We start from the raw sequence: 60,948 nt of genomic DNA, 5'->3' as shown, positions 1-60,948 counted from the left end.
AATGCGAGTTGTTTATATTAAATTTCAGAAATGTCCACCATCAGTGTCGTATTTCACCATGGGGGTCAATTTGTGCGTGAAAAAAGGTTCATCTTCTACAAGGGTGGGGACGAAACTACTGTTCACGAACAAGACCCGGATACTTGGAGCTACTTTGAAGCTTTCAGTTTAGTTAAAGACTGGGGTAATGTTGGTTTTAGACTGTGGAGGAAGATCCCAGGTGTTGATGATAGTTACTTCCATGTCACCGATGACAAAGAAGCTATGGAAATTGCCACACATTGTATCAATAATAACGTCGATGGTCATATATGGGTTGAACACAATGTTGTGGATACCGTAAGCAAGGTTTCTGTGCCATCTGGTTGTAACCCTATGCAAGAAAATGATGACAGCAGTAGCAGCAGTGATGACAGTGATATTGAAGGAAAATTGTTTGATGATAGTGAAGAAGAGAGGGCAGCAGTAGAAAATGAAGGTTACGAGGAAGAACAAGCAGCCCCTGAAGTTGATGCTGATTATGTTGAAGTGGAATTAGAGAAATCCACAGAAGGTATAAGGCTTGTGGGGAATGGCAAATCAGTTGCTTACAAGAGAAGTGCTAGCAAGAAAAGCAAGATGACTGAACAATCACCCAAAGTCAAGGTATCTGTTCCATCTAAACTGTTTGGTTGTACCTCAAGCAAGATCCCCACTAATATCCCAAGAGATGATGTTGATTATTGTAGTGAGGAGTTGGACAGTTCTGATCCCGATGAAAGTGGTGATGAAAAGAATCCAAAATATGAAAAGTTTAGAAGTGAGTTGATGAATAAAGACTTCAAATTCAAGTTAGGAATGGAATTTAATTCTTTGGTGGAGTTCAAAGATGCTATTAGGGAATGGTCTGTTCTTAATGGAAGAGAGATAAGGTTTGTAAAAAATGAAAACTATAGGGTTAGGGTGGAGTGTAAGGGCAAATGTGGTTTTTTGGCTTTGTGTAGTAAAGTTGGTGACAGACACACTTACCAACTAAAAACATGGGTGGGGTCACATAGTTGTGCTAGGGTTTTAAATAACAAATCAGCCAACTCAAAGTGGGTATCAAAGCTAGTGGTGGAAAAAAGGAAGTCCATGGGAAAGGTAAAAGTGTCTGAAATAATGTCTGAAATGAGAATGAAATATGCTGTGGGTATCACTAAAGGCAAAGCATGGAGAGCACAATGCTTGGCTGAAGAAATAGTTGAAGGAGATGCAACTAGGCAATACACTATGTTATGGAGGTATGCAGCAGAGCTTAAAAAACAATGTCCTGGGAATACTATCAAGATTGATGTGGAGAGGCCTCTGCCTACTATTCAACCAAGATTTGATAAGTTTTACTTTTGCTTGGATGGATGCAAGAAGGGATTCATTAATGGCTGTAGGCCGTTCATTGGTGTGGATGGATGCCATCTTAAAACAAAGTATGGAGGTCAACTCTTAGTAGCTGTGGCTAGAGATCCAAATGACCAGTATTATCCATTGGCTTTTGGAGTTGTAGAGACTGAATCAAAAGAAAGCTGGAGGTGGTTCCTGCAATTACTTATGGAAGATGTTGGTGTAGAGAGGAAATATGTGTTTATATCAGATCAACAAAAGGTTTTCTCTTTTATACAACTTTATTTTCTTACTTGTTGTATATTGTTCTTTCCTTTTCCTGACTAATCCACTACTTACAGGGACTTGTAGCAGTGTTTGAAGAAATGTTTGAGCAGATTGAGCATAGAATTTGTCTTAGACATCTCTATGCAAATTTTAAGAAAAAGTTTGGTGGTGGTGCAGCAATTAGGGATCTCTTAATGGGAGCTGCTAAAGCAACATATTTTCAAGCTTGGGAGAAAAAGATGAATGAGTTGAAGGCCCTTGACAAGAAGGCATGGGAATGGCTTATGGGTGTTCCAACCAGATTGTGGTGTAAGCATTCTTTCTCTTTTTATCAAAGTGTGATGTATTGATGAACAATTTAAGTGAGTCATTTAACAGTACAATCTTGCAAGTTAGGGACAAACCTATCCTCACAATGTGTGAGTGGATTAGAAACTACTTGATGAATAGGATTGTTAATAATTTAGAAAAGCTAAGCAAGTGGAATCACAATATTATGCCAATGCCTAGGAAGAGGCTAGACAAGGAAGTCTCAATGAGTGGTCAATGGCTCCCTACTTGGAGTATGGGTGACATCTGGCAGGTGCATCACCCATTCAATGGTAAACAGTTTATAGTTGATCTTGGGAAAAAAACATGTTCATGTTGTTTTTGGGAACTAGTGGGTATACCATGTATGCATGTTGTCTCTGCCATGAGTTATCAAAGTTTGAATCCAGAGTCATATGTAGATGAGTGCTATACTAGAGAGGCATATCAAAAGTGTTATGAACATAATGTGAGCCCCATCAATGGGATGGACATGTGGCCATCAGTAGATGTGGAAGATATGCTGCCACCTATGTTTAAGAAAGGACCTGGTAGGCCAAAGAAGTTAAGGTTTAGGGAACAAGATGAGTCTGGTTCAAGAATGAGAAGGCCTGGTATTTCATATAGATGCACAAAGTGTGATCAGTTTGGGCATAACTCAAGGAAATGCAAAAGCAAGGAACAAAACCCTAATGCACTAAAGAGAAAGGTAAACAACTTAATACATTTATTCAATTTAATAGCTTGTTGTTTATAGCTGGTTGCTTATAATACATTGCATGATTTTCAGAGAAAGGCACCAAGAGCCAAAGCTGCACCTGCTGGAAATGAGGAAGATCTCCCTGCTGAAAATGATGAAGCTGCACCTATTGGAAATGAGGAAGCTGCACCTACTGGAAATGAGGAGGCTGCACCTATTGGAAATGAGGAAGCTGCACCTACTGATACTTATGATGATCCTAACATAGATGCTGCAATTGAAGCTATGCTGCAACAAGAAGAATTATCACAAGTCTGCAATCCCACACCCTCTACAGATGTTCAAGCTGCAACAGTCAATCTTGCTCCTGCATCACATGGTCAAACTGAAACAACAACCATAGCAGCTGATCAACCTAAGTCTACTGCATCTGTTGCAAAAAAAAAAGAAGAAAAAAGCATCTGTTCACAAGCCTAAGAGGAAGAGGGTTAGTGAAAGGATTAAGATTTTGAAGAATTCAAGGCAAATTAGTGGGCCAGGCTCAACTTCAGATACACCATTGGTACTTGATGATGCGGATGAAAAATGGAAGGACATTGCAAGAAGAATGACTCAGTAGTTTATTTGTAACTTTATGGCATTAGGGGAAATCATTGTTTTTGGTGACTGTTTGCAATGAATATGTAATAGATGTTGTAAGGTTTCTAAACCTCTTTTTGTAATGAACATGTGGTTCAATTGTTAGGGTTTGCTGTAATGAACAAGTGGTTTCTAAGTCTCTTTTTGTAATGAACATGTAATGAACATGTGTTGGTTCTATGCCTCTTTTTGTAATGAACATATAATGATCATGTTATTGATCATTGTAATGCAACTGTTATCAGTATTATAGTGGTATGAGCATTCTGTTATGAGCATTTTGTTATCAATATTCTATTTGTTTTGGTCTGCAATAAGAAATTGTATTATGGCATTTAATTGTATCATAGCAGCTGGTGTTATAAGGATTCTGTTATGGCATTTGCAATATTGGATATCACAATAAAGGCATTTATATGGCGGTCTGGTGTTATGGTATCAAAGTATTAAATATCTGTTATTAAGCATTTTGTTATGGCAGATAAATTTGGCACATAAACCTTGGCATGTAAATTTGGCACATAATTGAGCAACATTGATTCACAACAATCTGAAATAACAATTGAATATGGTCTGTTACATATAATTGAGCAACTGATTCACATTAGAAATTTGAGTTACACGACATTCATGAAATCATGTTTCTTACATTCTTCCTAAGCCTATAACATAAATTCTTACATTCTACCTAAGCCTATACCATAAAACACACAGTAACAAGCAACTATTGATATCACAAATTTCACTACTTTTCTAGTGTTGTCAATAGTAATCTTCAATTCTTCGATCTCCTTCGTGAGCATCTTAATCTGGTGAGCCACAGTCTCGCACGTACAGACCAAACGATCTTCCTTTGAAACGTCCACTCCAAAATACTCATCATCCCATAGAAACAGCTCGCAATCCTCCTCTTTCTGCAAACACATAATACAGTTATGTTCCAAATAGCTGGAAATCAGAATAAGTAGAAGAAATAGAAAATTGGAAAGCTAATGAATCTAACCCCCCAGTGCTTGCACTTCCAGTATTTTCTCCCTGGATTTGCTTTGGATTTGGAAATAAACATTTTCATTGGGAGATCGTGTCCACATTTGGGTCTTGTTCTTCCATTAGAGAGGATGCTTGTGTTTGAGCTTTCTTCCATGAAGACGAAGATGAGAACGCAACAGCGGGAATACGACAAAGGAAGAACACGACAAAGGAAGAACGAGGGTTTTGCTTGTAGGAAGAAGAAGATGATCGAGTTGCTGCTGCTGTTGAAGAAGGGAGAAGAAGAAGATAACCTAATTTATTTTAGGGTTTTCGGTTTGGGATTGAGGGTTGTGAACTCGTGAAAAGTTTTTACCGCAGCTACCTTCAATTACTGTGCCAACTCATCAACTATTCCATGTCACTAATTAAAATAACTTAAAAAATTATTAAAAAAATTCAGATTCTGGTGACTGGATGGGGGGAGGGACCAATTTGTAGGAATCTGAATATGTTAGGGAGGGAATCTAAATTTTTTTTTTACAGGGGTGTTTTTCAAACCTCGCTAATATGGCAGGGGGGAAAATAGCTATTATCCCTAAATTAAATCATATATTTTTATTTAATTATAAAAAACATCTATTTAAATATCCAATAGTGTATGGACTTATGTATTTTTGAAATATTTTTCACTTTCTTAACAAATATAGTAAAAAAAGAATTCATATTCTAAATGACAGCATTGTAACAAAATAATAGTTTTCATATTCCAAACATATGATTCACATTAAAGTTAGGTGCCAAAATAGTTATCCATAACATACAAATAAACTTATAGATACCATAACAGCAGAATTATAAAAAAGATGTAACCATTAGAATTTAAACAAAAAAGATAGTTGAGTTTTGATAGAGTTAAGGAGCATTGCAGGAAAAGTTCAACACAAAATGCCATCCAACAACAAGATTTAAATTCCCCCATACATAAAGGAAAAAGAGTTTATACTGAAAACACTTAAACAACATAATGATTAGCAAGTTTCTTCCACAAATTTCCAAGACCCATCATTTCTTCTTCATCGTAACATAAATGAAAGTACCATGTCGGGCCAATTGACATGTAAGTTTGTCACCTCTCTTGAACCCTTTGGCCTTCACATATGCGTACCAGCCTTTAGTCATGTATTTCTCAGATGGACTTGGAACCCCGTTACGATATGCCGTCTTCACAGTACACTTGAATTGTTGAAGCAAATCACAATCTCTAATGGTTACCTCCTTCACAGTACTTGCCAAGCAGTCTATTGCTATCTGCTTAGGGAAATGCGGCAACAACACAGAGATTCCATTGATCAAACACTTGACATCAGCAGAGTATTAAAATACAAGGTAAATTTCGAGCATGCTTACCTGGACATTATCCTTCTTTACTCTTGAATTCTTTATAACAATATCCCAGCAGTAAGTTGGCTTTCCCCCCCACATTCTTATCCTAACATTTGAAACATTTTTGCCTTTTTTTGCAAGTTTCACAGTTCTTTTTGGTTTCCCGTCTGTAACAGCTCTTTTGTTGGCAGTCCTGCACTCTGCCTGCATATTTGTTCTCTTACCAAGGACACTTGCTTTGTTTGCAACTGTTTTCTCAACAACAGTGTTGGAGTTCTCAGTGGTTTTGCTATTTGGTTGATTATCGTTCCCAGAGACAAGGGGGACATCATGTTGTTCAACCTTAACATTCCTTATAGGAACAGCTGTGTTGACGACATTGGAAACAACTACAGGGGCATTCTTTGAAGTTTCTGCAAATGTAACAGATTTCTTCGATTTTGTCCTATCTTTTCTAACAGACCTGGCACAAGATTGTTTTTCAGAACCATCTGCAACCTCATTCACGAGTTTCTCTATCTCAATCAATGCTGTCTCCTCACTGGAAGAACAGTTGTAACTCCGTTAGGACGTTTTGAAGGAGAAATAAACAATAATAACCCTAAGTCTTACTTAAATAAGCTTAAAATTTCAAGATTAACAACTTGAAAATAGATATAAGATGACAATCTGGACCGAAAATGAAAACTATTAGGAAATAATGAGTAACACTAACAGCCAAACAAAGATAAGTCAAACTTTCACAATATCCCGAAACGTGAATTTCAGAAATAGTAAGGGTTCTACTCCATTCACATCATTTTCTAAAACTCACACAAAACCATTTTATCATGCAGAATAAATCAAAAAACCCTAAAACCTAAATAGATCGGGGCTGGAAAAAATCCCAACAACTGAAATAGAGGAGGAAATAATGTTTCTGACCTCATGACACCTTCATCGTCGTCTGATATCCACCCATGCGTTGGCTTTCGTCCACCCCTCAGTGTCTTCATTTCTTAGTATCTCTTGAAGAAATGTCTGTTTTTTTTCTAAACAAGAGGAATGAAATCAGTAAAAGTGATGTAATGTGAATAGTCCAAAATATATCGTGACTATACCTTGCACGCTTCAGTTTCCCCAGATTTCTTCAATAAATGACACCTATTTAATCAATCATAATTGTTCCCTATTATCCACGGTGTAACCAAAGCAATTACCAAACATTTGGAACAACGCTTTGTATTGTAACTAAAAAAATGCATTTATGTTATCAGCATCCGTTAACTTAAAAAATACACGCATACACTACTTTTTTTAGCTTTACCAATACCATGCAGTGTTTTTATATTTTTGTTCTCCTTTGTTTTGTTTTTTATTACCTCCTCTTTACCATATTTCCCGGAATTCTAAACAGCAAAAAAGTAAATAAGTATTTTTTTTTATACCTATGTAGTAGAATCCAATTTTTAGGGGCAATTATTAGATGTTATCAACTATTTTTAAATAAACTATTAGTTTATTTCATCAAATTTAATAGCAAAATAAAACTTATCACAACCAGAAATTAAGTCACATATTATTTTATAAATACTTAATATATAATTTTTTAAAATTATAATGTATATGTTAGAGCAAATATTTCAAACAAAAATTGTCAAGTTATTTTTTTCGACTCACGTAATAATTAGGAATCAATAAATAATTTTTAAAAAAATACTATACCTATTTTTAAACACTTAATATTCTATTAAAAAAAGTATAAATAATCTTAAACACTTAATCTTTTTAAAAAAATACCATACATAATATGTGCTTTCAGATGCTTTTTTCTCTACAATTTTATTATTACCAATTATATTGAACTGCAAATGTTGTTACAATATTACTTTCATGTAATGGTATCCTTATGTTTACTTTTCATACTATATATCATTAACACTTGGATCCTATTAACTTACACATCTTACACAAATTAAATAAATCTGAAAGCATAGCCACATTACAATAACAACACCAATTAAACTAAAGTAAACCATGATAATAATCATTTAAATGTTCAAGCATCGGTCCAAATCATAAAACTATGATATTGGAATTACAAAAAAGGTTATCAAACCATTGTCTGTTACAATTCAAATACAAACTATCAATATAACATATAAAAAGTTCCAAACATTACATTAAACTTCATTGATTTAAAACAAAATAACCCAGCAACATCATTCAAAACAAACTGCTGCTCTTCCAAAACTGCAAAACCACTTCATCCAGTCTAGCCATCAACACCTAAACCTGCATTACACAACAATCACAATTTCACAAAATGACCAGTAGCATACTGATCAACAAACAAATCATTTAATGTAGATATTACAATAGATTTTGTGTCTACAGAGATATTCCTAACCATTGTTTTAAGCTTCTTCACCAACTCTGCCCATATCATCCAGTCACTGTCATACAGAAGACAAACACAGAGTTAATGCGTGGAATGGAATTAAACTCATCTAACCTAATATCATCTTCTTTCAATACAGTCGTTGAATAAAAATGTTATACCTTTCACTTTCAAAGGCGATCCTACCAAGATACACTGAATTGGACATCTCAACCATTCTGGGATTTATCTGCAGTCCCACACTTCCCATAACATCAGCCACAAATTGAACGTCTTCCAATAAAGCAAAACCCAAACCAGCCCTAATTTCCTGATGCTTCCCCAACCATTTGATTCCAAGCATCTCATTCTGCCACACCATTGATATGTTCTTAATCTTACTCCCCCTTTCCCAGCCGCATGCAACATTGTTGATTGCATGTAAAGCCCAATCACTGCACAACCTGGTAATCCGCTGTTTCTTCGTTCTCAACCTCATTCGGAGTTGCTTGGATCTTTGCTTCATCCTTCGTTTTATCGCGAATCGTTTCACAAGGTCCTCAACGACAAGAAACTTCAATGACCTACATAAGAAACAAGCATCGAACAGACTCAGAATCCATAGAAAACAAACGAAATAAAAAGATTGGATTAAAAGAAGAAGATCAACCACCTGCAAGCTTTGGCTACTTGGGAGAAATTACCCATTTTTCTTCCAACTTTCTGCTTTACGGTTCGCCCTTTCTTACTTGAAGTGTGGGAGTTAACAAGTTTCTATCACCATATATACACAAAGGCCTATTACCTATTAGACTTCTCTTTAGTAGGTAAACGTGCAAGAGATTTTGGAAACTGGAGAAATCCACTTTTTCTGTGCATGCAGAACTAAATACAATCAACTCTTTTTAAGAGTATTAATTAATTCCACGTTATTTATATATGAGTCAATTTTTTAATTGTGTCGAAAAAGTAATATATTGATGTTTGTTTATTTTATAATGTAATCCAAAACTTAAAGTATTTCTTTTCATACAATATCACACGTTAAGATTCATTAACTTAAAAACTATAAAATAAAGAGTTCTATTTATTTTTTTCTTTCATAATTAATAATAATTGTTCATATTTATTTATTCATTTATTTTTTAAAGCTTAAGAAAGAAAAACAAAATGTTGGTATTATATAAAGTATTAATTCTTATAAATAAAAAGCAAAACGGCATACTAACTATATCATTAATTTATATAAATTGATTTAATAAATCACAATATAAAAAAGAAAACAATATTAACATAAAAACTATAAAATAAAGAGTTCTAATGTTTTTTTTCTCTTTCATAATTAATAATAATTGTTATTGTGTTCTAATTATATTTTTTTTTCATACATATTTCAGATTTAATTCATAATATTTACGATTTAATTATTTTTATTTATATACATATTTCATTTTGTTTAATATAATTATTTAACTATAACAATATTATATTTATTTAATATTTATAATGTAGTCCACAAATTTTAATAATTTTTTTTGATACATTATCAAACATATAAGATTACTTAATATAAAAAAATATTACATCTATGTTCAAATGTTCTTTTCCTCTCTATCGTAACTATTATTAATAATTTTTTTATTCTAATGATTTATTTATTTATTTATTTTTTCTGTCAAAATATTTCATTTTTATTTATCAATCATTATGATATGTTGATTATTGTTTATATACATATGTCGTTTTTTTTAAATTTATTATTAAACCATAAAAATATTATATTTATTTGATTTTTATACCGACTTTACGTGACCCGTGCGGGCGCACGGGTCCTTTACTAGTTTTAATAAAATGAATTTGGAAAGTTCTTGGAAATGGTGTAAGGAGAACAACGAGAGTGACTGGGTGGAATGAATCAATGAAAAAGAAAGAAAGAAAAGTGATTCCAACAGCCTGTGAGTTCTGACAACGTGTGGGTCCCACTCGACTCGTCTGGCCAGGTCAGTCTTCCCCTCCTTCTTCTTCTTCCTCCTCCTCCTCATCCCACATCTTCCACACAACCACAAACCAACCATGAAAGTCTTCAACCAAAACACCGTCTTCTCTCTTCTCTTCCTCCTTTCCTTCTCCACACTCTCCGTCTTCTCCCACCTCTTCTCTCCCCCCGACAACTACCTCATCAACTGCGGTTCCACTTCCCCCACCACCCTCCTCAACAACCGTCCTTTCACCGCCGAACACTCCCCTTCTTTTTCCACTTCCTCACACCCCCTTTTCGTCAAAAACCAAAACCCACTTCCCAATTTGCCCCAAATCTACCATACCGCCAGGGTTTTCACTAAACCTACAAAATACTCATTTCCAGTCAAACAAAAAGGAACCCACTTCGTTCGTTTCCACTTTCACGCCTTCAATTCATCGAATCTCGACCTGGGTCTTGCTAAATTTAGCATCTTGGTTGATGGGTATATTGTTTTGAGCAATTTCACTCGTTTTGTTACTGACAGTGAAAGAAACCCTAGGGTTGTTGAGTATCTTATATGGGTTGATTCTGAAAAGCTTGTGATCGTGTTTGTGCCTGGTAAAGACTCGGACTTTGCGTTTGTCAATGCTATTGAGGTGATTTCCGCACCTACAGATCTTATTCCTGAAACAGCACAGTATTTGATGAGTTCAGGGAATTTGAAGAGTTTTGATGATTTGAACAAACAAGCTCTTGAGGTTGTGTATAGGGTCACTGTTGGGGGTCCTAAAGTTACGCCTTTTAATGATTCTTTGTGGAGGACTTGGGTTCCTGATGAGGAGTTTCTCAAATCAAGTGTTGTGTTTGAGAAATTTTACTTTGGTGGTAGAATCAATTATCATGTTGGAGGTGCTAGTCGCGAGGTTGGACCGGATAATGTTTATAACACTGCTAGGTTGATTAGAAGTAAGAATGATTCTGTGCCGAATGTTAATATGACTTGGGTGTTTCCGATTATGGGTGGATATAAGTATTTGGTTAGGTTGCATTTCTGTGATATTGCTAGCATTTCGGGTGGTTTGCTGTATTTCAATGTTTATGTGAATGGTTATTTGGCTGTAGAAGATTTGGATATCACTTCTATTACGAGTTCGCTGGCTTCCCCGTATTATGTTGACTTTGTTGTCGATGGAGATAGCAGCATCGGGGCTTTGAGTGTTAGTATAGGTCCTTCGAAGAGCAGTCTTCCGCATGTCATTGATGGTATGTTGAATGCGGTTGAGGTTATGAAGTTGAACAATCAATACAAGAGTCTTGATGGAAATGTTTGTGCTGATTTTGTTCTTAAGAGCCGCCGGTCACGTGGAAATACTGGCATTTTTCTTACTATGGTGGCTGCTGTGTGCATTGTGTTAAGCTTATCCATAGTGATTCGTAGAAGGATTATTGAGTCGAGGGAATCTGTATCATGGGCAAGGTTGCCTGTGAGTTCATCTGAGGATAATGTTAAGTCTTAATACTCGCAACTTATAGTTTTATTGTAAGAAAAAAGTGAGTCGCAGTGTTTATTCTACAAGTAAATAAGTTGTTTGTAGAATATCTGCAAATCAAGCCATCTAAGTGGCTTTGATAAGAAAAGAGAAACATGGAAGAACATGCTGCTGATCAACCTTCTGGATGCAGAGTACGAAATTCCGACTGATAACACTTTTTAGGAATTGTTGTAATATATATCTAAGTTGTCTTACTTGTTTATATCATAATATTATTAAGGCATACCGTTTGCCATTACACTATTTTGTTTCGATCATTTTTCGTTTTGTTCTATTTTTAATATTGTAGCTTTTATCATTTGTAACTGTTTGAAATGTGAAAATGATTATGCAGCTTTAATTGAGTAGTAATATGAGGTTACTGATGCACCAAATTATGTGTTATGGTATGACCAATATTCATATATGATCTTATCATTATTCATGAGTAAACTGAAATTAACAAACACATAAAAAAAACTAAAACATTCCAAATTATTTTCCTCATAAGAATAAGAAACCTTTGTTGATCTTGTTCAACATGGATTCAAAGATGATTTGGAGCTCCTTCATAAAGTCCACAAACACACATGTTTCCTGGTGTTTGTTGCAATGATTATCAATCAAACTTTTTCCGTTCATAATTGCAGAATTAATCTTCAAGTTGTCTGCTGGAGTCAGCATGGAACTAACACTATCATCTTTCATAACTTTACTCATCTTGTAAAGATAATTGTCCAGAGCATTCATTGCTCTAGCTTTCTCTTGGAACTTCATATCTTCAACCTTAAAATCCTCAGCTTCTTGGATCATTCTCTCAATTTCTTCCTTTGACAATCTTCCATTAACATTTGTTATTGTAATCTCCTTAGCTTCAGTGGTTTCTTCCTTGGCAGTGACAGTTAATATACCATCTACATCTATAGCAAATCTTACTTTGATACAAAGGCCTCGAGGAGCACGAGGAACTGAGAGACTAAACAAACCGAGCAAGTTGTTCTCACTGGCTTTCATTCTCTCCCTCATAAACTTAATTGAGACGCCAAATTGGTTATCTACACTTGTCTTACATCTTTCTTCTGTCAAGATGACAGGGATAGGAGTGTTCTTAGGAATCACCACGCTCATGATATCTCCTTTTGTCGAGATACCAAGAGACAATGGTGTAATATCTTGCAAAAGCAAATTTGGAACACTCTTGATGCCTTCAGTCAGCAAAGCAGCCTGCACAGCTGCACCATAAGCAACAACCTCGTCTGGATTCATGCTCATGCACAAATCCTTTCCCTTGAAAAACTCTTGCAATAGCTGTTGCACTTTGGGAATTCTAGAAGAACCCCCGACAAGAGCAATATCATCTACACTACTCTTGACCATGTTAGCATCACGTAGACAACTCCCGACAATCTGCATACATTTGTCAAAGAGATCCATGTTGATTTGCTCAAACTTGGCTCGAGTTACTAATGAACAGAAGTCAATACCCTCACATTCTATGTCAACTGTAGTCTCAATGTCAAATGAAAGTGCCCTCTTTGCTCTCTCACAAGCAGCTCTTAGCTTCCTTAAAGCTTTTGGATTCCCACTAATGTCCACATTGTTTTTCCTCTTTAACTCTTCAACAAAGTGGTTCACCATTCTATTATCAAAGTCCACTCCTCCTAGGTGAGTATCCCCAGCAGTGGCCTCTACCTCAAATCTATTATCCTTAATTGTTAGAAGAGACACATCAAAAGTGCCACCACCAAGATCAAAGACTAATACATTTTGCTTTCCAACAAAATTACCTCTCTTTTGAATGCCATATGCAAGTGCAGCAGCAGTTGGTTCGTTGATTATCCGCATTACATTGAGGCCAGCAATAAGACCAGCATCCTTGGTGGCCTTTCTCTGAGAATCATTAAAATAAGCAGGCACAGTAATCACTGCATTCTTTACAGGAAATTCCAAAAATTTCTCTGCAATCTCCTGCATCTTTGAGAGGATCATAGATGATATTTCTTCGGCAACAAAGCACTTCTCTTTACCCTTGTACTTAACAACGATCATGGGAGTGTCATCAGCACCAGCAATGACCTTAAAGGGCCACAACTTTATATCTTTCTGAATAATAGAATCACTATATTTCCTTCCAATTAACCTCTTTGCATCTGCGTAAATAAAAAATGTTAATGATGTATAATTTGTTCTTCTCTAATGAAAGCATAGAAAATAGGTAGAAACAAGTATAAAAATATTTATAAACCAAAGTAAGAACAGAAAAAATATCAATTACCAAAGACAGTATTGGTTGGGTTATATGCAGCCTGATTTTTGGCGGCATTGCCAATCAACCTTTGCGAATCATTGAAAGCGACAAAAGAAGGTGTGGTTCTATTGCCTTGATCATTGTGGATAATCTCAGCTCGGTTGTTATTATCCTGCCACACTGCTACACAAGAATAGGTGGTGCCAAGGTCGATTCCGATAGCAGGTGCTTCATAGTTTTTGGCCATTCTCTTGTAAGTGAAGGATTAGTGTTCTAGACTGTGGAAGAGAAAGAGATACAGCATTGTGAATATCTCAGGTAGGTTTTTATAAGGTGGAATATGAAAATGAATTAGCTGAAATATCTTTAGTATCTTAAAGCTGTGTACATAAATTTATCTTGATTCCATAAAATGAATTTATATCTTCTTATTAGTAGCCATGGCTGTTATTCTTCCCGTGTGTATTAAAGAGAGTCCCTCGGTAGTGGATTGAAAGGTAATTATTGCATTTTTAACTTTTATTAAAAAAAAAGTGTTTAGTGGGGATGCACGTCAAAAAAATCCAAATTCGGTAGCATCCAGCCTAGGGGTGACAAACGGACATGTCCGTCCTGCAAAAGTCCGCAAAAAAAATGGAGCGGGACGGACATATTTAAGTGTTCTGGTCTAAAATTGTCTTACTCTGCAAAAAAATGAAGGCTGGGCGGGGAAGGTCCGTGGGCATTGAACCTTTTAGGTCTAAAAATAGTAAAATTGTATGAAAAATCTCGTGCCCGCAAAAAATGGAACGGGGCGGAACTGACACATTATAGGGAACGGGCCTAAAACCTTGTCCCGCCCCACAAAAAAGTGCGGGCAAAACAGGTATGTCCGACGGGCCGAGCCCGTTTTGCCACCCCTAATCCAGCCGCTTCACCCTGCATCTAATCGAGAAAAACCAATTTAATTGGAGTCATGGGACGGAGGAAAATTTGATTTTTAATTATGGGAGTAAGTGCGGGGCGGTGATACTAATACCCGACCTGCCCCCACCCTGTGTAGCCAATTAGTATCTCCGCCATCCCATCCGGTCCTGTTAAATTTAATTTATCACTATCATATTTAGGGAAATGTACTTTTCATCTTTATAGGTGCTCACACACCACCGTGAAAAGTTCATAATGTCTCTAGCGTTCGGAGATGCGTTTTCGAACACACCTATTTTCACAATTTTTTAAATCAAATTGAAGAGACAATTTTTTACGATAAAATTTAATTTGGAGATGCATTTCCGTATGTGAAAAAAGTGTGTACGAAGATGCATATCCATAAACACCATTTATTCAAAAAAAAAACGTGTTGGTGGTCTGGAAATACATCTCCGAACGCTTTTCTTTCATTAACCTGCACCAGAACCCTTCTCTCTTCCCCCTTCATTTTTTGAAAAAAGAAACACTTAACTTCTCCCTCTTACAACCATTGCTTTGAAGCTTTGAAGCATTGCATTGAAGCATCCGTTGATCTCTTTCTTCTCATTTCCATCATCTCATATTTTATTTTATTTCCGCCTCTAGCACCTTGCATCATGCGTCTGATTCCTGCATGGTTTTTGCTACCCAATACTGCTTCCAGATCGTACCTTGATTTTTATTTTCGACTTATAGAAAATTGTGCTCCAGTTCAAACATCCCCGATTTCACTTTGATTTTTTTTCCAGCCAAGGGAAACACAGATTTTGTCTCGTTTACCAAAGTTCTGCTTATCCCGTGTGAAAAATTAACTAGGACATCCAACTACAACATATGGGCTGGTGCGGTCAAGATGTGGTTTCACGGTCAGGGATTTAAAGATCACCTAACCACAAAAGTGGATGATGTTCCTACCGCCAAACTCGCTAAATGGAAGAAAACTGGTGTGCTTAGAGATTAGGACCTATGGAAAACCATAACACAATGCATAGAGATGAGTTAGTGTTGGGAAAGGCCAAGAAAGTCTTCTCCAACGATGTTCATTATCTATAAAGTGTCATCCTCCAACCCAACTCTCCGAAAGAAAATTTTACAATCCTAATTCCTTTCACAACATATGCAACAACTCATGCCGAACAATAGAGTAAGTATTTCATGATCATGACACTTATCAGACTACCACCAGAACTCGATTTTGTGCATAACCATATTTTACCAGGCTATATTGTTCCAAACTATGATGTAGTTAGTGAAAAAATATTGCGCTTGGCTACACCTCATGCTTTAGAACAGTTTCCTCTTCATCTCTTGTTGCCCATGTACCAGGTAATATTGTTGCTCTTGCATCCCTTGGCAACAATCAGAATCGCATTCGAGGTGGGTCATCCAACTCCAAACTTCGTCCCAAATGTGACCATTGTAATCGGCTTGGGTTTATTATTAACCGTTTCATGGCAGACCTCCACGTCAGGTGAAAATAGCTCAAATTGATCACTCGTTCACTCTTTTGACATCACCTTCTCTGCAGAGCTCTACACCAAGCTACGATTATTTCATCAGGTGGTGTCAGAATGATAAAAACTCTAGCTCTACTGCTTCGGTTGCACACGCTAGTAATTCATCTGTTTGTCTCTCTCAATCACATTCTCTTGGCCCTTGGATCCTTGATTCTGATGTGTATGCTCATGTTACCGGTAATAAAGGCCTTTTCTCCTCCTTCTCTACTCATGGTTTCTTACCTACTATAACTTCTGTCAATGGCTCTCAAAACTGATCTGAAGGGATTGGTACTGTTTAAATTCAACCTTTTCTCTCTGTTACTTTTGTTCTCTATGTACCTAATTGTCCATTTAATTTACTTTCAATCAGTCGATTAACACGTTCTCTTGATTGTATTGTCACCTTCGCTAACGATAATGTTACCCTGCAAGATCGGAGTTCGGGACAGATGATTGGCTTCAGATATGAGTATCAAGGTCTTTACTACCTCTCTGTGTCATCTAAGGCATGCTCAGCCGCAAACTCTCCACTCACTATCCATGCTTAGTTAGGTCATCCAAGTCTTCCCAAACTACAGAAGTTAGTGTCAAGTTTATCCAAGTTATCTAATTTACATTGTGAATCGTGTCATTTAGGGAAACATACTTTTAGTCACTTTCTCTATCGAGTCAATAAACGGGCTTCATCCTCTTTTGCTTTAGCCCGCTCTGATGTTTGGTGACCCTCATGTATTGTCTTTACTTTTGAGTCTAGGTATTTTGTAACCTTTATTGATTTTTTTCACGTTACACATGGTTATTTTTAATGAATAATATATCTGAATTATTTTCTATTTTTGAACAATTTTATTGAAAAATAAGAACTTAATTCGGTGTGTCTATCCGTATCTTAAGAAGTAACAATGCCCTTGAATATTTATCGCAACAATTTCAAAATTTTATGTCACGCAATGGTATTTTCCATCAACCATATTGTCCTCACACACCTCAATAAAACGGGGTAGCGGAACGCAAAAATCGGCATCTCGTAGAAACCACTCGGACCCTACTTCTGTTTTCGAGGGATGTTGTGCTAACGACATGTTACCTTATCAATCACATGCCCTTATCTATCCTTAACAATAAAACCCCTCATTTACTTCTTTTTCCTAATTCCCCACTTCACCCAATTCCTCCCCGAGTCTTCGGGTCCACATATTTTATACACAATCTCTCTCCTGATCTTGATAAACTATCAACTCGATCACTAAAGTGTTTCTTTCTTGGTTATCAATGATCCCAAAAAGGTTATCATTTATATTCACTTACACTACAATGATACCTCATATCGGTCGATGTTACTTTCTTCGAGTTTGTTCAATATTTTGAGTACAACCACGTAACTCTGGAATGCCTTCAGGAAATTACTCCCACAACTCTTCCGGCAGTTATAAATGTGTCGTCTACCATTATTCCCCATAATTCTATAGCTCTTGACCCCCCCCCCCCCTAACTTGTCGACCACTTCAAACATATCAGCGTCATCACGCAGTGTATGTCGTCCCTGTCCCAAAGTCAGACATGTCCTTGAGGTCATTGCAGACTCTCCTTCGATGTCCCCACCATCACCAGATTCGATTCTGTCACCTAAGTCCAATCTTCTAATGCCCTTCAAAAAGTTATATGTCAAACATGAAATCCTTCTTCACATTATATTGATTTATGTTATCACCATTTTTCCCTTTTGCATTATACTTACTTGTCTTATTTGTCTTCAATTTCTATTCCCAAAACTCCAAGTGAAGCATTATCTTACCCTGAGTAGAGACAAACAACGATTGATGAGATGTGTATTCTTCAAAGCAATGGTACCTAGGAAGTAGTTCCTCTTCCTTTGGTAAATCTTTGGTAAGTTTTCATTGGCTTTATACATTGAAGGTTGGTCCATATGGTAAGATTGATTGATTCAAAGCTCGCTTAGTAGTCAAAGAATACAATTAGATTCTTGGGTTGGATTATACTGATATTTTCTCACTTGTGGCCAAGATGGTATTAGTTTGACTTCTTCTCGCCATTATAGCCATTCGACATTTGCCTCTTCATCAACTTGATATCAAAAATGCATTTTTACATGGTGATCTTGAAGAGGAAGTTTTTATCGAGCAACCACTTGGGTTTATTGCTCAGGGGGAGTCATCGAGTATGGTTTGTAGGCTACACATATCTATTTATGGTCTTAAGAAGTTTCCGAGATCTTGGTTTGGCAGATTCAGCATTGTAGTTCCATAGTTTGGCGTGGTTTGTAATGAAGCTGATCATTCTTTGTTTCATTGTCACTCAGCCCAATGGTTTATTTATTTTATTATGTATATAGATGGTATTATCATAATTGGTAGTGATCAAGAGGGAATAATCCGATTGAAACAATATCTCTCCAATCAATTTCAGACAAAAGACCTTGGTAAACTACACTTTTTAGGTATTGAGGCAGCTCAATCTAAATATGGTTTGGTGATTTCTCCGCGGAAATATGCTATGGATATTTTGGAAGAAATGTGTTTGTTGAATGTTAAACCAGCTGATACTCCTATGAATCCAAGTGTTAAACTCCTACACAATCAAGGGAAGCCTCTCTCTAACTCATGAAGGTATCGGAGATTGGTTGGAAAATTAAATTATCTCATAGTTACTCATCCGGAAAGTTCTTTTGCAAGTAGTATGGTAAGCCAATTCTTAAATCCTCCTTGCCAAGAACACATGGATGATGTTGTCCAGATTCTGAGCTACATATCAAATATGCTCCAGGAAAAGGCCTAGTGTATGAAGATAAAGGACATACTCATATAGTTGGATACTCCGATGTTGATTGGGCAGAGTCACCCATTTATAGATGATCCACCTCTAGGTATTGTGTACTTGTTGGAGGAAACTTTAAATCCTATAAAAGTAAGAAACCAAATGTAGTTGCATGATCAAGCGTCGAGGCAGAGTATAGGGCCATGGAAATGGAAACAGGTGAACTCATTTGGTTAAAACAGTTTCTCAAAGAACTTCAAATTGAATAAGTAAGACCAATGAAACTTGTTTGTGATAATCAAGTTTCATTGCACATTGCTTCAAATCTAGTGTTCCATGAGAGGACCAAACATATTGAGATAGACTGTCACTTTGTCATAGATAAGATTGGATCAGGCGACATCTTCTCTAGCTTTATCAACTTATGATCAATTGGAAGATGTGTTTATAAAATCCATGTGAAGTGCCAAAAATAACTATATATGTGGCAAGCTTGGTGCATTTGACTTATATGTTCAAACTTGAGGGGGAGTGTTGATATTTGTAAATATATAGTGTTAAAAATATTTGTATATAGAATAGTCCCACATCGACTATATCATGCAATTAGATGTAATATATATATATATATATATATATATATATATATATATATATATATATAATACAGTATCCGTAGTGCTTTTCAAAACACACGGTTTAATTCAAATGCCTCTTAGCCTCTCTCATCTCAACAATTATGATGATTTAACACTTTGTAATTAAATATATATATATATATATATATATATATATATATATATATATATATATATATATATATATATATATATATATATATATATATAAAATACAGTATCCGTAGTGCTTTTCAAAACACACGGTTTAATTCAAATGCCTCTTAGCCTCTCTCATCTCAACAATTATGATGATTTAACACTTTGTAATTAAATATCAATTTTTAATCAATCAATTTAATAGTATGATGATTTAACAGTTTGCACATAACATCATGTTGTACCAATTTGACAATACCAATCTGTATTTGATATCAGTTTGACAATACTCAATTTGTATTCAGTATAAGTTTGACAGTTTGTAACCGTTAGTAAATATCAGTTTGTAACCAAATTCTTTTAATCAAATGACAGTACAAATTTTGTAATATACAAAAGTAATATCCTGTACCAAAATAGAATTGCATCAACTTAAGAAGCATGGCAGAACATGTTCATTACAAACTGCAGTGCATGACAGAAACAAACATTACAGAAACACATATTACAAACTTGTTCATAGACATGTCAAAATAAATTGTGGCATGACATAATCTGTTTCATGAAAAATATTACAAATAGTACTTCAAAATCCTAAAGCTATTCTTGAGTTGGTTGTGTAGGAATTGGTGTTTGTGATGAAGACCTAATTCAATGTTTTCATCTTTAACATTGCCCTCTCTCATGCAGGAGTTGTTGTAGTCTTTATTGCACTCCACATACTTTCTTTCAATTCCATCTCAGGGTACTTCTTTTCCCAATTTCCATAGAGATGCTCATACTCTTGCTCATGAAATCCAATAAGAATATTTTCATACTCTTGCTCATATTCTTGCTCATGGAATCCAATAAGAATTAATTCTCTCACCAGTTTTGTAACTTGGAAATTTTCCATACTCTTACTCATCCTCGCTATCAAGTGGTGTATGTAATTGATCTGAATCCCCATCCTGACCCTGCTCAAACTCAACTGAATATTTCTCCAAGGGTAGGTTTGTTGTTTCCTTATATAACAAACTGACGCCTACTACTTCCTCACAAAAGTTAATGCTTCTTGAAGTTGTAGTCGCCATAAAAAACTTCGTCTATCTTGGGAAAAAGACATCAAGGCAACATCACTATCACAAGGTGCATCGCTACCAGAACTATCACTATATTAACTCTTGTAACTCCCAAACATTTATGTCTCATTAAACCTGCAATTTACTATACTATCAATCCGATTTGAACTCGTCAAGCATCGAGTGAACAACTCATATCTCTCAAAATGTATTTTAGGCTCAATCACCTTCCCAGTAGAATCACACTCTTTAATGAAAACCATGACTAGATAAAAGGAAATGAAAGGACACTAGAGAATAAGATAAAAATATATGTGTTTGGACTTCAGAATTGCTGGAAATTTGATTAAGCTTAGGCAGCAGTTAAAGAAAACAAGGACCATTTTTGCAAAAAATGATTTGTAAATTGAAACAGTAAAAGGAAGAAATGGAAAGCCAGACCTTTATAGAAGATTCTCATAGTGTGAGTGGCTATCATGAAGGGACATAATAATAAAGGATAAGCTCGATTAATGAAGGGACATAATAATAAAGGATAAGCTCGATTAATGGATCACCCAATAATCATTAGGAGGCTGTGAACCACTGTTGTTTCCTTCTTAATCATCCTTACATATCTCGTGCTTAGGACTATGAATCACTATGTTTTCTACGTAATCACTTCTCCCGTATATGCTCACCGTGAACCACCATGTTGCATGGCAATAAAACCCAGACCCACGGGTACCCACCCGAACCCGCCCCGAAGTTGACGGGGAAAACCCGCTTTGACTGGGTTTGGGTTCGGGTTTGAATTTTTCCCGATTAGAAAACATGGGGATGGGTCGGGTAATGGGGACACTAGTATCCACCCCGTGAATTTTTCCCGATTAGAAAACATGGGGATGGGTCGGGTAATGGGGACACTAGTATCCACCCCGAACCCGCCCCGTTTATTTCAATATGTACATTATTATTTATATTTCATAATTTATATTGTTAAATATGTGGCTAATATTTTAATAATTTGATTTGTATTTATTATTTTAAATATTTGAAATATATGTATGAGATTTTTTGAGATTTTTTTATTTTGTTATTTATAATGTAATTTGATTTTTAAAAAAGTAAATATTTTTATTAAAAAAATTGATTTTACGAAATACATGGTGGCGGGGCGGGGATATCCGAACCCGTTAAGGACGGGTTTGGGTTTTAATTTCCCATCCCCGTTTGGGGCGGGTAACGGAGATTGATTGGAGATTCGGGTTTTGGAGAGGTAAAAACCGTCCCCGACCCGCTCCGTTGTCATGCCTAATGTTGCCTGCTTAGCTCTTACATACCTCATGTTTGGTTAAGAGTGAGAACCACCGTGTTTTTTACTTAATCACCTTACCCCTACGTTCCTTGTGCTTAAAGAATATAAATGAAAAAATAATACATTAATGATATAGTAAAATAATTTGTAATTTAAGACTAGTTTTATGTTTTTAAATAATTTATAATTTGAGATAGAGCTAACACAATTTATTGCAATACTCGTATTTTAGATTTTGAAACTGGAACTACTTTAATGTATCCTATCATATTGTTGCAGAAACTCGTATTTATGTTTGAGCCAACATAAGGAAAAGAGGAATGTAAGCAACATACTATCTAATACATTATTGAGTAGAATCCATATCCATGTCATCATTTTTAAAATGAGCCTTATAAATAGAGAGAAGGATCACATGATCAAGTGAAATTCATATAAATCTCACTAAAATAGTAAGTGCATAAAATCCACTCTGAATGTTGAACTGATCAAAGAGCATATAACCAATATATACAGATGGATCTGTTCATGCTTATACAAAAATCACATGTTACAAAATTTGGTTTAAGAAGTGAAAAAGAATAGTGAAATCCTCAGACATGAACAAGCCTCCCTACAAATATTTCTAACCTCTATCTACAAGTACTATATTCCGGACGGGATTCATTGGATTATAACACCGCGAAAATGGTGTTACCGTAGTCATCTTAATTTAAGCTCCACATAAATGTGATTTTCTCGCCCTCCCCCCACGATCGAATCCAAGGGAAAGGATGCATAGTTCTTTCTGTGGGACATGATCGATCAAACTATGATGCGGGCTGAGGTTAAAAGCCTCCAGGCAAACTACTTTAGCGGGAAAGCAATGAGGACCACAGTACAGATGTGAAATCTATGTTTACTTTCATCATTCTTCTTCCTCATTTGTAACAGATGAAAGTTTCTCTTCGAGGTCTTCCAATAAATCTTGATATTCAGTAAATGCTGGGTGTGACTGTGCATAAAAAACCAGCAGGAACCATAATTTTGTTCATTAAGTATAAATTATGCAATTACTATCATTTACATCAGAAAAACTAAGATAGTTATACCTGCAGGGTGCTGCTGTAAGCTTTCCATAACCGAAAATCGTGACGGAATAAGTCAAACAGAACCTGTAAAAGCACACCAGAAGAATATTCCAATTATCAACAAAGTGAAACCTTTTATCCATAAGCTAAAATCTAATTAAAACTGAGCATAAATATAATAGGACTAGGAGTATTAATTAAATGCTGTGTCCTCTCATCTAATATACCATAACTCAGAATTGGATTTTCTATCATTCTCTCCTTTCCATCTTTTCCCTAAAATCTTGACACTGCCCGCGTCACCAAAATTTTATATCTCTGTCAGTGTATAGTACACAATGAACCTTAACATACCTCGGAACGTCTTAAGAGAGTAGCCAGGACAACTATCCATTCCTTAAATTTGACAGAGCACATATGAGCCAGGAGAAAGTCGGCATCCAATCGGCTCTGTAGGGTTTCCATTTGAAGCTGAAAACACAATAGCGTTCATTAACAGAGTGAAGATTTAACGCTAAAGAAAAACACTACGATAAATCTACAAAAGCTTCTTCCAAATGAATAAAGAGTGCATAATACAGTGTTTAAGATTGGTTTCCGCAGTGAATAATCAGTGTTCCACCATCTATGGTCATAATCATAATTTATGGTTTATTTCGATGTAATGAGTTTTTTTTCCCTTAGAAAAGGAAATGTTTTAAAAAGAAGGGAATATCAGGAGGGTGAAGTATCCTCATGTACCACATAGCCATTTAGAGTGTAACTGATCAAAAAGTTGGGTTTTTTTTTTTCAAATGTTAAAATCTCAAACCTTTTGGCTTATTAGTTCAAGCCCTGATGCAAAATTCTCCAGCCGAGCACTCCCATATCTTTCGCGTTGTAGATATTCCTGAAATTGGTTATCATTAAACAACTTACACATTAAAATAAAGAAAAATTGACTTAAGGGGATTAGAACAATTCAACCAGCAAGATCTTCTTACCACTAAATCAAATTGAGTGCCTTTTACAAATGCAACGAGCTTGGAGAGCTCTTTCCCTGCCATCAAGTAACTAGCGTGGTTTTCTAAAATATTCTTAACTGAGGTGACATGAGCACTTTGTTCCTTGGATGAGGGGCTGCTCCAAAGAAAATTATTTGTTGGTATGATTTATTTTTTTTGAACTCTGAAGCTAGGACAAAAGAAAAAATTCACTAAGTTTTACACAAACCTTTTATCCAATGCTTGCTTGCGCTCAGTAGAACGAAAAAGAAAATAGCCTAAAAATCTGGGAGACAGTTTATCTGAATCGGATAGTTTATCTGAATCAGATGATGCTTGGTCATACTCCCTACCAGATCTTAGCAAGAATCTCACCTGAGGACCCAAATCAAAAATTTATGTAAAAGGTCATGAACTCTTGTATGAGATATATTAGTGAATAATCTTAGTGTTTCAAGACAGTACCAGCTCCCCAGCAAGCTCATATAAAGAATCAACGAGTGTCGCCTGCATAAGTTTAATAATTCACATCAAAGATGGAGCTTGAGCTAAAAATAAGGAAATAAAATAAAATAATTGAAGCAGTGAAGCTCAAACCTGTAATAACCGTAAAGCACAATACTGACTCACAGCAGGACCTTCAAGTTTGGCAATTACCTGTTACATTTGCGATGAAATGAACTTGATCATATGAGTATATCTTTATTAAGATTGTCACTACTAGTTGGCATTCAGAATCATAATCTTTTTACTCTCTACAGATAAAGAAACTTATTGAGAAAGGCAAGTGATTCTCACAAGTATATAGCAAGCTGCAGTGCGGTACCATCTACGTTGAAAACATTCCTCAAACAATCTATATAGAAGTAAAAAATTAATCACCCACATTAAAATACAGCAACAGAAAAAACATTATAGTATAAAGTATTAATAAGCCAAAAGAGGAAACAAAATTCAGATGACTTTGCAAGGGAAAAACAGCTTATCAATCTTGTTCAAAATAAAGGTAAAATTATTTATTATATTATATTATAAAGGTAAAACAGCTTATCAATCTTTTCTTTGTTTCTTTAGGCTAAGTTTCGAAGCGGAACAATGAAAAAACTGAAAATTCTCAATTAAATCAAATTAGTCTTTTGACCCTGTTTGACACAAAAAAATATGTCCCATTCACATTTCATTTCAATCTGTCCATTCATAACATACAGGAGCATGGAAAAAAATGAAGCATTTAGTTGCAGAGGTAGTAATTTAATAAAGTTTATCAAACTGAAATGTTGCAACATTATTGTAATATTATTGAAAGCCATACAAAAATTGCATCTAGCACAATGGCAAATGGTATTACCAAGTTCATCCATTAAGGATTTTTTTACATGATTCCATATTTCAAAAGAAGATTTTGGTACATTTTAAGAATATTAATGAACGATGAAATCAAAATGAAACGTATAGATGTTTGAAAGACATACTCTGTTGATCTTCCAGCGGCAGAGAACAAATCTGCCCAATGACGGCCATCTGTTTTTCTTGCGACACTAACAACAACATCTAAGTACTCTGGAAAATTTCGGATAAGATCGCAGGTCTTCTCCAAAAGAGTTTTTACATGTTTAAGAACTGAGATCTGGTTCTTGTCTACATTTGGCCTGGAATAGTTGGCATGAAAATTAACCAATCAAGATAAAAACCAATTGGCAACTAAGTTTTGTATTGAGAAATTGTTACACTCATGCTCAAGAAAAGGAAATTTGCTAGAAACTATAGCCAAAATCCTGGTAGTTGTTTATTAATGTTTCCAAATTATAGTACCTGGATATATCTGCTTCAAATACTGTAAAAAGAAGCCACTCTAGACAATGTGAAAAATGAGGCTTTTCTGCTGATAGTTCTGCCAACCTTAAAGCTTCCTCGATTTTGTCTCTCTGGCAGATACATAAATAATAGGAAAGAATCACATAGGTTATACCTTTAAGGGTTTAGGAGGAAAAAAATTGGAAAGAAAAACACAAGAAAATCAGCAATGTCTCAGAAATGAAATATGGATTACAAACTAAGGCAATTCTAGTCACTTCAATTTACTCATTGCAATACCTGAAGAAGATGGCGGAGTAGGCAGTGCAGTATAGTTTGTGCTTGAGGAGATGGCTCAAAACACGGGAATTCTGCACTTGATGGAAATGACATTCTCTGGGAAACACCAACAACTACACCAGCATTCGGAAGAAGTCCCAGAGGGTATACTTCACGATCAAACTCCAGCTCCGGATCCAACTGAAAATCAATTAAAGATCAAATCAGAAAATTAACAGATTCCAGAATAAAGGAAGGACTGAATTTAGTGAAGTTGCTTCAAATAGCCTAAAATATTCTTTTTATGGACAATTTCTATATACCTAGCACATAAAAGTAAGATGATGCAAAATGAAGACAATCAACAATATAAGAAACCTACAGTTGCATGTGATTCTTTATAATAAAATTAACAAAAATGTTTGAAGAAATGAATTACAAAATATGTTACGAAAATCAATTTTAAAACAATGACCTAGAAAATAAATTGTGTTATGTACAACGCAGCCTACAAGATCATAAACATCCTCATAAATATCCATACCTGCAAGAAGTCTTCCTGCTTAAAAGAATTTGGACCTGGAGATGGATACCAAACCTGCAACAATGAACTTCCATGTAAAAACTATCAGAGAAGTAAAAAGAAAACACACTAGAGGGTGGATCACAAGTTATTTAATCTAATAAAATATAAGGATGCAAATACAGGGATTAAGAAAGATCTTGACAGTTAATTACCTGCATGCCCCGATGACCATAATCTAACCATGAAACTTCCTCAATCAAATTTGTTTTATCCTCAAACTGGCCACAAGTGACCCAAAAAAGCTCAACTGAATCCGTAAGATTTCTCTCCCGCCCATCATCCAAATCAAGAAGTGAAAGCTCCCCATTTGACCTCAATATCAGACATCTAGAACAAATACTTTTCATCAGTAACATGATAGAAAGAACAACCTCCACCATTGCATCTGACCCAGAACTCTAACTATATTTATCTCAACACAAACACTACAAAGAACTCAATTTTCTTGACGATGAATTATTAATAGGGGAAAAAATGGCTCTAATAGCAGCAACAAAAGTAACCGAGTTTAGACTAGCATATCGATTATTATTTCCACTCAATAAAGCCGGAACTCAGATGCCAGTTCATGACAATAATAATAAGGGATTCTGAGTTATAATGCATTCTGACTTTACAGATTGTGACATTTTCCCTTTGGATCATTTCTATGAGAGAAATGGAAAATAAACTGGAGAAAGGGATTACATGTTGGTCAAAAGGATATTACCTTGCTGGTTCTCCACTAAATGAATCTGCTGAAGATGAAATGTAACTTTTTGAAATAGGTTCTCGTGGGATTTGATCAGGAATGAATCGCATTGCTGCAGGATGACTCTTGGCAGTCATAATTGAAAGTTCTCGTACTGCAGAAAGCTGTATGTCATGTTATCACTTAAAAATGTATAACAAACAAGGTTTTATAGAAGAAAATTTGAAGAAAAAAAAAGAGCATGCTGAACAAGAGTATCATTGAAAACCCAAAAACATGGGAAAATTAATTTTATAATTGTGCATTTACCTGTAAATCAGGATTTCCTGAAGGAGTTAATTCACCAAATAATTTAACATTGAATATATGGACATCAAATGGTCTATACGTAACCAGTATATAATCTTGGTACACATCCATCACAATTGGTTTCGCTAGCAATGGTTTTCGACAGAGCAATGAGCTTTGATCAAGGTGATATCTTGGGTAAAAGAGCAATTCATACCTGAGATAAATAAGGAGACCTAAGAGACCATTGCATGTAGAATAAAATGTTTTCTATGTTGTATAATGCTACAGTTATTGCTACGAAAAACATTAGTTTTGGGTTCAATCAGACCTATACTAAAAAGACAAATTAAGAGGGTAAAAAGTAAAAACACTTAACGCCCTTTAAATTCAGGCTTTTCGAGGCATGTTCATTGTTTAACAACAATTGGCTAAAAACAATATTTTGTGCCTACTAAATTATAAGGAACCAGCCACATGAAATACGTAAGCAAATAAAAGTATCTCACATGTTGGAAGAATCAATATAGTTGCAGACAACAACAATCTTTCCCAGCCACAGCAAGCCCTTACACTGAATCTTTTGTTCCTGGGTAACATCTCCAAATACTCTCCATCTTTTCAATCGTATATCATACAATATCAAACCATGGAGACCAGCGACTGCTAAGTACATTCCATCCTGACTAGCAGCCACATGTTGAACAGGCCAGTTTTGGGAAATATAAGAAACCTGCAAAAAAAAATTTTAACTTTAGAAGTGATGTTCATTTGATTAAGATTACAAATTTAAAGTTTGACAATCAAACACATAACTGGAAGCTTAAGATGTAGCATTTTAAGCTCGTCGATCTCTTCTGACTGCACAATGAGCAACCGGTCTTCCCCATAAATCACTTGCCGGATGTATGCAGTTCCGGAAACACCTCTGCTAAGACAGCATTTTCCAAAAGAGAATGAAATAATTCTCTCTGAAGATCTCTCCTCAATAACATAAAGTCTGTATCCATGTTCACCCCACTGCATCAGTGAGGTACCACCCATCAATGGCTCATACTTGCAATCACGGTTTGGCTTAGCAATTGGAGAAGATGCAGAACTTAAACCTATCTGTCGGATTGTTGACATCAAGCGGCACCCAGAAACTGACCAAACTGTAAGCCCTCTTAATTTCCACCCAACTGCAAAAGCAGAGTTATCAGGTGTCCATGCAATGCAACTAACAGGGCCAGTGTCATCCATTGAATATCTGCAAAAAGTAGCATACTTCATGACATAGAACCAAAGTCCATCTACATGACATTGAACATAAGTCCCAACATACTGATAAGATGGAGAAACTACGAATGCAGTCATTTCTGAAACTGAAATTGCATGGAGTCATAAAATAGGAGAGCGAGCGCGGTAATTTATTTAAGATGAATGATGCTGGAATAACGTAGAATGTTTTAACCTTTCCTGAGTAGCTAAGTTGCACTAAAAGACTTTCAAACCAAACAAATAAACAGAAAGGAGACAGCATTGAGATTGAAGAGCAGGTGAGATAACATTAAGCAAGAGTATTGAGCACAATCTGCTGGAGAAATTGAGCATCAAGCTCAGAAGTAAATTGCAGAAATGTCCAATTTGTGACTGATTCCCTGGATGCATGTTTAATACTCTCTCTATTCCTTTTTAAGTGTTGCTTTTGTAGAAGACTTTTGTTTCTATTTATTTGTGACTATCAAATTTCAACACAACATTAATATATGTTTTGTCACTAATACCCTAAATATTTACTGCGAAGAGAGAAATAGGTAGAATGAGATGATAAATAGTTACGGGTATTAAAGAAAAAGATAAATGATTTCATCAAAAGTAACAAACTTATGGATTTATTTGGTATGTGTAAATAACTTTAAAATGACACAAAACATACCCCCAGTCATACAAAGAAACTGTGCGTATAAGCATTAATGATTCGGCCAAATCATACAACTCCACAATTCCTCTTCTGGTACCAACAGCAAGAATATCCTGCTCAAGAGCTACTGAAGCACATACAGCGTCCCCACAAGCCAACCTCTTTTCTGCTTTAATACAGTCAACTTGCTTTAAACCTTTCTTACTAAAGGAACATGAGACAAGGTGCCCATCAGAATACAAGACAAATAGCAACCTCAATGAAAGGGAAAGCTCCAGCTGTTTGATTTCAGAATTTTTTGGAATAATGTGATTAGGCACAGGAACCTTCGGTTGGCCTTTATGACAAACACCATTCTCTAAAGAATGTGGTAACTGAGAATCATCAAAGCTAGCAGAAGGATTTGGATCAAATTGAAAAGCTCCATAGAACTGCATAGGAGATCATAAAATAAAATGAGTAACATTGTTATACATCAAAACAAAAATGAACGCTGTAAAGTCAGTTGAATATTTTCTGTAAATCAGGGACCAATTGACCATAGAAAATAAGTTAAATTGGGATGCAATGTCCAAAATTGCTGGGTGCTCTATGTTTAAATTACCTCTCCCTTCCAAGACATACTGTACAATGTTCCATCAGAAAGTCCAAGCAGCAAATGTTTGTTATCACTAACGATGTTGCTCCTGACAAAACGGTTGTATAAAGAGTAGTGTCAAGATCATGTAGCAAATGGCTTCAACTTTTGATTATTACATACAGAGTGAAGTGCAAAATTTTGACATTTTTTCAGAAAGTATTGAGTAATGACCGTATCATGAGTTCAATATATCATATCGCTTTAGATAATGCCAATGAGTTAAAAGAAATCATGTAGACATTCAATTGTCACAATAACTAATGTCCCATATGGATGCAGACTTCTATAAGAAACATATCTTCAGAGCTAATATAATATTTCTTCAACTTTTGATTTATAGTATACCTAACTCCTCTACTCCTCACTGCATTTCTTACTTATCAGCAATCTTGGAAGTAAGTAGCATGGTGGAACCAAATTTTATGAGAAGTGATAGATATAAAATAAATTATGTTTTACTTAACAATCTAAGTTTTTGGGTAGTTGACTCATAACAGTTTATCAAAGCCTCTATGAACAAGCAAGTGGCTAAGAGTTCAATCCTCTACTTACACTCTCGTTCCTCTAATTAAAAGTTGTGTCTCAGCACAAGGTAGGCTGATCTATGCATTGTCCATGCTTTCAACTCAAAAGGACTCACGCAAGAGGGGGTATGTTGGAGATATATAACATACAATTAATATGTCTTCATCTAAAGCTAGGATGGTGGTTCATGACAGAAACCAAGAAATCAATCAACATATCTTTCATCAAAAGAAAAATATATTATCCCGTGTATAGCATACTTATAACAACAACCAAGCCTTATCTCACTAAGTGGAGTCGGCTACATGGATCAACTTCCGCCATAATGTTCTATCTAGGACCATGCTTCTATCCAACTCGTTAATCTCGATATCTTTCTTAATAACTTTTCTTATAGTTTTTCTAGGTCTTCCTCTACCTCTAGTTGTTTGACTCCTCTCATTACCACGGAATATTCAGGTGTTCTCTCACATGCCCAAACCACCTAAGTCTATTTTCCACCATCTACATGCCCATACTTATAAAAACAAAATATTGTTCCACTATAGGACTCCAATTAATATTCCACTGTCCATACCAATAGTAGATTTGTTGAATTGCACTAATTCACATAGACAAAAGAAGTTTTAAAAACAACATTAGCAAGAAACTTACACCGACAAATTCTTTACTGCAAAAGGAACTTGCTCACTGAGAAGAAGAGATATAGTAGCTAGGGACAAAGCAGAAGGTTGTTTCCCACCAATGTGTATTTTTTTATCCAAGAATTGGACCTTGAAAATGTGAAGATAGAAAGAAGATGTCTGCAAATAGAAAATACACATCAATCAGGAATATAATACAAGATACTTAAAACACATCATTAACTTCAAGGAATGTGTTAATTGCAGCATGAACAAAATAAAGGCACAAAATGTGCACAACACAGCTGATCCGAATGAAAAAACATCTAAATATAATTCCAATGGGGTAAGGTGCATCTTTCATTTCAGAACATAGTCCACTTATAAATTCACGAGCATATTAAAGATGCTATCGAAAACACCGGGAATACATAACTGACAAACCACATTGTTAATCACACGGCAGCACACTTACAAGAATAGCAATTAATTTAGCATCAGGACTCCACACAGCCTGCAAGTTTTCACCTTCTCTCTTCAACGAATCCGAATCTCTCTTGTACTTTCCCAATCTCACTCTATGCTGAATAAATAACCAACAGAAAATCAAAACAACACTGTTAAGCTCAAATTATATCCACATTACATCAATACACCTCCATGAAAAACACTTCAACATTTCCCCCAAAAATCTCGAAAAATAAACAAATAATAAAAACCCATCACACAGAAATTCAAATACAAACTCCAAAACACCACATTACAAAAGCTCTACTCCTCATCAAATCAAAATCAAGTTCGTATTTTTTTTCCAAACAAAAATATCCAAAAACTCCTAAAATTGAATATATATATTCAAAATTTTCCAATGCCCACATTTCAAAATTGACTCAAAAACATAAATTCAACAAATTCAAATCCAAAAATCGATACAATGAACGGATCCAAGTACCTGAGAAGAGTTCCACAGTTCAAAGTGAGTAGGAGAAACAACAAGCAACAAACGATTAATCAGTTTGAAATACACAATCTTCTGCACAGAAGGACACAGTCCTTGCTCCAGAGGGATGACCTGAGGCCACCCATAAGCCATATACATGTTTTTTTTGTTGTTAGATTCGTTACAAATTACTGCAATTGATCATAGATCTAGAATCTGGAGACGGAATTGGTTGAAAGGAAGAAGATAGATGGGAATGGTTGTTTGAGGTTTGATCCGCGATTGCGATTTGGATTTGGGATTGGGAATTGGGAAGAACCAAGTTCAACTACAAGGCCCCAACCCAACAGCATCACACACACTGGAAATTAAAATTAAAAATAAATTTTCGTTTTATGCAATAAATTAATAGTAATTTGATTTTCTTAATAAAATCAAAAGACAGTTTTTAAAATTAAATAGTTAATATTAAAATAAAAGGCAATATCTCAATCCACCTTTAAAATTTTTAGCCATCGGCAAAATTTCAATTATGCTATTTGATTTTGTAGATACACATCATAAAGATTTTTTTTAACAAAATTGGATTTCTTTTTCGGGGGTGCATCTACGAAAACATAAAAAACATTGTGAACGTTAGAAAAATTCAAATTAATTCAGTTCAAAAAGTCTTCCGTAGATATATCTACGGAACATATTAAAAACAAAGTGTTTTGTAGATGTACATACGGAACATTCTATTATATTTCAAATCAACTACATTTCACTCCGAAACTCAATTTTTATAACAAAAATGAAAAATCAAATTATAGTACATCAAAGTAGTGCAATTTAAAGGCAATGGAATATAATACACCAAAAAAATACATCGTATAGATCATATAAATCGTGTCATATACATAATCAAAATAAAGTACATAAATATAATCAAAATAAACACATTTATAAAATCATAGGCACCCGCACCACTATTGTGTGTGTCGGACAACATCCTACTCCCCTCTTCTGCCTCTGGCCCCGCCTCTGCGTCCACCACGTCGTCTGCTGGCTACTCTGTCTCTACCGTCAAGTGCCCCGCCTGTCCTGACATGATGTCGACGATATAAAAATGTCTCATTTGCCACCCTAATGAAACCATCTACTATACGCATGTGATCATACCCATCATGGAAGAAACCATTGACAATGCTTGCCCGCGCCATGTTAAGTATCTCACGACAGCAAGGAAGAACATCGTCAGTGTGGTCCAACTGAAAATGATGAGTCTGCAAGATCTCCTGATGGGTTGGTCTAGGTGGTGATCCCGCTGTAGTAGGGATCGTATAGGGGTGTGACACCGTGAAGTACCAAGTGATCCCACAATGAAGTTTGGTGGAAGTTTGATTCTTTAAGGTTGAGAGAGATTGAGATAGTACAGAAGATAAAAGTGTGAGGATGAGGGCAAGGATCATCATATCTTTCAATTAAATTTGCAGAAATGGCTAGAATAAAACATGAATCACAATCAAGGCAAGGATTAAGTTGATTGGCAGAGAGTTTGGGCCACTGCGTGTTATAATATTCGGTCTTGGAGATATCAAAGACTCCACATTCCAAATTATATTATGCCTTGAAACATGTCATACGAAATTCAGTAGCAAGTAGAGAAGTATAACAAGAGTGTGAATATACAGAACAAGGGGAATTTCTAATCGAAAAGAGAGATGTATGTAAGTTGTGTTGGAAATCCACCAATATGTATGATGAATTTCTACCAATCTTGATGACAAGATTGTTATCACTCTGACAATAACGATGAAAATAAGAAATGAAATTTAAAGAAGAAAAGAGATTGGGGTTTTTGCAGAGTAACTCTCTGCCCATAATCTGTGGAAAACTTTGTTATTCACTTGCAACTGCAAATTCTGTGAATACAACCTTTTGCCTTGATTACAGAAAATAGGGGTTACTCCCTCTATTTATAGATTTAGGTTAGCTTGCTTTCTAAGACAATGTCCAAAACCATTAAAGCCCAAAATATCTATTTTGAATTAAATCAAATCTAATATATTTAGACCTAAATCAAATCTATCTAATTTAGATATAAATCAAATATGTGTGTAACAAACTGTTTCCACACTTCTAAATCAAATCAAATCCATTTTGAGACAAGGAATTACAATTTAACACACCACCTAATTCATTGTGTCTAAGCTATCCATGTTCATCATAGCTCATAGTCTTCTGAATACTTCGACTTGCACTCCGTTCGTCATGAAATCTGCAATCTTCTTATTCCAAGCTCTTCAAGCTTGTTTCAATCCATATAGTGAAGGATAGAAAAACACTTAGAAAGGGGGGGTTTGAATAAGTGTAGTTTCAAAAACTCGTAAGATAAAAATAATTTGCACAAGTATTTTTATCCTGGTTCGTTGTTAACTAAACTACTCCAGTCCACCCTATACAAGGTGATTTACCTCAACTGAGGATTTAATCCACTAATCACACGAGATTACAATGGTTTTGCACTTAGACAACTTCTAAGTCTTCTAGAGTCTTCTGATCACAACTTGATCACTCTAGGAACAACTGCTTAGAGACCTTCTAAGACTTCTCTAGAGTATACTGATCACAACCTGATCACTCTAGTCCTTTACAATTTAATGTAAACAAATTCTAAGAGTATTACAATTGCTTCTTAAAAGCGATAATCACAAACTGTGATATTTCTCTTACAGATTTAAGCTTAGACTCACTAAAGTATTACAACAGTAATGTAGTGAGGTTGAAGATGAAGTTTGATAGCTTTTGAAGTGAACAGCAAGATACTATCAGAGATAGTTCAGAATTCGTTCAAAGTGCGTCCAAAATTCGTAACCTTGCTTCTCATCAGAACTTCATATTTATAGGCGTTTTGAGAAGATGACCGTTGGGAGCATTTAATGCTTTGCGTATTCCGTACAGCATTGCATTTAATGTTTCACTCTTTTGTCAACTACCTCGAGCCTTGCGTTTGCTGTGACTACTGACATTGCAGTTAATAGCTTCTAACGTTCCTTTTGTCAGTCAGCGTAGCTTGCCATCTAGTACTTGATTTTGATTTGTTCTTTGTAAATACTACGTTGAATATCATCAGAGTACAAACAGCTTGGTGCAGAGCATCTTCTGATCTTCTGATCTTGATATGCTTCTGAGCGTGATTCCATGACTTCAGTGCTTCAGCTTCTGAACTCAAGTTCTTCTGATGCTTCTAATAGACCATGTTCTGATTCTGCTTGACCATCTTCTGATGTCTTGCCAGACCATGTGCTGAAGTTGCATACTAAACCTTCTGAGTCAAAGCTTCTTAGCGCTGATTTGTGCATACTCTTTATTTATTTCCTGAAAAGGAAATTGCATAGGATTAGAGTACCACATTATCTTGAGCAAAATTCATATACATTGTTATCATCAAAACTAAGATTATTGATCAGAACAATTCTTGTTCTAACATATAGGGCTTTATGAATCCTGTACACCTTTCTCTCTTCGTCATGTCTCACAAACCCAATTGGTTGTTTAACATAAACTTCTTCGTTTAAGGGTCCATTTAGGAATGCACACTTCACGTCCATCTGACATATGTCCCAACTATTTATTTCTGCAAGACCAACAACCAACTTAATTTTTTCGATTCTAACAATAGGTGCAAATACTTCATCAAAGTCAATTCCTTTTTTCTGAAGAAATCCTTTCGCCGCATGCCTTGCCTTGTGTTGAGTCACTTCTCCTTTCGGCTTGCACTTCACCTTTTATACCCACTTCACATCAATTTCCTTCTTGCCTTGAGGCAACTCGACAAGTGACCAAGTGTTGTTGTCTTCGATGAACTTCAATTCATCATTCGTAGCTTTCACCCACTTCGAATCCTTTGATGCCTGAGTTGCATTGACAGGTTCGACATCTGCGTAGAAAGCGTAATGTACCAGCTCACCTTCATCATTGATCACATCATCTGATGTAACCACACAATCCTGCAATCTTGCAGGCATGTGTCTAGTTCTTTGAGGTTTGCTTGTACTTGGTTGATCTCTAAACTCCTCTTGTCGAACTTCTCTTTCGACTTGAGTTTTTGGTTCTTCGAGTAAGATTCCCAGTGAATCTTTCTTGATATTTTCAGTATATTCTCATTCTTTAAGCTCATCTATGATCACGTCCCTGCTGATCACAACTTTCTTATTCACTGGGTCAAACAACTTGTAACCTCTAGTCGAATGATATCCCATTAGGATCATCTTAATCGACTTGTCATCAAGTTTTCTTCTCAATTGATCTAGCACATGTCTATGTGCTATAGATCAAAATACTTTCAAATGACTCAAGCTAGGCTTTACCCCAGGCCAACATTCTTCTGGAGTAATTTCTTCTAGCTTCTTCGCCGGACATCTGTTCAAAATATATGTTGCGGTCGACACAACTTCACCTCAAAACTCTTTAGGTAAATTCTTGCCTTTCAACATACTTCTCACCATATTCATGATGATTCAATTCTTCCTTTTTACAGTTCCATTCTACTTGGAGTGTAAGGTGGCACCACCTCATGCACAATCCCTTCTTTCTCACATAATATGTCGAAGATTTTCACACATATTCTCCACCGCTATCAGTTATCAGAACCTTGAGCTTTTGCCCACCTTGTCTTTCCACCATTGATTTAAACACTATAAATACCTCGATCACTTCACTTTTCTTCTTGATAAGGTAAGCCCATAGTTTTTGACTGAAATCATCTATGAATGTAATAAAGTATTTGTTACCTTCATTCGAATCCACCTAGATAGGACCACATACATCAGAGTAAATGATTTTGAGAATAGTCTTCGACTTACTTCCTGCATCCTTGCTGAAGTTATTCTTATGCTGCTTCACCTGCACACACTCCTCATATACCTCGTTTGGAATGTCGATTTCTGGCAATCCTAAAACCATATTCTTTCTTTTCAAGTATCTGATGTCTTTGAATTTGAGATGACCTAGTCGATAGTACCACATTCATTCATCTCTACTAACTGCAGTCGAAAGGCACTTGTGCTCCATCACATCGAGTTCGATCTTGAAGGTTCTATTTTGAGACATAGGAGCCTTCAAGATTAAACTTCCACTTGCGTCGACAAATCTCATCATCTTGTCTTTGATCTACGCTTTATAGTTCTTTTCGACCAACTTCCCAATGCAGAGCAAGTTGCTCTTCGTACCTGGTATGTACAACACAGTGGAAATTACTGACCTTTTTCCATCTTTCCTCGTAATCATAATATCACCAATACCTTCAGCTGCTAGAGTATTGTCATTTGCAAATTTCACCATGTTCTTCATTGAAGGTTTTATGTTGACAAACCAATCTTTTCTTCCATACATGTGTGATGAGCATCCAGAATCCAAGTACTATTGGTCCTTGAATTTATCTTAATCTTTTGTTGTGACCATCAACAACATCTCTTCTTCTTCTTGTTTTGCAAGCTTTGCAGCACTTTCTTGATTCTTATTCTTTTTTAGACACTTTGTAGAATAGTGACCATACTTTTGACAATTGAAACACTGAATGTGCCTCTTGTCAGGCTTTCGACCACCGCCTCTTCCTATACCTGCACCACCACCTATTTGGTTGCTTTGGTATGAGGGTTTTCTTTTATTCGACCAGCTTCTTTCTTGCTGACTTCGATCAGTCGAATTGTTGTAGTCACATCTACCTTTATTTCCATTCCAACTTCCTTTACCTTTCTTTTTGTTTGCCGACTGAGCCTGCAAAGCCACATCACTCTTCGACTTTCCTGCAGCTCTTTCCACCATTCGTTATTCATGAGATTCATGTGTCCCTTGAAGCTCTTCTTTTGTCAATTTCGACAAATCCTTAGATTCTTCTACGACTACCACCACGTGGTCTAACTTAGGGGCCATAGACCTCAAGATCTTTGAAACAACAGCTCTTGTTGTTAACACTTATCCATATATCTTGATTTGATTCACTATTTTCGTAACCCTAGTGAAGAAATTAGTTATGCTTTCGCTATCTTCCATCTGAAGCATTTCATACGTTCTTTTGTGAGTTTGTAACCTCGCCTCTTTCACCTTTTCTGCGCCTCAAGAAGACTTTTCAAGAATCTCCCAAGCTTGTTTTGCAGATTCCGAATCACTAACCTTTCGAAGTTTTCTGGACTCAGACATTGATGAATTATAAAGAGTGCTTTATAGCTATTCTTCTCCAATTCTTCGTGTTCTTCTATTTCTTATTCTAAAGCGTCTTCTTCAAGCTCTCCTACTCCATCTTTTACAAGATCCTAGAGACCTTGACACCTAAATAGAACTTTCATCTGTTTGCACCAATTCTCATAGTTATCTACTTTCAGAATTGGTAGACTTGCTGAATAATTTCCATTCCCATAATTCACCACCATTGTGATTTTCTTCTTCTTTCCTTGATCGATAAATCGAAGCTCTTGATACTGGATGTTGGAAATCCACCAATATGTATGATGAATTTCTACTAATCTTGATGAACAAGATTGTTATCACTTTCATAATAACGATGAAAATAAGAAAGAAAATTTAAAGAAGAAAAGAGATTAGGGTTTCTGCAGAGTAACTCTCTGCCCATAATCTGTGGAAAACTTTGTTATTCCCTTGCAAGTGCAAATTATGTGAATACAACCTTTTGACTTGATTACAAAAAATAGGGGTTAGTCCCTCTATTTATAGATTTAGGTTAGGTTGCTCTCTAAGCCAATGTAAAAGTCCACAATACCTATTTTGGAACTTAATCAAACCTAATATATTTTAGACCTAAATCAAATATATCTAATTTAGATCTAAATCAAATCTGTGTGTAACAAACTGTTTCCACACTTCTAAATCAAATCAAATCTTTTTTGACACAAGGAATTACAATTTAACAAGTTGGAAGTCATCTAAAGACGGTTGGATGAGTCTCAATACAGATGGAGCAGAGCAATTTGAAGGTTACGCATATAAGTTTGAGATTTCACCTAAGAGGGAGTGAATTAGCTTTGCTAATTTTTAGAGAGAAAGAAACAAACTTTTTCCTTAAGAATTTTCTGGTTTACTTTTACTGGTTTTATGAGTATTGAAGTGGTGACTTTATTTTTCTTTTTTAAGATATAGAAGTGATATGTAGAAAAATAAATGCAGTAAAGTAAATGAACACGAAGAATTATACTAGTTTATTATCAACCAAGGATACATCTAGTCCTCTCACACCTTGTGAGAGATTTCACTTTTATTAGATCTTTGAACAAGTCTCACACCAAGATTTCTCCTACAATCTTCTAACAACAACAAAAAAGAAAACCACTTCCTTGATTTCCAAATCCCAACAAATATGGTGGATTTTGAATCACCTTGATTCATAGGACCTTTCTAACAAATAGAAAAACAAATGTTCTTGTTTGCAACAATTTGTAATAAGTACAACACTTTCTTACAAATGGAAATTGCCACACACTTGGTGAAATATGTAACACTCTTCTAACCCACATAGAATATCTGCAATATAGTACGAAATAAATCAAATAAAACATCTACATAAGGGTGTCACCTTTATCAAAACTCCATAAATAAACGTCCTACTCCGTAACAATGGTTCTCAAAAACTATGTAAATCATACACTTCTTTAAGTCAACAATATAATAGCATCACTTTTCTCGCAGCGAAATTCATAGTTTGAAAATATCTTTATAAAACATCATTCATAACTTCAGCGTTCATGTTTCATAAACAAAAACATCACAATACCATGAAAGGTGATTCATTGTGTTAAAAAAATTAAAGAAGAACATAATAGTTTTAAAAACACACGATCCCGACCCCGATGGCGTTCAGAGAAAGACTCCCTTTATTTTAAAACAAATGCTAAAAAGGAATCCACGAAGTTATCCTCTAACTTCAGAGGACTACTCCTGATTACCTGCATGTTACCCACATGGAGGTAACATTCAAACAGAAAGGGTGAGTATTTCATAGTTATTATATAAGACATAAGGAATAAATGTAGTAGTGGTACACAATTGATCACAATCACACGTATACCGATACAAGTGTATCCTCATGTTTCACATACTTACTCACACCTGCACATCATCATCTATTCACAACATCATCATATAATTCAATCACACTCATCATTTAAATCACCATTTACTTCACGAATAATCAAAACATCGCTCAATCATGCAATGTCACAAACAATGCAATGCAACACCAGTATACTCATGCATGTGGTACCAAAACTTCACTGATTACTTAATCACCGTTGCCCAAAGATCCTCACCATAATCAATGTATGACTAGTCAATGCATGAATGTATGATGCATAACTTCACAATAATCAATGACCATGACTAGTCAAAATTGCATCATCATTCATTTATTCATCAAATTATATCAACATCTCAATTATACAAACATCACAACCATCTCGATCCATATACTCCACAATCACCATGCCATCAATCATCACAACAACATATAATTATAACAAGCATACACATACATGTAGTCACATAATCAAGCCCTCTAGAACCATCCAAACGTACTTATTAAATTCCAGAAAATTACCCAGAAATTAGTATAAATTATAAGCTTCCTTATTCTGAAATCATTTTTCAAAAATATAATTTTCGTCCCAGTAACCTGCGCTAAACAGCCTCTCTATCGCGCTAAGCGTGTTCCTCTCAGACTTGAACCCTATTTTATTTCTAAAAGCACGCTAATTGGGCGTCACGGTGCTAAGCGGGGTCTGCGATTTCTACATAAAACCTTGCGCGACCTACATCAAACCAGTCTGAATCTTTCACCCAAAAACATGTTTTAATCATTATTTTTCTGCGATTTAAGGTCTATTAACCTAGTTATAACATGTATCATCCATTACAAACTTAAAAACATAATTGTTCATCACAACTCCAAAATTCATCATCAAACCCTAGACCTTCAAATCCATAAAAATGGTGGATTTGACTCTAGATCATGTTATTGCTCACCAATTCACCTATTATCAACCTCATATAACATATGAACGGTACAATACAAACAATCAATCATCATAGTTTACCAAAATCATCAAAACATAAAAAAAACTCCAAAATACAACCGACTTACAAATATTTAAACCTTAGATCAAATATAAGAATTACGATAACTTTCCTTCACTTAGATTATTGGCTAACTTGCTTCTCTTCCCAAATTTTACGGTTGATTCTTCCTTTTCCTCTTCTTTCCCTAGCTCTCTCTCTCTCTCTCTCTCTCTCTCTCTCTCTCTCTCTCTCTCTCTCACGTTTCTTCCAAATTTTCACGATGAATGAATATTCTCTCTCTTTTCTCTTTTTACTTAGTTAGCCTTAGGACCCCTAATATGATCTCCCTATTATGTCCTTGCTAACTTCACCTCACATTATCTCCTTTATTTTATTTTAATTAAATAATAATGTTGATTAGAACTATATTTATTTATTCTAACTAACACCTTAATTCCACTACCCACACACTTCAACATAAACATCACATGTCACATAATATCATCGATAAATCACAATGACTCATAAAATCACACAACAACAACCAAATAATAGATTAAATAATTAAATATAATTTTTAAGGTATTACGAAATATATAACAACTTTTATGAAAAATACTGTAGACAGGCTTTGCAGCAACTTTGCGATTTTGCTGCTTTTCTGATACATGAAAACTAAATCTTCTTTATGAATAAATCAAGATGATATAGACATTAGTGCTCAATTGTTTCTTTACAAAATTTCACATTAAAATGAAAATTATGTTGAATTTTTTATTTATTAAAATGATATAGACACTTGAAAACCAGTAAAAATGTTCATGAAGAAGGTGTTTTTGAATTAGAAAAATTCTCAATAAATAATGATTCATGCACCTCTTGATTTAAAAAAGTAATTGTTAGAAAATGATTATAAATTGTTGCCATGATTTACGAAAAATGTTTACAGATAAAGAAAGGTGGAGGAATAATGTCATGTTACAGTAATTTTCAAAAAGAACATAGGTTAATCAATTATCACCTTAAAGGGTAATCGATTATCCATGTGAAAATTGGACAGGATAATCGATTAGATTGATCTCCATACAATAGGATAATAGATTATGCTTTTGGAAAAATGCCATTTTTTCCATTTTGAAAATAATGCATAAAATGATTTATAAACTTTTTCTTCGAGCATCTATTGTATATAACATTGATTTAAACATTGTACATTTGTTAAGGATCCAATAGCATTGAAATCCAAATCTTGATATAAACTTGATACTTGATTCAATCTTTTTCTTCTTTGATTTTCCTTATTAAGATAGCCTTTTGTCTTCATCAAAACCATGCTATGATTGATGATGAACATCTCTCTCACAATCTCCCCCTTTTTGATGATGACAAAGCACAATGATGAAAAGTTTTTGCTTGATGTTTGATTTCTCCTCTTATCTTGTATATCTCCCCCTATCTTACATATATCCCCACTTCTTTTGCATTTTACACTATGGTGTCTTTGGTATTTTAAAAACAAGAAAAACAACCATACGATTATGCACATACAACACATAGTAATTTTTACAACACAAACTATACACAACACACAATTCAAAGTTATATACACCTATATAATTATTCACATCACCAAACAACGACATTAATATGAAACTCAATAACAACATTCAAATAACTCCATTATTATCCAAACTTTGATAATAATCACAGTTAGGCATACATCGCCTAATCATTCACCATAACATGCAACGACATCAAATGGCATAATCAATTCAAATATAAACAAATATATAATTTTTAAATCAATTATTATCACTTAAAAACACAATATATTTAACGTTACATTTAATTAAAACATGCCCAACCGCAGTTAACATGAACCACATGATAAAACAACACAGAAACCTCAAACCCAATAGCTAAAAACGCAGCCATTGACATTACATTTTAAGTAAAATGATATATTCATGTCCTTAAGTACACATTTAGCCTCTTAAGGCATCACCACGATATATTACTACGCGTTATCTTTCCAACACTTCAAACTGCATTTTAATCGGAGTCACGAAACTCAAGTTATGACAAAAAAAATCATATTTGAACCAAATATGTCTGGTCGCGACGCGTAGACCATCAGCGTCCACAAATTTGTGACGCCCTGGTCGTCACAAGGGTGATGATCGTCACACTGTTGCAAAATGCATAATTTTTGCGTTTTTCATCATATGAGGCCTTTCGGATCTCCGATTTCAATTATGTTAAATGCCCCAATCTTAGAATTCGACATACAACAATAATCCAATGATTAAAATAGAAAATTAACAATTTATAACATATTGGCATCAACAAAATCATATATTTTCATCATAATCATATCACTCATATGAACACATACTCAATTGATATTCCCCAATAGAGGCACACGAAATTCATGTTAAAATTAGTGCATGAACATCATAATATTTTCATCAATTACATCATATGATCATACCAATTCTCATTCATCTTATCAAACATTCAACACTGAAGTAAAAAAGAGGAAAACCTAATGGAGATTAAGGATTTTCCCTACACAGCCATGCAATCAATACAATATTTAGAATAACTCCCCTTACCTTAGATTTCCAGCAAAGGTACCTTCAAGCTCTAACAATAGATATTAGGGACGGACAAAATCCAACCACCCACATATAACCGACCAATCCGTTGGAAATAATGAGAAACGGTTTGGACTGGTTTGGTTTACGGTTTTGTTCAGAAAGTAACAAAGGGTTCCAGTGGATTTGTTTGGTCGGAACCATGTTGGTTTTGAACCCATCGGAACCCGAACCGAACCGATCTAATTACGTATTTTTAATTTATTTCTATTATTATTATATATGATTAGGGTTTGAGTTTGCAGGCATATATATTCTACTTGTTTTCATTTTTCATATCACAAACAGCGCCCTTCCACCCCTCTCAGTCTCTCTTTCACTATTCATCAATGGGTAATACACCACCACCTTCATCCTTTATCGTTTCTACAACCACCAAATTCCTCTTTTATCCTTTCCCTCACCACCACCATCGTCCCTTACGCTCACAATCTTTTCCACTTTCACACTTACTTATCACTTAGTTTTGAAACCCAAACCCTAACTCTAAATTCTTGAAAAAATATCACAATGAAAATCAAAAGGTAATATTTCCTAACTGAAAACCCTTCATTCCTCTCTGATAATGGTTTTTTCCCCTACTAGTCTAGTTTTTTTTCACTTTCTATTATTGTTTGATTTTCATGTCTTAGTACATGGTTATCTTTTGAAAACTTAAAAAAAGTTTAATGCTTTATTTATTTGTTCAATTTTAGAGTTTTATTTTGAAATAATTTTACGATTTGGTCATTTGTTCTGTGGAAGATTTATGCTTTATGTAATTTTGGTATACGGCTAGAAATGATTTGTGATTTTATTTATATTTTGGTGTATTATCTGACTTTTGGAGGTTCTTAATGGATTTATTGTGTTTGTGAAACAGGACTAGAGGATTATAACTGAGCAAGATGGTTGAGTTACTGTTATTCAAAGGTTTAATACTATTTTTAGTTTTTCCTTTGTGGAAGTTCTTAATGGAGTTGTTGTGTTTGATTGTGAAACAGGGCTAGAGGATTATAAAGGAGTGTGACAGTTGAGTTTATTATATCTTTGAACATTCTTGATACTACTTTTAGATAGAAACAAGTTCTTTATTTTGTTTTAATTCATGCTTGTATTTGATTTAGTTAATGTTTTTTTAGATGTTTGTTGTGGTTGACTCAACTTGACTTGATTATAGGTGACCATGGTGGCTAAATATAGATGCAAGTGAGAAACTGTGAGTTTGTTGGAGATTTGAAACTTGCTTCTTTGTTCATGGAGAGTTGGCTCTGATTGGAAGGCTTGTATCTATTACAAGATTGGTAACCGGAGTTGTAAATTATGTTTTTTTATTATATTGAGTTTCTTTCCCTAACTTCATCATATGTTTTTCTAAATGAAGGGCTTAGGAACAATCAAAAGTATGGATCTGTGAGAATGGAGTTGTGAATGAGCAAAATCATTGTAAACTATCTCTTATATTTCTTTTTACTATGTTTCATCCTCATTTAGTTTTATATATCCATTAAAGTTTGAGAACTTTTTTGGTTGGTTGTTGCAGAAAGCTAAAGAGATTTGTTTTAATTTTTTTGATTTTCTCTTGTTTTTGCAGTTGAAAATATAATATGTAGAACAATTTGTTTTTTATTACCTGATAATACTTTTCTGGCTGCAAATAGGACTAAAAGTTGATTATCTTTGAGCATTTTATTTTTAAAATAGTGGTAGGTATATTTCAGACCAACATTATTCCACTGTAAGTGTTTATGATTCTTTGTTTATTATCATGTTCATAGAATGTATGAATGGTTTCTACTGGTTGTTTATTTTTATGGACCTTATAGTACTTTCCTAATAATTTGTTTCCCTAATTGTGTTGTTCAGGTAAATATAAGTAAGGAAATCATGTGATTATGGATCTAATGGATCTTATACTACTACATCAAAGAATCATGTCTCAAGCTAAGGAAATCATCATAAGCAATTTCCCTGATTGTGTGATTCAGGTAAATATAAACTTTCCATAATATTTTTCTTCTTATTTTAACGACTTATAAAATATTTTATTTCTTCATTTGGATTTAGAGTTTATTCATGGTAATATTTTGTGAAATTAACATTGTTGGTTTTATATGTCGCAAAATGTTGTTCGTGTGTTAGTGAATGATTTATGAGAATTAATGAATTTTAATGTTTGAGAGTCAAATCAAATATTATCATTTATTTAATATTAATTTATCATCAATAGAATTGTGTTTTTTTACCAAACCATTAATAGAATTATAATTATTGTTATTATTAATTTGTTTTTTATAACTTTTGAATTTTATCATTAATATTGATTATTTACTCTATTAATTTATAATTTATGATAGAATTAATTGTTTTTGGTCGAAATCATTTTTACTATCCCACAGTTTTGTTTAGTTATCTACAATTTTAGTTAACTTTTGAATTTTATTCAGTATTGATCTATCTTTTGTTAATTATTATCCTTTGTTTAAATTTTAGTTAACTTTTGAATTTTATTCAGTATTGATCTATCTTTTGTTAATTATTATCCTTTGTTTAAATTTTTTATGATAGGTATTGCTGGCAAGTTGCATGAATCAGTTGGACAATAAATTGTAATAAAATTGTTGTTATAAATTGTAATAAAATTATTTTTTATTACAATATACACTGCCTGTGGGATGGACAATTTATTCCTATTATGTTTATCTAAAATGGTTCAAAATAACCTTTGGACAAATAATTAGCAGTATTTTTTATCGAAATAATGAATATATTTTTTCTTAATTTAATTAATTTTCCATTTCTAAAATTAATCTTAAAATTTAATTAATTTTCCATTTCTAAAATTAAAATAAAATTTATATTGAGTTGTAATTGGGCTTAAAATTTGGGTGGCCCAACTACTAACTTTAAAAATAAATCTATTGAATTTTTATTTGGACTGAATTTTATATAGGCCCAATTACAAATGAAGTCCGAAATTAACCAAGACTGTTACCCGAGTCCGATTTAATCCGAACTCGAAAAAACCCATTGCTGAATTGGTCGAAATTGGGCCTATATATGACATTCGAGGGTTGGGCCGGATTGAGGTTTTGGGCCCGAACCGATGTCCACCCCTAATAGATATTCTTCTTTCTCCAAAGCACTTTTGCCTCTCTAGCCCAATTTCCAAGATACGTAATGTAAACTCTCCCACTTCTTACCTCTTTTAATTTAAAAAAAATCTAATACTCTCATTTAGGTTATTCTCATACTACCCCCAACTTATTTTTTCAATCACCACATTATCCCTATTTCCTCTACTACTAATTTCTTTTATTTTAATTAATAAATCTAATTTTCTACTAAATTCACTAAAATATAATAAACCTCTTATTTTTCAATTAGTTAAAATATTCTAATTATCTAGTTGAACAAATAAGCTATATCTCACCACCCTAACCATCACATAAACATATGTATCATCCAAATGTCAATCAAATGCATATAACAATTTGATTTAAATAATTAATCAGTATGTAAATTCAATTAAATGAATAAATTAGGAAAATAGGGTGTTACACATATCACCAGTTTTATCATAGTTGTCCAAATTTAATGGTTTCTCAAGAGACTTGGGAATCCTATAGTAAAAAATTGCTTTAAAAATGGGTTCCTCTGTCGGTGAAAGGCATCTTGATCCTTAGCATTTTGCCCATATATTTAATGAGAATTGTGCACGGTAGATCTCTTATCACGATTGTCCTCAGAAGGTGTGTGACTACCATCTCCATCCCATTATGACCCGCAAGGAGAAGAGTGGTGGGCTCAAGAACGACAGTGTTCTAACAATCTAGAAACATTCAGCAGCGTCGCTAACCGCTCTAGGTGTAGGTACACAGTTATTGCGCTATAATTCTTTTTATTGTGTGGGGGCTTGGGACTGAGTTATTTGTTGATTTTCCCTTCCTTGCTAAAATATCTCGTTCAGAAAGTGTGTGTTTTGTTACTGCGCCAAATTGTAAATGCTTGTGATGAGTTCACTCGCTCAGTTCCTAATGTTCCATGGCGTTGTTTAAGCCTTTAAAACATTTCTAATTCATGTGTTTGCATTTGCAATTGAGGTTGTTTAGAAGTTTGGTCTTGGAGTAACTATTGAAAAAGTTGGAAGGAAGACATGACATGGAAAGTACCTTGGCTGATCGGTGGAGGAATTGTGGAGCCCAAAGAGAAGAAATAATCGGAGAGGTTACTACAACCTGATCGCCTCCTCCAAGGGTAGAAGGAGGAGCTTCTTAAGTTGGAGCTAGGATCAACAACACGACTTCAGTCATGAGATCAATTTTATTTGGGAGTTGCTTGCCATTATCTGTTGAGAAAATTAACAGGGATTTGATCCACTGACAAGAGCGTTTACAACAATGCAACATAAGGGTTCTGACTCAACATGGAAATTTATGAGTACCAAAAAAACGATTCCCACAAATGGCGTCACTATTCCAGCAGAGAACATAAGATTGGTAACATGTTGATTATGAGCTTTCCAAAACGGTAACATAAATCTCTGATACGGTAGAGTGGAATGTGTTTGGAATGTTAGCACTCGAAAGTCCACGTTAATGAGGTAAGAAGGGTGCAACTTTGTAAGAGTGAATAAAATCATACCTATTATGGGGCGCAAATGAGATATATATGGTTGACGGTAACTATTCCTAGTTAGCGTGACATGAATTGTGGGAAGCCGTCCTAATTGACTAAAATCGCTCATGACTCGACTCCGGTGTACGTCTTTCTCGCAAGAGTCCACCTATTAATTAATCCTAAAGGAGGATATTCTGAATTAGATCTTTAATGTTAGGTCGGTTTTATCGGATCATTTGATCACTTAGAAGAGTAGTAAAAATGATTAATAATATAATTGATAAAACAAAAATTGATACTATCTACCAAATTTATACGGTGAAAATATCAAGTGTTCCATTTTTGTGTCAAATCTATATATCATTACTCAATATATAACTTGCTATTTGAAGCAAATATCGTCATATCATTGACAGTTATGTCTCACTTATATAGTATTTCTCAGTTCATTTTCAAGTTACTATATGTAGGAATGACACTGTTGAAAAAAGTTATAGGGAAACCACCATGGCCATGTAATATGGTGTTGCTGCCTACCGTTGGGTCATTAGTGTCTCAACATGGTTTGGCAATGCCAAAACCTGCCATTCAAACCAAACCTCAAATTGTAATTAAACTATAATTATTGAATTATGGTGCACCCATTTAAGGTACTTTCTTTTACATCAAGTTGATACCTTCCTAACCCACCAATATCATATGATGGAGATTTTTTGTATTATATATTCTTCCTAATATTAAGTTGTTTTTAATTGATTTTTTTATTCAATTATCTATGGAAAACAAGTTAAGTTAGTTAAGACATTCTATTCATAACTGATTAGTTTTTCATCCTTCTAATTTAATTTTTGTTCTCAACGCTCTGTTTGTGTGTTCAGAAAAGAGGAGGATAGAGAATTTTAGAAAAATGAGATTTGAAAAAATTAATAATTTGTTAAAGTGTAATTTTATATAGAAGATAAATAAATATTTATTATTAATATATTTAAAATTTTCAAAATATTACAACATAAATTATGATTAAAAAATTTAACTAAGTCCTATAAAAGTTTTCAAACCTCTCATCCAATATAAATTTTGAGTTTTTTCAAATTATAAAATTTTAATATTTTAAATACAATTAAACTCTAAAATTCTCTTCACCCAAATCCTATAATTCTTTCACTCTATTCTTCTACTTCTCAAAAAAAATTATTATTTTTCTCCCAATTTTTTTTTGTTTATCAAAACCAATTTAGTCTGATTTGGAAGATTGAACCGTGGTTCTCTTTACCAAATCAAACGTCAATCATCACTGAACCAACTAACGATTGATTATTTTTCTCCCAAATTTTAAACAAAGTCTAAATAATACTACAATATATTTGAATAAAGTTAAATATCTAATATAATGTCAATTTTTATGTCAAAATATTATTTCTCAAAAAAACCATGTGATTTTTGTTATATATAAAAAGAGCCATGTGATAACAAAAAGATAAATACGTAAAGGAAACCGCGTCGTATAGTGGTGATGTTCGCATCACAAATGGTCCATATTTTTCTTCTGCTTTTAGATTTCCTTGTCGTTTGCCCAACACTGTTTACAAATTGGTCCCTCTTGTTGAGTGTAATGGCAAGGTTAATCCCCCTTTACCTATATCTTTCTTTTTTTTTCAATATGGTCAAACAGTGTTGAATCCATTACAAAATGACATTTCACAATGTAGGCCATGTTTCAAAATCAGAACATCATCTTGCTCTTGCCCATACTAAGTGTCTCCTAGATCATGGAAAATTGGAAATCATGTCTCCTTTTGTTTTCTTGGTAGAGATATATATACCACTATTATGTAAGAGTTGGGAGTGGGATTTGGTTTGGACCCTCACATGCTTTGTGTTTAAGTAAACCACACGATTATTTATACTTATTGAGATTGAATTATAGTTTGGTGAATGAAATGACACGGTTTAACATCATTGTCTAGAAAATCAAATATCCAATGTTTGTAATTTGTGATTTAGGGTATGTTTGTTTCAGATTTAAAAAACTTTTTCTTATATTTTTGAAAATATTACAACTTTTTTATTTTTGTTTTTCTTAAAATGAAACACTAATTTTGACATCATAAACATAAATATACATTATTGAAGACCAAAATTTAGTCAAAATTGTAATTTTTTTAAAAAGTTGTATTTCAAAAATGATTTTTATGAAAATCTATTTGAAATAGCTTCAAAATTAAGTAATTTTTTTGAAATTATTTTTTTCATAAATAGATAAATACCTAAAATCATATTTTAAGAATAACTATTCAAACAAAATTTTCATTTGAAGCTTTTATAAAAAGTTTTTTTGTAAAATTTATTTACACAAAATTATGTAACACTATAAAAATTATTTTTAAAAAAAGTCAAAATAAACAGGCCCTGAGAATAGTCATGGTTGTGGGTGATCCCGAGAATATGTGAAACCAAATTAAACTAAATTAATAAATTATTTATTCTAATATATATAAATACAGGTAAAAATCGACCTAATCCATATAACCGAAAAGTGATTAGTTCGGTTTTTGAATTTGAATTTTGAATACTATGAATTTGATGACTCAATCCGATTACGTGACATTATTATTATAATAATAATTATTATTATTATAATAATAATAATAATTATTATAATAATAATTATTATTATTATAATAATAATAATAATAATTATTATTATTATTATTATAATATTAATTGGTATGCACTGTTAGTGTAAAAAAATTTATACCATCTATCCATCACTGTAGCGGGGAAAATCTGATATCGAAGCCATGGGATTGACTCGAATCAATATTCCGTTTTGAAATCGCCACCGCGCTTTATTTTTTCAAAGGAAAAGGGAAAAGAACGTAAAACCCAAAGTTTTATTTTTTTTTAAAACAAGGAAGAGAACTCAGGTTCGGGTGTTGATTATACAAGGGGAAGGTTTAAAGCACCCCTCATATCCGTGGTACTCCACGGGAACCTTTTTGAAAATCTGTGTTGTGTGTGTGCTAAAAAACGGTTTGTTTTATTTTTAAAATAAGCTCGGCAAAGCGTTAAGCTTTGGGCCTACATACCTCCTCGGTGCAATGGAGAAGTCAGAGCTAATGTAGTTCCACTTTTGGGAAAAAAGTTTTTTTAAAACGAATAAACACTTTGTTGTCGTTAGAGAGAAATACTCAGCCATTGATCTTGAGCATGAGAACAAACAAGTTCTTTGCATCGCAAATGAAAGAAGGGCTCCAACTCGGATAAAATCAACGAGTATGCCACTAGCTCTCTCACGCGGAAAAGATCTCGTTATTATCAATCAATTTCAAAATCGTGGGGTATAACCACTCGTTTCGACAATTAACGGTGTCTAAACTTTTGAAGAAAAGCCACTAAGGGCGAAAGATATTTTTAAGAAAAAAAAGTTTTGAAAAGATTGCAAACATAAGAATATTTTGGAAAAAGGGAGAAGATTTTGAAAATTTAAGAATGGGAGGAGATGAAGAGGCTAACCTAATGCATAAAATAAAAGCTAAGGAAAGAAACGGTCTAACCAAATAAGAAGCCAACACTTGACATTAAGAGCCAAGGTAGTTTTCCCATCCTTTGGATTTATCAATACCAACACATTAACACTTGGGGATCCAGATGAACTTATTGTCTTAGCACCATTTTTCATTAAGCATATTAAGATTCTGACGAAAATTGGGCAGAGTAACGGCTGTTTTCGGGTAAAATCCTTATATCAATGCCTTGGAATTAACCATCAAGGGCTTTCAAGGAAATACCTGCACACATAAACATACAACAGAACAATGCCAGACAGACAGAACAATCACAGGATAGTAATAGAATGAGTCCAGAGGTACTAGGTCCATAAGTCCGAATCTCCAAAATGCTAGGGATAGTAACCGATAGTCCAAAGAGAGCCTTATGTATTTTTTAGATTTTGGTTATTTATTAGTGTTTTAGCGAAAAAAATAAAGTATGGTCCAAGTGGACAAAAGAAAAATAACAGAAGCATAAACATATGTCCAAGTGGACAAAGAGAAAATGACGGAAAGTAAATATGATGAAATGATAAAGTAAAGCGATAAAGCGAGAAATATAAAGAGCGGTAGTATAAAGAGCGGTATAGTAAAGGTGCGGAAATTAAAGTTAGTTGTTAAGTGTTAAAGATAACCATCTTGAAACTTGTCAAGTATGTTATCAAAGTTAGTAGGAAGATCTATGGTGAGTGAATGATGTACTCGGATTTAAATTCAATGGGGTTTATCAGAAGCTTGATAGAATCATAGCGACTACACGATAAAAACCTCCACAAGTCTTAAATCAACCGCATACAATTCTCTTCCATATTTGATCTTTTTTATTCGAGACACGAAATATTGCGCTATGTTAAGCAGATCGCCAAGTGATTTATGTAGAAATCACCCTACAACGAGGCCGGTCAAAACTTTATGTGCTAATGCATGCGAGAAGAACGATATGTAGATCGCCTTCCGAAAGCAATACCGCACGAAAATAAAATAGGTAACGATCTAGTCTTTACTAAGAATCCATAAGAATTCTCAAAGTATTAAGACTTTCATCGATCAAAAGAAAAAAAGGAGAAGGAGAAGATAAAATGCATAAAGATAATCAACTCACACTATCATTAATATCATTCATCTAATATTATGGATTTGGTTCTTTCAAACCTATCAACATCCTAGATCCAATGATATTAATGAAATGGAGGAAGAAGAATAAAATTCACAAAAGATAATCAACTCACACTATCATTAATATCATTCATCTAATATTATGGATTAGGTCATTTCAAACCTATCAACATCCTAGATCCAATGATATTAATGAAATGGAGGAAGAAGAATAAAATTCACAAAAGATAATCAACTCACACTATCATTAATATCATTCATCTAATATTATGGATTAGGTCATTTCAAACCTATCAACATCCTAGATCCAATGATATTAATGAAATGGAGGAAGTAGGAAGCCAAAACAAGCATAAAAAAGGCAAAAAACACATTCTGCCTTACTGGAAATCGATTTACCTCTGTAGGAAATCGATTTCCTGAATGCAGAGTTCAGTTCTGGCGCAAAAAACAGAGTGGAAATCGATTTCCCTCTGTAGGAAATCGATTTCCTCCGCACAGTTTTCAAAAAAACAGCATTATGAACTTTGAAACTTGATTTAGGCAAACATACAAACACCTTATGATCACATATCCATAGGAGCACGAATTTTCCATCAAATCACCATCAAATAGCACTAATATAGCATCAAAGATGCATTGAACACAAGCAACAAAGATCTACATCTTAGAATTGAGGAATTTACCAATTCTTGAATTAAAGTGTTGAAGTAGCTTCAAGAACAAGCACAAAGTGTAGATCCTTCAAGTATGGAGATGAACAACCAAAGAAAAGAGTGAAATGTAGGAGGCTTAGTTCAAAATTAGCAAGATTCAATGTGAACCTTACTAATCTTATGAAAATGAACTTTGGGTGAGGGTTTTGGAAAGGGTGAGAAATGAATTTGCAAGCAATTTTTTGGCTCTCCAAGCTTGAGAAATGAGAGAGTAGAGGGCTCTATTTATAGAGTTGGAGCAAGAGTAGTGGCAAATTGGTCTTTTTGTGTTTGGTGATTAACTTGTGTTTAATTGGTAATTAAAGTGGCAATTAAATGGTAAAAAGTGGTAAAATGGAGTTAAAGAGGGTTTAATGAATGAGTTAATTTTGATGAGGTGGAAAATTGATAAAATGATCAAATAAAAAGGTGCCAAAATGATGTCAAGCTTCCCTCTTATATTTTTTTGAATTTTGCGCACAGGAAATAGATTTCCCACAGGGGTAAATCGATTTCCACCTTCAAATTTTCAAAAATTGTTTTCTTGCACTATTTTGATTTTTGCCCGATCTTTCACCTGTAAAATATAAACAAAAGAAACAAAACATATATTTTTGATTTTTTGGTTAGTATAAACAAATAAAAAAGCTATAAATGCTCGATAATTCCCCTCAGAGATAATCACAGTATCAAAGATAAGGCTTCACAATGGTGCTCTTGATTGATGATTGAATGCAATTGATGTATGATCTTAGGGTCAAAAATTGGGGTATGACAGATGCCCCTATTTAAGTTTCTTCGATTTGGAGATACGATGATTGGAAATCTTCGTTTTGACAAAAATCGAAGAGACTTAAATATATAAAACACAATTTTTGAGCCTAAGATGCAATGCAATGTTAATGAATGCATGTGATGATAATAAAGCATGACAACACTGGGGGAGTAACAAGTGATCCACTGGGGAAAACAAATGTCTTGCTATAACTCCGCTGGGGAAACAAACGTCTTAGAAGTTCCACTGGGGAAGGCAAGACTTTGTTGGAGAGACGGAACTTTGGTGGGAAAAGAAACTTCTCTGGGGAAAACACTTCACGTCAGAGAGGTTATAGCATCCTCTTTCACTGGGGATGAGAAAGTATGCATCCTGAATTAGAATACCAATCTTCCGTTAACAGAAATCACACCATCGTACCACTGATGATTGAAGAGATGTACCGCCGTACCACTGACGATAACACATACCCACGTTCCACTGAAGGCATGAAGAAGAAATATACCACCGTACCACTGATGATATGAAGAGATGTACCGCCGTACCACTGACGATAACACATACCCACGTTCCACTGAAGGCATGAAGAAGAAATATACCACCGTACCACTGATGATATGAAGAGAGATATACCACCGTACCACTGATGATATGAATAGAAATACATCGACGTACCACTGACGATGAAGATAACAAAATACACCAACGTTCCACTGAAGGTGAACTACCAACGTCCCACTGGAGGTAGAAAGAGATATACATCGACGTACCACTGACGATGAAGATAACAAAATACACCAACGTTCCACTGAAGGTGAACTACCAACGTTCCACTGAAGGTATTGAAGAGAAATACATCGACGTACCACTGACGATGAAGATAACAAAATACACCAACGTTCCACTGAAGGTGAACTACCAACGTTCCACTGAAGGTATTGAAGAGAAATACATCGACGTACCACTGACGATGAAGATAACAAAATACACCAACGTTCCACTGAAGGTGAACTACCAACGTTCCACTGAAGGTAGAAAGAGATGGTGTACGAAGATGACATAATCAAGCATGTCCCAAGCTGAACACCAAAGCAGACACTGCTAGTAATCTTTCGATGGTTTCAGACTATATGCTACCCAACACTAGGGAACATTGAAGCTGAGAGAACACCGTAGTTGAGTTCTAAACCGAACTCGAACCAGGCCAAAGGTGTATTGAGTGTAATACGTTCTTCTGCATATGAATACATCAACATATCCATTTCTTGTAATGCACTCATGAATCAAAGTAAAAATTCTTTTATAATTTTCAAAAGGATTTTGTTGAGATCAATTTTCTCTTTGTTTCAAAAATTACTATCAACAATAAATGACACTTTGAGAGATATGAAAGAAATAAGATTGCCAATAAAAAAGATAAAGGCTCAAACTTTTTTAATGGAATGGTAGTCTGCAAAAGGCAAGACCCCATAGATTATTACAAAGTTTGGAAAGTGGTAATTTTGTGGAAAAGGTGCATTGAAATGTAATGACCCCATCCTCTCTCTCAACTGGGAATTCCTGAGCAAAGGCTTTCGTTGAAAAGTGTCGAACTTCTTCATGATAAACAGATGACTGCTGATGATCAAGTCTTGTCTGATGTAGTTACTTGCCATGAATCCCTAACTTTTGCCTGGACCGCCCTTTCGGGTTTTCAGTCCACCGGGTATTTTATTCTGTTTATGTCTCTAATTTTTGCCTGGACCGCCCTTTCGGGTTTTCAATCCACCGAGACGCTCTTTTTTGCCTAAGCCGCCCTTTCGGGTTTTCAACTTAGCGAGCTGTTCTTTTATTATTTAGGCGAAGTATTTCTTGACTACATCAGCATTCACGGGACGTGGGAGCTCTTCTCCATCCATAGTTGCAAGAATTAATGCACCTCCAGAGAAGGCTTTCTTAACAACATATGGTCCTTCAAAATTAGGAGTCCACTTGCCCCTTGAATCGGAGGTGAAAGACAAGATCCTTTTGAGCACGAGGTCGCCTTCTCTGAATACACGAGGTCAAACCTTCTTATCAAATGCTTTCTTCATTCTTTTCTGGTATAACTGACCATGGCATAAAGCCGTCATTCTCTTTTCTTCTATCAAATTCAATTGATCAAACCTGCTCTGACACCATTCAGCCTCAGATAACTTGGTTTCCATTAAAATTCTCAATGATGGAATCTCAACCTCAATAGGGAGCACTGCTTCCATGCCATAAACCAAAGAAAAGGGAGTTGCCCCTGTTGAAGTACGAACAGATGTACGGTACCCATGCAAAGCAAATGGGAGCATCTCATGCCAGTCCTTGTACGTGACAACCATCTTTTGCATAATTTTCTTAATGTTCTTATTTGTTGCTTCAACAGCTCCATTCATCTTTGGCCTATAAGGCGAAGAGTTGTGGTGTTCAATCTTGAAGCTTTCACACAATTCTCTCATCATGCTATTGTTCAGATTCGAGCCATTGTCAGTGATGATCTTGCTCGGTACACCATATCTGCAGATGATGTTGTTCTTGATAAATCTGACCACAACTTGCTTTGTTACATTAGCATATGAAGCAGCTTCTACCCACTTGGTGAAGTAATCGATTGCTACCAGGATGAATCGATGTCCATTCGAAGCCTTGGGTTCAATCATGCCAATCATATCAATACCCCACATAGAGAAAGGCCATGGGGAAGAAATAATATTGAGAAGTGTCGGAGGCACATGAATCTTGTCAGCATACACTTGACACTTGTGACACTTCTTTACAAACTTGTAGCAATCAGATTCCATTGTCAACCAATAGTAACCTGCTCTAAGCATCTTTTTAGCCATCGAATGTCCATTGGCATGGGTACCAAAAGAACCTTCATGAATTTCATGCATCAACATGTCTGCTTCGTGTCTATCCACGCATCTGAGCAAGACCATGTCATAATTCCTTTTATACAAAACATCAGCATTGATGAAGAAACTGCCAGCCAATTTCCTCAAAGTTTTCTTGTCTTTATTTGATGCCCCAAGTGGGTACTCTTGAGTCTGGAGGAAGTGCTTAATATCGAAATACCAAGGCTTTTCATCTGGTGCTTCCTCAACTGCAAATACATGAGCAGGTCTATCGAGACGCCTGATTGTAATTTGAGGTTCCTCATTATGGAAATTCACTTTGTACATGGAAGACAACGTGGCTAAAGCATTGGCCATCTGATTCTCATCTCGGGGGATGTGGTGGAATTCAACTTTGTTGAAGAATGTCAATAACCTTCTGGCGTAATCTTTGTAAGGAATTAAACCAGGATGACGAGTTTCCCATTCTCCTTTAATCTGATTAATCACAAGCGCAGAATCTCCATAAACATCAAGAATCTTAATTCTCAAATTAATGGCCTCTTCAAGTCCCATGATGCAAGCTTCATACTCAACAATATTGTTTGTACAGTCAAAACATATCCTTGCAGTGAAAGGAACATGTGATCCATGTGGAGTGATGATAATGGCGCCAATTCCATGGCCATGAATATTAGAAGCTCCATCAAAAATCAAACCCCATTTGGATTCGGGATCCGGCCCTTCTTCTAGCAACGGTTCATCCCAATCTTGAGATCTCAAATACATTATATCTTCATCTGGGAAGTCCATCCTGATAGATCGATGATCATCAATTGGTTGGTGAGCGAGGTACTCTGCCAACACACTTCCTTTCACAGCTTTCTGAGCTCGATATTCAATATCATATTCTGATAGCAACATTTGCCAGCGAGCAATCCTTCCAGTTAATGCAGGTTTCTCAAATACATACTTAATTGGATCCATTTTGGAAATCAACAGGGTGGTGTGGTTCAACATATACTGTCTCAGTCGGCGAGCAGCCCACACCAAAGCACAGCAAGTTTTCTCAAGCAGCGAGTATCTTGTTTCGCACTCGGTAAACTTTTTGCTAAGGTAGTATATTGCATACTCTTTTCGACTAGACTCATCATGCTGACCCAACACACATCCCATTGAATTCTCAAGCACTGTGAGGTACATAATCAGAGGTTTTCCCTCAACTGGAGGGAGCAAAATGGGAGGTTCAAGCAGATATTCTTTGATGTTGTCAAAAGCTTTCTGACAATCTTCATTCCACACACATCCCTGATTTTTCTTTAACAGCTTGAAGATCGGCTCACAGGTAGCAGTCATATTGGAAATGAACCTGGAGATATAATTCAGACGTCCGAGGAAACCTCTCACTTGTTTTTCAGTCTTTGGTGCTGGCATTTCCTGAATTGCTTTGACTTTATCAGGATCTACTTCAATTCCTCTCTGACTGACAACAAAACCTAATAACTTTCCAGAACGGACACCAAAAGTGCATTTGTTTGGGTTTAAGCAGAGACGATACTTTCTCAAACGCTGAAACAACTTTAACAGGTCTTCCATGTGCCCCTCTTCTGATTGGGACTTGGCAATCATATCATCCACATAAACCTCAATTTCTTTGTGCATCATATCATGGAAAAGAGTAGTCATGGCCCTCTGATATGTCGCACCAGCATTCTTCAACCCAAAAGGCATCACTTTGTAACATAATGTCCCCCATGGCGTAATAAAGGTTGTCTTTTCCATGTCTTCAGGTGCCATCTTAATCTGGTTGTATCCTGAAAAACCATCCATAAAGGAGAAAACTTCAAACTTTGCAGTGCTATCTACCAACATATCAATGTGAGGTAGAGGAAAATCATCTTTCGGACTGGCTTTGTTCAAATCTCTATAATCCACACACATGCGAACTTTTCCGTCTTTCTTTGGAACAGGCACAATATTGGCAATCCATTGAGGATATACAGAAGTGACAAGGAAACCTGCATCTATCTGCTTCAAGACTTCATTCTTAATCTTTTCTGCCATATCAGGATGACTCCTTCTTAACTTTTGCTTGACAGGAGGACATTCTGGCTTCAACGGCAAGCGATGCTCCACAATATCTGTGTCCAGTCCAGGCATATCTTGGTAGGACCACGCAAAAATGTCAACATACTCTTTAAGAAGCTCTACCATCCTCTTCTTAACATCTTGACCAAGCAGTGCCCCAATCTTGACTTCCTTTTTATCCTCTTCAGAACCCAAGTTGATGACTTCCAATGGCTCTTTATATGGCTGAATAGTGTCTTCCTCGTGCTCAAGCATTCGGGAAATCTCATCAGGAATACATTCATCACTTTCTTCTTCCGCCTTATACACAGGACACTCGAAGTTAGGAGAGGGCGCAGGGTCATTACTTTCAACGGTTTTATTGATTAATCTGCACAAATGATTATTATTTCAGGAAAAGGAAAGATATATGCAAACATGTAATCGTGCAGATTATGGAAAGGAATGAAAACATTTTTTAAGGTTTTTTGTGTTACCACTTTCCAGAAAAAGCAAAAAGATAAAAAAGCATTTATATGCAGAAACAAAATGACTTTTATTGATGATTTTAATGTTTAAAACAAACAGAAAACAGCCCCAACAACTTCACTTTCATCTTGGGCAGAATGAAAGGATTTTGAAAAACATAAAAGCAAATTACTTTGAGACATGAGTACACTCAGGAATGTCAATGGTGATCCAGTTCTTAATCATCTTTCCATGGGTCACAAAGGTTGGCACTTCTGGCTCTGGTTCATCTTCAACAATAGCGTTCACCTCTGGAAGAGCCTTCCCAGGACATTTATACACCATGTTCACAGCAGACGCTTCATGAGTTGGCAACGGATTGTTCTGCACATTTGGACCAATATCACGGAAAGAGAGCATTCCAGAACGGACCAATCTCTGAACTTCATTCTTCAGGGCCCAACAGTTTTCCAAATCATGCCCAGGAGCATTCTGATGAAAAGCACAAGTGGCATCAGCCTTGTACCACCAAGGGAGTTTCTCTGGAACAGGGGGTGGTGACCTTGGTTGAACCAGCTTTTTATGAATTAGAGCAGGATACAGTTCAGTGTATGTCATAGGGATAGGATCAACATTAACTCGAGGATACGGATTCCGCCTTGCTGGTTGTTGATTAACAGGAGCTACAGGCACTGAATTCACAACAGGAGTTACTGACGCCAC

At 35.0% G+C, this 60,948-nt stretch overlaps 6 protein-coding genes across 6 annotated transcripts; 3 read left to right on the top strand and 3 right to left on the bottom strand.

Moving 5' to 3' along the window:
- Positions 1–264: 264 nt before the first annotated feature.
- LOC131614365 (uncharacterized) lies at positions 265–1,976 on the top strand. Its single transcript, XM_058885959.1, has 2 exons — positions 265–1,620; positions 1,701–1,976. The coding sequence occupies exons 1-2, from the start codon at positions 265–267 to the stop codon at positions 1,974–1,976; spliced, it is 1,632 nt and encodes a 543-aa protein (XP_058741942.1).
- Positions 1,977–1,983: 7 nt separating this feature from the next.
- Positions 1,984–3,291, top strand: LOC131612109 (uncharacterized). Its single transcript, XM_058883928.1, has 2 exons — positions 1,984–2,644; positions 2,726–3,291. Exons 1-2 carry the CDS (start codon positions 2,042–2,044, stop codon positions 3,110–3,112), a joined length of 990 nt encoding a protein of 329 aa, XP_058739911.1. The 5' UTR covers positions 1,984–2,041; the 3' UTR covers positions 3,113–3,291.
- A 534-nt stretch (positions 3,292–3,825) lies between these two features.
- Positions 3,826–4,430, bottom strand: LOC131612108 (uncharacterized). The gene is made up of 2 exons (XM_058883927.1): positions 4,278–4,430; positions 3,826–4,188 (listed from the first exon to the last, which is right to left on the bottom strand). Exons 1-2 carry the CDS (start codon positions 4,416–4,418, stop codon positions 3,952–3,954), a joined length of 378 nt encoding a protein of 125 aa, XP_058739910.1. The 5' UTR covers positions 4,419–4,430; the 3' UTR covers positions 3,826–3,951.
- Positions 4,431–9,855: 5,425 nt separating this feature from the next.
- On the top strand, positions 9,856–11,870 carry LOC131609633 (probable receptor-like protein kinase At5g24010). The gene has a single exon (XM_058881394.1). It carries the CDS (start codon positions 10,062–10,064, stop codon positions 11,466–11,468), a length of 1,407 nt encoding a protein of 468 aa, XP_058737377.1. The 5' UTR covers positions 9,856–10,061; the 3' UTR covers positions 11,469–11,870.
- Positions 11,871–14,119, bottom strand: LOC131609632 (heat shock cognate 70 kDa protein-like). Its single transcript, XM_058881393.1, has 2 exons — positions 13,759–14,119; positions 11,871–13,633 (listed from the first exon to the last, which is right to left on the bottom strand). Exons 1-2 carry the CDS (start codon positions 13,976–13,978, stop codon positions 11,988–11,990), a joined length of 1,866 nt encoding a protein of 621 aa, XP_058737376.1. The 5' UTR covers positions 13,979–14,119; the 3' UTR covers positions 11,871–11,987.
- Positions 14,120–22,540: 8,421 nt separating this feature from the next.
- Positions 22,541–32,786, bottom strand: LOC131609631 (uncharacterized). The gene is made up of 23 exons (XM_058881392.1): positions 32,422–32,786; positions 31,945–32,052; positions 31,501–31,649; positions 30,286–30,367; positions 29,697–30,112; positions 28,595–29,027; positions 28,288–28,511; positions 27,800–27,995; positions 27,509–27,654; positions 26,952–27,126; positions 26,758–26,811; positions 26,235–26,414; positions 25,953–26,065; positions 25,613–25,789; positions 24,939–24,996; positions 24,738–24,797; positions 24,606–24,647; positions 24,370–24,515; positions 24,141–24,276; positions 23,969–24,046; positions 23,512–23,628; positions 23,179–23,241; positions 22,541–23,081 (listed from the first exon to the last, which is right to left on the bottom strand). Exons 1-23 carry the CDS (start codon positions 32,566–32,568, stop codon positions 22,995–22,997), a joined length of 3,387 nt encoding a protein of 1,128 aa, XP_058737375.1. The 5' UTR covers positions 32,569–32,786; the 3' UTR covers positions 22,541–22,994.
- Between the last annotated feature and the right edge of the window lie 28,162 nt (positions 32,787–60,948).

This window comes from Vicia villosa, linkage group LG6, assembly GCF_029867415.1.
Source record: "Vicia villosa cultivar HV-30 ecotype Madison, WI linkage group LG6, Vvil1.0, whole genome shotgun sequence".
Lineage (NCBI taxonomy): Eukaryota > Viridiplantae > Streptophyta > Magnoliopsida > Fabales > Fabaceae > Vicia > Vicia villosa.
Note: the sequence above shows the minus strand (reverse complement) of the source record. Positions and strands in the feature narration are given on the sequence as shown.

Excerpts from the sequence above, each read along its gene's own strand:
- LOC131612108 (XM_058883927.1), bottom strand. The coding sequence starts at position 4,418 with ATGGAAGAAAGCTCAAACACAAGCATCCTCTCTAATGGAAGAACAAGA. Across the intron at positions 4,189-4,277 it reads GGAAGTGCAAGCACTGGGGG|AAAGAGGAGGATTGCGAGCT; the intron begins GTTAGATTCATT and ends ATGTGTTTGCAG.
- LOC131609632 (XM_058881393.1), bottom strand. The coding sequence starts at position 13,978 with ATGGCCAAAAACTATGAAGCACCTGCTATCGGAATCGACCTTGGCACC. Across the intron at positions 13,634-13,758 it reads CCCAACCAATACTGTCTTTG|ATGCAAAGAGGTTAATTGGA; the intron begins GTAATTGATATT and ends TTATTTACGCAG.
- LOC131614365 (XM_058885959.1), top strand. The coding sequence starts at position 265 with ATGGAAATTGCCACACATTGTATCAATAATAACGTCGATGGTCATATA. Across the intron at positions 1,621-1,700 it reads TTATATCAGATCAACAAAAG|GGACTTGTAGCAGTGTTTGA; the intron begins GTTTTCTCTTTT and ends CACTACTTACAG.
- LOC131612109 (XM_058883928.1), top strand. The coding sequence starts at position 2,042 with ATGTGTGAGTGGATTAGAAACTACTTGATGAATAGGATTGTTAATAAT. Across the intron at positions 2,645-2,725 it reads CTAATGCACTAAAGAGAAAG|AGAAAGGCACCAAGAGCCAA; the intron begins GTAAACAACTTA and ends CATGATTTTCAG.
- LOC131609633 (XM_058881394.1), top strand. The coding sequence starts at position 10,062 with ATGAAAGTCTTCAACCAAAACACCGTCTTCTCTCTTCTCTTCCTCCTT.
- LOC131609631 (XM_058881392.1), bottom strand. The coding sequence starts at position 32,568 with ATGTATATGGCTTATGGGTGGCCTCAGGTCATCCCTCTGGAGCAAGGA. Across the intron at positions 30,368-31,500 it reads GCAGTAAAGAATTTGTCGGT|GAGCAACATCGTTAGTGATA; the intron begins GTAAGTTTCTTG and ends CCGTTTTGTCAG. Across the intron at positions 24,648-24,737 it reads GTGCTTTACGGTTATTACAG|GCGACACTCGTTGATTCTTT; the intron begins GTTTGAGCTTCA and ends AAACTTATGCAG.